Source organism: Tachyglossus aculeatus, chromosome X4 (assembly GCF_015852505.1).
Source record: "Tachyglossus aculeatus isolate mTacAcu1 chromosome X4, mTacAcu1.pri, whole genome shotgun sequence".
In the NCBI taxonomy this organism is placed as follows: Eukaryota; Metazoa; Chordata; class Mammalia; order Monotremata; family Tachyglossidae; genus Tachyglossus; species Tachyglossus aculeatus.
Window position 1 is genome coordinate 20,069,272 of NC_052098.1, and position 72,089 is coordinate 20,141,360.

Sequence of the window (72,089 nt, forward strand, 5' to 3'; positions counted from 1 at the left end):
CTTCTGGGCCTTCCAACTTGGGTTGCTGCTGTTTTATTTTTTAATGGCATTTATTAAGTGCTTACTATGTGCAGAGCACTGTTCTAAGCGCTGAGGAGGTTACAAGGTGATCAGGTTGTCCCAGGGGGGCTCACAGTCTTAATCCCCATTTTACAGATGAGGGAACTGAGGCCCAGAGAAGTTAAGTGACTTGCCCAAAGTCACACAGCTGACAATTGGTGGAGCCGGGATTTGAACCCATGACCTCTGACTCCAAAGCCCGGGCTCTTTCCACTGAGCCACGCTGCTGCTGTTGCTGCTACATGCCTTCTCTGTTGCCCCCGAAGGGGCCCAGTTGTAAAACTGGTCCCTGGAAAATTCCCTTCTACCTCCCATCTCAATGGAAAGAGCTTGCTGGTTGATCTGGCAGACTTGTCCAATTTGGAGGGAGTACCATGCAAAGAGGAAGCTGGGCTGCACATATCTCTGGGAATTCATTCTGATATTCCTGTAAAATATTCTGATATTTACGATGGAGCTAGGATCTTGAGTTTGAATAATTTTGGAAAGTGTAAGGTGTTATTACTGTAAGTTTAAGAAACATAATGCATAATTACAGCTTACAAAGCAAAGGAAAAAACCATGCTATTCTCTTTCAAGATAAATGGGCTGTTACTGGAACAAATATTTGTTTGTTGGGTTTTTTTAACTTTCCCTTCTTCTGGGCCTTGTCGTTGTAATACCTTATCAGAGCATCATGGGAGACTACAAGTGGGAACAATGTCAAGAGCTTATCAAGACTAGCCTCCTACCTATTAAAACAAATTGTTGGCTAGCCTATTTAAAAAAATATCCTGAACTCTCCCTCAGGAGCTGTTCCAGCATTTAACCCCATTGACAGGAAGGATTTCCTTAAATCTAACCTGAGTCTCTGTTCCTGTCTCTATCTCTCCTCTAATCTTCAACCCTACTTCCAGTTATAACTTCATATGGGACTGATTACAAACAGTCATAGTCCACGGAGAGAAGGATCGTGACTCCCTCTCACTGCCCCACCCCCCATCTCCCACATAAATGTGCTCTTGAGAGGATTAATTTGCCTAATTTTCTCTCCCAACATTAGTCAGATGCTATCTCCATTATACAGATGGGGACCGGGAACCAAAGACCGGTGGAACTGACTTGTGCCTTGACCCAGAATGAAGGTTAAAATTCTGCAGTCCTTGCTATTTAGAACTGTCTGTAGCTGCTCACACCGTTATCGATGGCGTCCCATTCAGAAAAAGTCAGTCGTTCCGGTCTCTCCAGCAAACTGCAACTCAGACTTTATCCTTCTCACCTTATGCTTACATGTACATAATAATAATAATAATGATGGCATTTGTTAAGTGCTTACTATGTGCTAAGCACTGTTCTAAGCACTGCGGGGGGGGGGGGGGCTACAAGGTGATCAGGTTGTCCCATGTGGGCTCACAGTCTTAATCCCCATTTTACAGATGAGGTAACTGAGGCTCAGAGAAGTTAAGTGACTGGCCCAAAGTCACACAGCTGGCAGAGCCGGGATTAGAACCCATGACCTTTGACTCCCAAGCCCGGGCTCTTTCCACTGAGCCATGCTGTAGCCATGCTACATCTCTGTAGGTTCTAGGCTGTTTCTCTCATTTCATTTATTGTACGATTATAATTGTTTTTAATCGGTCGCATTTATTGCGCACTTAACGTGTGCAGAGCTCTGTATTAAATGCTTGGGAGAGAACAGTATAACAGTTGGTAGACATGTGCCCTGCCCACAGTGAGCTAGCTTCTTATATGCATGTTTACATTCTGCCCTGAATCCTCCATTAGTTTTTTAAATTGCTCTAGGCTAGAGTCTATGCCATCGATGGTCTTTGTCACACCCTATAGCACTTACTGAGGTGCTCTAGAACGCCAAGGTGTTCAGTGACAATACAGTTGGAAATTCCACTCATCTATATAATTAGATATTTTTCCAAAACTTGGGGAAAATAATTAGTGAACATTTCATTGACACTATGTAGAAAGAAAAAAATGGAATCTCACAGCCCATCCACTAGATAGTCTTTAAGATGAGAGCATGCTGTGGGCTAATAGGAAACAGGAAGCATTAGGGAATCAGCTTGCCGAGCCCCTTGGGCTGATGTTGCGTTTTAGGTTTAATTTTGCCTGGAGTCCCCTCTGGCTAACCCAGGAGCAAAATTGATGGGCTCTAGAGGGAGATGTCATTTGCCATCTGAAGTTAGAAGTGGGAATTAACCCACTGTAAGACTGTAGAAGAAATAGGGAAGCAAGGAAATGAGAGTTCCCAAAGGAGTCTCCCCAATCTGTTCCTGCTTCTCCACGCGTTTGAGAAGCATCAAACTGAAAATAGCCATAAAAAGAATATGAGAACAATGCTAGTGAAATATGGACAAGTAGAAAGAGGTTATTCATTTGGATCGGTGGCACAACACTGATTGCTTGCTCCCTTTCCCCCAAGACTCCACCTGAAGTTGTTATTTTTAGCAAAACGATCTCCATCTAGAAGATGACATTCAGCTCCAGTGTGGGTTGAAATGATCAGGGTCTTGCATCCCCTTCCCTCCCGAAAATGTGCTTTCTCCTGGTATTTATTTTATTTTGGGCTCTGCAGCCCGGCCGGGTATGGCCAGGGATGGTATCAGACAGTGAGTGAAGTAAGAAACTAACTCAGGGCATGGTGTGGCAGGGACAGTGAAGCAACCCTTCACAAAGATGGCAGCCACATGCTATTTCACAAAGATGGTGAAGGCTCATCCCTCCACCAACAAAGCAATCAATCCTATTTCCTGAGTGCTTACTCTGTACAGAGAACTGTACTAAATGCTCGGGAGAGTACTTTATAACAAGAGTTGGTAGAAATGTTACTTGCTCACAAAGAGCTTACAGTCTAAAAGCAGCTGCTTGGCCTCTTACAAAGATAAATAATAATAATGATGGCATTTATTAAGCACTTACTATGTGCAAAGCACTGTTCTAAGCACTGGAGAGGTTACAAGGAGATCAGGTTGTCCCACGGGGGGCTCACAGTCTTAATCCCCATTTTACAGATGAGAGAACTGAGGCCCAGAGAAGTGAAGTGACTTGCCCAAAGTCACACAGCTGACGATTGGCAGAGCTGGGATTCAAACCCATGACCCTGACTCTAAAGCCCGTTCTCTTTCCACTGAGCCACACTGCTTCTCAGTTTCCATCACCCCTTCTCCAAACGATGGTCACTGCTTAGATCTCACAAAGATGGAGGCCGCCCAACCTCTCACAAATAGGCTGCTGTGCTTTCCATAATAATGTTCTGCCCCTTGTAAAGATGGTGGCTGCTCAGCTCCTCACAAAGATGGCTGCCACTCAGCTCTCTGGCAAAGATAGTGTCTGCTCAGCTCCCCATCTAAAGATGGCCAGCACTCAGCCTCCCCAAAGATGGTGGCCGTTCACCCCCCTCACAGATATGCGCTTAGTACAGTGCTCTGCACACAGTAAGCGCTCAATAAATACGATTGATGATGATATGGCTGCTGTGCTGCCGCTAAAAAATGGAGGCTGGTCTGCCCCTCACCAAGATGGCATCCATTCAAACCCTCCCCCCAACCCCATTCCCCTCTCCTCCTCTCTCCCTCAAGATGGCCATGAATCAGCTCCCTCTCAAAGAGAGCTGCTCCTCAGCCCTTCGCAAATATCATTGCTGTGTTGTCTGTAGGTGAGATGGTTGTGATTGAGGTAAGGGCCACACAGACATAAAAATATTTCCAATGATGCACACCTCCTGCTGACGACACTAACAGGCAGAGTAACTGGAAGGAAGATTTTCCAGAAACCCTTTGGGGCTGGCTTTTCCCATATTCCATCAATCAATCGTATTTATTGAGCGCATACTGTGTGCAGAGCACTGTACTAAGCGCTTGGGAAGTACAAGTTGGCAACATAACTTGTTATCCTAATCCTAATATTCCATGTGACTAATAGGGTAAAGGTATTCTAATGTGTTTTGTAATTGGTAAAAAGATATACTTTTTCTCCCTCTGATGAGTTACATAACAGGTCAGAGGTGAAAATGTCCCTTTCAGCTCCTTATAAGGAAAGTTTCTTTTTTCCTATTTTCTTTGTTCATTGGGAGATTTTTTGTTCAGTTGTTTGTTGCCCTATTGACAGAGAAGCAGCGTGGCTCAGTGGAAAGGGCTTTGGAGTCAGAGGTCATGGGTTCAAATCCCGGCTCTGCCTCTTGTCAGCTGTGTGACTTTGGGCAAGTCACTTAATTTCTCTGGGCCTCAGCTACCTCATCTGTAAAATGGGGATTAAGACTGTGAGCCCCACGTGGGACAACCTGATCACCTTGTAACCTCCCCAGCACTTAGAACAGTGCTTTGCACATAGTAAGCGCTTAAAAATGCCATCATTATTATTATTATTGTCATTTTAGTTATTTGAGTTTTCTTGGTCTTTGTCTATGAGCATTTGTTGGGAGAAGGTACTGCTCCTACTACTATACTGCTGCTGAAGTTGCACTGGCCTCCCCTGCACAGAAGTTGCCTGAGAGGGTGAGTAAAATCCCATTAGCAATTTGTTAAACTCTTAAATCAAGAGTTTGCTTCTGCAAATATTTAGTTGGTGGGTTTTCTGTGGGAAAAAAACTGTGTTACTACCTTCTGTTTAGTTCAGAATTAATCCCCAGTGTTTGAGTAGTGATTCAGATCTTCCTGTGAAAAGGCATACTCCTCTCAGGAGCTGATCTCATGATTTCTCTCAATTCTTCTGGATTTGGTTCGGAGCTTTGGGATTTTTAAAACTCCTTTAAGATAATTACAAGCTTCTTATCGCCTAATCAATTGCTTACCATTCAGTACTTCTAAAAATTCCCAATAGGCTGACAAAATTTACTTTTGAAATTCAAGGTAAGAATCTCCATGAATTTCTAAGAATTTATTTTTTGTAAAATAAATTAAAGTTCTGGGCATGGCCCTGATTACTTATCTAGAGGGGCGTAGGGAGTATAAACATTTGTGTTTTCCACATCCTCCTGCTTCTGTTCAAAAATAATCAGGAGTCTTCACATAGTCTTTGGCTGAAATGTACTAGTCATATCCCTTGCTCTCCTGCCAATACAGTAAGAACTCCAACCATTTCCATAGAACGTATTCTTTTGGAGGGGCCCTTAGAATTTTGAATTAAGGATGTTTCATAAACGATTTAATGTTTAGTACTGTGTTCTGCAAACAGTGAGCACATAAACACTATTACTACTAGATTTAGGAGCCTGAAAGGGTTAAATGAGTCACTCCCCATGGCCCAGTGTGCTTAATTTAACTTACCTGCAAGGATTCATTCATTCATTCATTCAATTGTATTTATTGAGCACTTACTATGTGCAGAGCACTGTGCTAAGCACTTGCAAAGTACAATTTGGCAACAGATACAGTCCCTACCCAGTAACGGGCTCACAGTCTAGAAGGGGGAGACAGACCACAAAAGAAGTAGACAGAAGTAGACCATCAAAATAGATAAATAGAATTATAGTTCTGTACCCACTGTTGTCCTTAATAGATATCAGGCATATAAGTAGTGCAATTACAGCAAAACAATCTCTGCTTCTCTCCACCTGGCCTCAGAGTTGACTGGGAATGCCACATCAGCCCATGGAGGAGTTGCATTTGATCTGTAAGGATCAGAAGAAAATATTTCCAAGGTCAAAGGGCCAGTCTGTTCTAGTGGCATGAAGGGGAATTTATTGAAGACTCTGAAAAAGGGTAAACACAAGAATTGTTGTTCATCAAATCCCCAAACCCCAAGATTAAGAGCCCACAGAATTTTTCAAGGTAGTGTTTTATTTCTGTGCACTCCACCAAGTGCTCACTTAAGATGCATTGTTCTCAGTTGGTGCTCAATAAAAGCCATTGTTTTTTTTTTTTAAAGCTGATACATCAGATGCAAATCTGACTGCCTATGTCCCCCATTACATTATACATTACTTGTGAGCTGGGACTATGTCTTTTACCTCCTTTGTACGCTCAGATGTGTGTAGTACAGTGCTCTGCACACAGTAGGTGTGTCACCTAGAGGATAGAACATGGCCCTGGGAGTCAGAAGAACCTGGGTTCGAATTCTGGATCTACCACTTGTCTGCTGTGTGAACTTGGGCAAGTCACTTCACTTTTCTGGGGCTCAGTTCCCTCATCTATAAAATGGGGATTAAGACTGTGAGCCCTATGTGGGACAGAGACTGTGTCCAATTCAGTTACCTTGTATCTACCCCAGTGCTTAGTATATATTTGGTACATAATAATTATAGTACCTGTTAAGCACTTACTATGTGCCAAGCACTGTTCTAAGTGCTGGTACACAGTACCTAGTCAGTGCTAAACAAATACCACAATTATTATTAATATATTAATAATATTGTATTAATATATTCGTTCAATTGAATTTATTGAATGCTTGCTGTGTGCAGAGCACTGTACTAAGTGCTTGGCCCAACAATAAACAGACACATTCCCTGGCAATAACACCCATTCAATTATAGCATATTTTTGAAAACATACTGAAAACCAAACTGTGGGCTTGGAGCAAGATTGGACGGCTCTAGGTTAGAGGTTAAATCAATCAATTGTATTTATTGAGTGCTTACTGTGTGCAGAGCACTGTAGTAAGTGATTAGGAGAGTACAATATAATAGAGTTGGTAGGCATGTTTCTTGCCCGCAATGAGTTTACAGTCTAGAGGGGGGAGACATATTAATATAAATAAATTACAGCTACGTACCTTAGTGCTATAAGGCTGAATAAAGGGTGCAAATCCAAGTGCAGCCTGGTGGATTTAATCCCTGGTGAGTTTCAAACACAAGAACGAAGTTCAACCAGGCAGGGAATTTTACAGACTGAGGAGGATGGAGAGATGGGAAAACTTGGGGCTAACTAAGAGGAGAAATGCAACAATAGCTTTTGTTAGGCTGGATAACCCATGAATATACCTGAAAATGACCACAGCTCATACTATGAGGGAACAGGAATTCACTGAGCTTCTTGAAATAACAGCTCAAAATCAATTCAGAACACTTCGTGTCATCTCCAGACCTTGCCTGTGAAATAGGCAGGATGCAGGTATTTTCATTTTATAGCTGGAGAAAGAAGCAGAGATATCTATTGACCTGTGAAAATCAGGATTCAGGAACTGAATTTTGGTACATTTGACTTCTGATCTGATTCGGGGTGGTTCCCCCCCCTCCCCCCCCACCGATATTTTGCTTTTAGTTTGTAAATTTGTACATGGGGTCAGTGATAAGAGCATTTTAATTTTAGTCCCTTAAGACCAAGATAAATGGAGGTGGAGCATGAGAATTAGGAAAAAGTGAATAAATTGCAAATTCCTTAAATTTGGGGATTTGAACTTCTACATCAAACCCTAATCTTTTGACCTTATCCTTGTAGGGCAAAATGCAGTTTTCAAAATCATAGTCAACACTTAAATACCACACTATGTACACCTAGTACAGTGCACCACACCAAGTGGAAACTTAATAACTAATATAGTGGTGCTTATTATATGCTAAACATTGGGGTAGATACAGTAGAATCAAGTGGGACACAGTTCCTGATCTACATGGGACTAACAGGTATTTAATCCCCATTTTACAGATGAGGAAATTGTGTCACAGAAAAACTAAGTGACAGGCCTCACAGTACAAATGTAACCTGCCAGGTTAACACTCAAAAACAAAGGTTAATTAGAAAGTGGAGCCTGTCATTTTTGGATTAACATAAAGAAATCAGAATTTCCCCATGCAGAAGTGGATTTTTTAAATTGTGTTCTCAGGGGAAAGAGTATGGGCTTGGGAGTCAGAGGTCATGGGTTCTAATCCCATCTCTGCCACTTGTCAGCTGTGTGACTTTGGGCAAGTCACTTAGCTTCCCTGTGCCTCAGTTACCTCATCTGTAAAATGGGGATTAAGACTGTGAGCCCCAAGTGGGACAATCTGATTACCCCAGCGCTTGGAACAGTGTTTGGCACACAGGAAGTACTTAACAAATGCCATCACTATTATTATTATTATTATTATGTGTCCCTATTAAGTGAAAAACTGCCTGCTTAACCCTTTGTGTCTTCAGTCTATCATATATCACCTTTCTAAAATCTAATTCATAATCTTTCTGGTTCCTGTTTATATTGATTTGATCCTGTAACTGTACTGTATGCGAACTTCTTAAGGACAGAAAAAGTATGTGTGTTCGTACTCTCCCAAATGCTTAGTGCAGTGCTTTGCACAAACGTGTTCAATACCATAAACTGACAGCAGTGTTAAAAATGGGGGTATCCTGAAACAGGGCCAGATACCAATTTGTACCAGAACCGTGAATTCAATTCTAGATGAGTTGGTGGGTCACATGAGTACAGTGGGTCACATTCAATTTGTGCTCCATAGATTCAATTTGATTGGTTTTTTTTTATCTTCACGGGTCTTTCCTTGCAAATTTTGAAATGTTCGCAAATGTTCTCTTTAGAGATATGTCATGAGAGAAAAAATTGCGAAAAAAATGCACTTGTCCTAGCTACATTAATATACTTAATATTGCATAGAAGTAATAGCATTTATTGAGCACCCATTTCAAAGCCTTATTAAAAGCACCACTCCAGGAGGCCTTCCCCAATTGAGTCCTCATTATCTCTTCTCTGATTCGACTTCTGAGTCACCCCTGCTGTGCATGTCTGTAATTCTGTACATAATTTATATTGTCTGTCTCCCCCTCTAGGCTGTAAGCACCTTGTGGACAGGGAATGTGTCCACCCAATCTGTTATATTGTGCTCTCTCAAGTGCTTAGTACAGTGCCCTGCACATGGTAAGCACTACAGAGCACAGGCCTGGGAGCCATAAAGACCTGGGTTCTAATCCCAGCTCTTGAACTGGTCTGCTGTGTGACCTTGGGCAACTCACTTAACTTCTCTGTGCCTCAGTTGCATCAACTGTGAAATGGGAATTAAGACTGTGAGCCCCATGTGGAACATGGACTGTGTCCAACCTGATTAGCTTGTATCTGCCCCAGAGCTTAATACAGTGCCCACCTGATAGTAAGCAAATAAAAAAACACCATAAAAAAATTGATTGGATGCAAGGCACTGTACTATGTGCTTAGAACAACAAAACACCCGCCCATAAGGAACTTACACTCTTAACTGGGTAGAGGTTTCACAAAATAATTAACCTTGACCTCATTGTTATTAAAGTGGACATGTCAACCCTCCCTGTTGACTCTCCCATGTGATCAGGTAATTCTTCCTGTCCTCTCCTGCTCCTCACTCCTCTTTAAACTTCCCCTGTCCCTCCTCACAGTCAACCCCAATTGTAGATTTAAAATTGCTTCACAATTTTCCCATGGCTACTGTGCACCTTCCCTCTCCCGCCTCCATCACACCCATGCTTCTGCCATAAAAGAGTGGGACCTAATGGAAGTCAGAGAATCTGAGTTCTCATCTTAGCTCTGCCGCTTGCCTGCTGTGTGATCTTGGGCTAATTACTTGACCTCTCTGTGCCTCAGTTGCCTCATCAATAAAATGGGGATTAAATCCTACTTCCATTGTACTCTTCCAAAAGCTGAGTACAGTGGGTCACATTCAATTTGTGCTCCATAGATTCAATTTGATTGTTTTTTTTTTTATCTTCACGGGTCTTTCCTTGCAAATTTTGAAATGTTCGCAAATGTTCTCTTTAGAGATATGTCATGAGAGAAAAAATTGTGAAAAAAATGCACTTGTCCTAGGCTGGCGTGTCTACTGCTACTAGAATATGCTCATCCTGACAGCTGAGATGCCTGCATGAGGGGTAGATGGTTTTTAGGCATTTTAATGAGCTGAGATTAATGAGTCAGAAATGTATGGATTGAATTTTCCTTAGACCCCGCATGCTTGAAATTGAAGGTAGAAAGTGCTTAGCGCAGCTGGGTTGTTTTTTTTTTAATAAAATGTAACCTAAAGCAGTTGTAAAATAGTTGGAGGCAACAAACCAAAAAAGATACTTGACTTTGCTTTTTGGAGTCATTACACCTCAGGCAAGAACCCCCAAAATGTTTATTTTTACCAAGAAGGAGTTTTACTTTACCATCTTTAGAGTTGTGATTCCCAGAAGCAAATGAAACAAGCACTATAAGAGGCTTTAAATAGGGATATTTATTTTGAGGAATTCTCAATCTGAGAGAAGGTGTCTCTCGAAGGGATGGCCTGAGGGGAGAGTGTGTGTCACGCTATAGTTAACAAATGATGATGTTGCAAACCACAGAAACCTATATAAAGCAAGGATGGGAAAGGCTTTCCATGGATGAAATGTTATTTAGCTTTCAGAGCCAAGAAACAGATATGGGAAGGAATTTCCCAGTTAATTTCCTTCTTTGCCTTAACCCTATTGCAATCCCAACCTTTAAAATACCTGGGGTGGAAAGTCATTTTTAAACAGGTTTCCACAAAGTCCCCTGCTTTTGCATTATCTTTTGCCAGTTTCCTGAAGTATGAGGCAAGCCTTACTTGCTTTCATTTGCACTACATATAGGAAAAGCCTAAATTCACTATCAACAGAAATGTGTTTTAAATCACATAAGCGAGTCCATAGGCATGTACCGTGTTTGTGCACAGCATACAAAAAATTGCAGTTTTCCCTAGCTCAGGGTTTGGAGGTTTAGGATCTTCTGATATAATAATAATAATAATGTTGATATTTAAGTGCTTACTATGTGCCAAGCACTGTTCTAAGCACTGGATATACTGGCAGTATTTCTTTTAGGCCCCATTCCTTGATTGGTTATTCAGCTGTAAGATAGGGTCTTGATGCATTTTGGAATACATAATACACGGGCAACAAGGCTTAAATTGGTGAAATCCAAAACTAAACTCAAAACTGTATTTTTGCCATTAATTCCATCCTCAACGATTACCCCGCAAACCATTTTTGAAGAAAATCAAAAGTAACAAAAATGGAAGTATTTTTTCATTTCAGCTCCCAGCCCCTCCATTTAGTGACGATCGATCAGTGGTATTTATTGAGTGCTTACTCAGTGCAGAGCCCTGGGAGAATAGAGTTAGTAGTTATAATCCCTGCCTTCAAAAAATTTATGCGCTCTCCATCTCTGCAGTCTCACATTTCCTCCTGCCTTCAGGACATCTCTACTTGGATGTCCTACAGCTGCTTCGAACTTAGCGTGTCCTAAACAGAATTTTTTTAATCTTCTCACCTAAATTCTGTCCTCCTCTTGTCTACAGTGATGAGAAAGACAACACCGCTATCCTCCCTGTCTTCCAAGCCCATAATCTTGGCATTATTCTCTATTCATTGTTCTCATTCAACCCACATATTCATTGTCACCAGATTCTGTTCTGTCTTCACAGCATTGCTACATTTGACCCTTTCCTCTCCATCCCAACTGCTACCATGCTGATCCACTTATCCTACTCTGTCTTGGCTACTGCATCTGCCTCATCACTGACGTCACAGCCTCTTATCTTTCCCCACTCCAGTCCATACTTCACTCTGCGGCACAGGTCATTTTTCTCAAAAAAAATTCAGTCCATATCTCCCGACTCCTCAAGAACTTCCAGCAGTTGCCCATCCACCTCCACATCAAACAGAAACTCCATACCATTAGCTTTAAAGCACTCAGCTCACCTCCTCCTACCTTACCTCACTCATTTTCTACTATAAGACATTTGGCTCCTCTAATGCCAACCTATTCACTTAAATCTCGATACTGTCTGTTTTGCTGACCTTCTGCCCATGTCTTCGCTCTGGCCTGGAGTCCTTCCTCTTCCCCCCGCCCACCTTCACATACAACAGACCACTATTCTTCCCACTTAAAAACCCTTATTAAAAATCACTTCTCCTCAAAGAAGTCTACCCCAACCAAGCCCTCATTTCCTCTACTCCCTCTCTCTTCGGCATCACCTATGCCCTTGAATCTTTACCCTTTAAATACTTGATATTTACCCCACCCTGAGCTCCACAGCACTTGTGTATATATGCTTAATTTATTTTGCCATTTCCCCCGGTAGACTGTGAGCTCCTTGAGGGCTGGGAACATGTTTACCAACTCTGTTGAACTGTATTCTCCCAAGCACTTAATACAGTGCTCTGCACACAGTAAGCGCTCAGTAAATACCATTAATCATTAGTGGAGACAGACATTAAGATGCTGAATGGTCAAATGACCTCAGCACAGGTTGTGTGAAAAAGGAGAAAGGAGTGGCAAAGCCATGGGTAATCCATGAACAGGATAATGTGCCCTTGGATAAAAATAATAATAATAATAATAATGGTATTTCTTAAGCACTTACTATGTGCCAAGCACTGCTCTAAGTGCTGGGAATGATAAAGGTTGTCCCAGGTGGGGCTCACAACCTTAATCCCCTTTTACAGATGTGGTAACTGAGGCACAGAGAGGTTAAGTGACTTGTCCAAAGTCACACAGCTGACAAATGGCAGAGTTAGGATTAGAACCCATGACCTCTGGCTCCCAAGCCCCAAGCCCATGCTCTTTCCACTAAGTCATGCTTCTTCTCATGTGTCTGGTATAATGCTCTGCACATAGTAGACACTCATTTGATTATGGGATGAAAGTAAGAATCCATTTCCAAATTCTGAAAAGAGTTCTTTAACTAGGATTACATGTTTCATAGGGATCCTCAACAGACCAGTATCTCCCAGATCCAAAGTACTCCCTGGCATCTTTGGAAGGTGAGTAAACTCATTCAAACTAGAGTTTAATGGCTTTTAAATTAGCCTGGCTTCCCTTCTTCTTCACGCCCTCTAGCAGGCTGTCTCCCTGGTCACCAAGGGTCTCAAACCCTCACTTTCTTTTATTTTCCCCCCCTCTTCCTGTGTTCCAGAGTGGGTCAAAGACGAAACTGCAGGGTTACCTAACCTAGAGGATATTTGGTTTTGTGAGACTACTTGTCCCATAAAAGGAACATATTGAGAGCAGGCTTGACAGGAATGACAGGTCAAGGGGAGGTCCCTTGGTAAATCTTCCTTGGTCAGCTGATGAAATTCTTTAACTGGCTGCACTCTTGAGAAGAGGGATGAGTGGGAGGGCAATGAATCTGATGAAAGAGTGACCTGAAAGAGCAGCTTCCTAGGGGGGTATCATAGGAGCATAAATAGATATATATATCCATAGCTACAGTGCTTGCCATTCATTATCGAAGAGGCCACTGACAGTGAAATTCACCCTTAGGTGCGTGTGTGACTGAAAAGGACAATCTGGGACCCACAGTCCTAGCTACATTCTGCACAGAAAACAGGAAGACCCTTGTTTTGCTATCATGTTTATGGCTTGCAGCTCTTGGCACTGTTTCTGCTTTTGTCTCCTTATTTCTTGATCCTTACGGAATGTCTGCTGCAACAGAGACACTCCTTTTCTAATTGCAGTGGGCTACACTATGCAGCATTATCTGAGGTTTTGTTTTATTCTAATCTTAAATTGCTTCCACTGGCCTCCTTGCTTTTGTTTTCCCGATTTCAAGTCTCTGTACAGAAGTCCTGTAGATGTTCTGTTGTCCATCTTCCTCACGTCCCAAACCGTGCACTTCTGATGCAGTGGGCATAGCTTCAGTGCTAGGGTTACTAGTGCTTCAGCGCTTCAGTGCTTCAGTTACTAACAACTGTGGTAGTTGTTAAGCGCTTGCTATATGTCAAGTGCTGAGGTAGATAGAAGATATTCAGGTCCCACAGTCTAAGTAGGAGGGAGAACAACTTTTGAATCCCCATTTTGCTGATGAGGGAACTAAGGCACAGAGAAGTGAAGTGACTTGCCCAAGGTCACACAGCAGGTAAGAGGCAGAGCGGGGATAAGGGGATAATAATAATAATAATGGCATTTATTAAGCACTTACTATGTGCAAAGCACTGCTCTAAGCACTGGGGAGGTTACAAGGTGATCAGGTTGTCCCACAGAGGGCTCACAGTCTTAATCCCCATTTTCCAGATGAGGTAACTGAGGCCCAGAGAAGCTAAGTGACTTGCCCAAAGTCACTCAGCTGACAATTGGTGGAGCCGGGATTTGAACCCATGACCTCTGACTCCAAAGCCCGGGCTCTTTCCACTGAGCCACGCTGCTTCTCTGAGAACCCGGGTCCTCTAGGACTCCCAGTCCTTTGATCTTTCCACTAGGCCATGCCGTTTCCCAAGTGTGGGCTAAGTGACTGGCTTTTAGGACTTTGTCTGTGATCCTTTCCTGCCATTGTATGTAGAGTCTGTAAAGTGATACTGATGGAACTGCTGGAGGAGGAAGATGTGTTGTCCAGGTCTCTCTGATTGGAAAAGGCATTATGGCTCTGTAGGTCTTTCATGTGGTCTGCAGCCTGTTACCACACTGCTGCCACACTCTGACAGTCTCCCGAAAGATGTGCTGTCACTGCTTGGATTATAGATTCATCCAGAATGTGGGTTTTTTGTTTATTTTGGTTTTATGTGTGTGTGTGTGTGTGTGTGTGTGTGTGTTTTCCATTTGGCTGGGGGAAGATTGTGTGAGGTGGCAGCTGGTTTGCACATTCACTCAGCAAAAGTAAGCCATTGCTGGTGAGTTTGCCAATCCCATGCAGCCTGATGACCTTTTTTCCATGTGTGCATGTCTCCTCTTCCAATTCTAACATTAACATTGCCTACAGTAATTAGCTTTATCCAATGTCGAAACTCCTTCGAAGAGTTTTGGTAATAATAAAAGTAATAATAATTACGGTATTTGTTAAGTATGTGCCAGGCACTGTACTAAGCTCTGGGGTGGAACAACAAATCGGGTTGGAGGCAGTCTTTGTCCCACATGGGGCTCACAATCTCAATCCCCATTTTACAGATGAGGTAACTGAGGAACAGAGAAGTGAAGTGACTTGCCCATGGCCACACAGCAGACTAGTGGCGGAACAGGGATTAGGACCCGTGACAGTCCGACTCCAAGGCCTGTGCTCTATTCACTATGTCATGCTGCTTCCCCAACTTAGGGGAGTGTTCCCCAACTTGGGAGTGTTTGGTAGAAACACTCTTTATTCGTTGCAGTTCATCATGTGCTTATGGCAGTAGCAGAACACTTTTGTTTCAGGAGCAGGCATCATTTGATCACATCTGCCTATGGACAGAGTTGGAAGATCTGAGAAGCAGTGTGGCTCAGTGGAAAGAGCACGGGCTTTGGAGTCACGGGTCCTGGGTTCAAATCCCGCTCTGCCAATTGTCATCTGTGTGACTTTGGGCAAGTCACTTAACTTCTCTGTGCCTCAGTTACCTCAGCTGGAAAATGGGGATTGAGACTGTGAGACCCCCATGGGGCAACCTGATCACCTTGCAACCTCCCCAGTACTTAGAACAGTGCTTTGCACGTAGTAAGTGCTTAATAAATGCCATTTATTATTATTATTATTATTATCATTTTTAGTGATGGTCTGATTGCACACGTATGGTGGATTCTAGACACAGGCAAACCCCAGCTCAGCAGGGTTCTGTGGGTCCTGGCTCTGGAGAAAAGCTTTTAAATACTAAGATATTTCATTTTTTCCTCCCTAACACCTAACTTCATTTTAAAATCATTAATTGCCAGTTATCACTAAGAGGAAAAGACACTGAGAATATTGTTGAATTACACTCAGCTGCTAACGGTTTGTCCTTCAGCCTTCCAAACCGTAGAGTGCATTATCGGAGCATTAGGGCCAACGTGTAATACGAACACGCTCCCAATCCCATCCCTCTGGGGTTTTTATAAAGCATGCTTTGTTTCTATTGAAGTGCAATTAAAGCCACTGCAAAGGAAAGATGAAGTCACTCATTATCACAAGAGGGAGATGGTATAAATATCTGGCTAAATACTTGACTTACTCCTGTCTGGCCCTTAGCTTGATGAGTTCCACTTTCTAGGCTCCTTTGAGAAGAGGGAGAGAGGAAACAAGTGCTTTCTTGCTTTGTATTATCCCTGTTACACGACATACAGCCATCTTTCAGTGGTATAATTACCTTTCTTTGTCCTGCTATCTATGAACAAAGAGAAGCATCTTAGTAAGTGCGGGTAAGGTGGGAAGAAAGAAAGCTGAGACGGGGCTTGCCGGTACATAATTTCATTGAGGTCAACAAACAAATTGGAGAAACAACTTTCAGGCTGTTACAGCCTTGCCAAGATTGAGCAGAGACCCCTTAGAAGAAACCCCCAACTTTTACTAAGCTACCGCGAGTATCATACTCATTGGTGACTTAACCAGTGAGTCGGGGCAGAGAGATACCTGCTGCTGTCGAGGTGTCAGAGCTATTCTGTGCTGTGACCACAGGCCGCATCTGTTTAACCTAACAGCTGTCTTGCCATGTGTGCTACTGTGCACAAGGGCCATGATTGAGAGTGTGAATGACTCAGTACAAACCATCACAAAAACAAATCAAGGGCACATCCTTCTACAGCCCAGCCCGCACCCTCCGCTCCTCTGCTGCTAATCTCCTCACTGTGCCTCGTTCTCGCCTGTCCCGCCGTCGACCCCCGGCCCACGTCCTCTCCCTGGCCTGGAATGCCCTCCCTCCGCACATCTGCCAAGCTAGCTCTCTTCCTCCCTTCAAAGCCCTACTGAGAGTTCACCTCCTCCAGGAGGCCTTCCCAGACTGAGCCTCCTCCTTCCTCTCCCCCTCCCCATACCCCTGCTCTATCTCCTTCCCCTCCCCACAGCACCTGTATATATGGTTGTACATATTTATTACTCTATTAATTTATTTATTTATTTATTTTACTTGTACATTTCTATCCTATTTATTTTATTTTGTTGGTATGTTTGGTTCTGTTCTCTGTCTCCCCCTTTTAGACTGTGAGCCCACTGTTGGGTAGGGACTGTCTCTATGTGTTGCCAATTTGTACTTCCCAAGCGCTTAGTACAGTGCTCTGCACATAGTAAGTGCTCAATAAATACGATTGATTGATTGATTGATTGATTTATTACTCTATTTTACTTGTACATATTAACTATTCTATTTATTTTATTTTGTTAATATGTTTTGTTTTGTTGTCTGTCTCCCCCTTCTAGACTGTGAGCCCGTTGTTGGGTAGGGGCCTTCTCTATATGTTGCCAACTTGTACTTCCCAAGTGCTTAGTACAGTGCTCTGCACACAGTAAGTGCTCAGTAAATACGATTGAATGAATGAGTGAATGAATGAATGAATCCTGCTGATAGTAGGACATCTGTGTTGTCCTTGCACTTGGACTCTTTATTCACCCCACCCACAGATCTGTAATTTATTTTAATGTCCATCTCCCCCTCTAGACTGTAAGCTCCTTGTTGGCAGGAAAGGTGTCTCTCAGCTCTGCTATATTGTACTTTCTCAAGCGCTTAGTACTGTGCTCTGTACACAGAAAGCACTTAAATGTGATTGATTGTTCCTCTCAACCATTACTGTCAGAGCAATACTCACCCAAATGGCAAAGTGCCAGAAATGGTGCGCTGCACGCTTAGAAGAGATTCTCTCAAATAGACTTGCACTCATAGATGCAGTATCATCTTCAAACCAAAGGACAACTCTTTCATGTACTAATATTTCTTATCACCACTTGTGCTGTCCATTACCATTTATCCTTTTCTCAGGGAATCGATCAGCAATTGTGTATGAGCACTTACTATGTGCAGAACACCATACTTAATGCTTCGGAGAGTACAGTACATCAGAATTAGCAGACACATTCCCTGCCCGTAATGAGCTTACAGTCTAGAGGGGGAGACCAATATTTATTTCAAGAAATAAATTGATAATAAATAAATAAAGTAATTTATAATAATTTAAAGAGATGCAAATAAGTGCTGTGTGGTTGGGACGGGGCGAATATCAAATGTCCAAAGGTCACAGATGCAAATGCAGGTCCTTTTTGTTGCACATTACCCAGTGGTGGGCTTTATTGGGCACTTACTATGTGCCAAGTGTTGTGATGAATATAAGGTAGTCAGACACAGTCCCTGTACCACATGGGGCTCACAGTCGAAGAGGAAAAGAGAAGAGATGTTTGTCCCCCTTTTTTTGCAGATGAGGAAACTGAGGCACTGAGAAGATTCAGTGATTTGCCCAAGGTTACCCAGGACCATGCCATCTAGGCCACACTTCTTCCCTAAGTTACCCTTTAAGATGTGCTCTAATTTCTGTTTTATCAGCAGTCAGTCAGTAGTATTCGTATATTGCCTCCCATATGCTATATTAAGCCCCTGGGAGAGTGCAACAGAGATAAAACACAATCCCTGCCCTCCAGGAGCCTATACTCTGATAGGTGAGGAAGGCAGCACAAAATAATTTATAGTTTGCAGGACAGAGAGAGAGAAAGTTAGTTTGTCAAGAGCAGAGTGTGCAAGCTGGAAAACAGCAAGTGAAGAGAGCTGCTAGGTGAAGAAGAGCTGGCGGAAAGCCTTGAAGTTAGTGCTAAGGAGCTTCTGCTTGATGTGGAGTGAAACGGATAGCCATTGGAGGCTTTTGGAAAATGTAGAAACGTGTGCCGAATAATGTCCTAGATGATTTGGGCAGGAGCAGGAAGCCCACTACCTGCTGGAGGCTAGGTGACCATGGTAGTCTAATTGAAGGATATCAAGAGCTTGAACCAGAATGGTCTCCATTTGGGTAGAGAGGAAAGGGAAGATCCAGGAAATCTTATGGAGGAAGAACCAGCAGGGTTTAGCCACTGACAAGCTTTAAATCTTTTTAGTGAATGCAGGTTACACAATCCACTGGTGTTTATGGTGTAAATGACCCCAAAAGTTAGGGTTTCCAAAGATACAAATGAAGGAGGCTCTACCCTGGACCAATCCCAAAGACCTCATTTTGTAACTCCCTTTGTTCCAGATGATCAGACAATCATCTGATGTACTGTACTGTATTTATTGAGAGCCTTACTATGTGCAGACCTCTATACTAAGCACTTGAGAGAGTACAATACAACAGAATTAGCAGACAAGTTCCCTACCCATGATGTGACACTGACCACTCTTACTGATGCTCGAACCTTTTTTTTTCCTTATGGAGTGTTTAGAACAAAATAGCCCCTGGCATGTTCAGTGAATCCTCTACTAAGTACTTTGTGAAAGAAGACAATCTCCTGTCTTAAGTGACCACTTGATCGAATCCCCAGAGTTTTTGGTGCAATTTTGTTTGACCTTTCAGTTAGAGATCATCTCTACTAAGTAATCAATTTGTTTTGGGCCCCAGAGTGCTTGCTTAAGGCAGATGGCACTTCGTGTAATCCATCACCATGGTCACTAATAAGCCCATTCTTCACTACTAATCATGGAGGTAGCTGGGTTAGCTTGGATATTTTTTTTTAATCCGGAGAGTGGGAGGATGAGATAGTGGGGAAGGGCGGGGGAGGCTCAATGCAAGATGCTCTCTATTGCTTAGCTTCTGCACATTATCATTGCACCTAAACTAATACTGAAACCACCAAGTATCAATGGCCACATTCGCTCTGAAGTGTTACAAAGAAAAAGGAAAATAATTGACATGAAAAAAACCCCTAGGTCCAAGAGTGATTATTTCTCTTGGTGTTTAGTTACCCAGAAAATGTGTTTCTGGGGCCATTGCTCAGCTTCCTCAAGTAGAATCACAAAAGGTAACATACCCAGGCATCCCGTGTTAAGTGGAACAGTCCCCAAATTCTGGCCACCATTTGGCTGCCACCCAGGTTGGTAGTTGAGTCCTACTTGGGCTGTAGTGGTGGCAGCAGTTGAGGTGACAGCTATGGCCGTGAAGGGGCTTCCCCCCTCTAGACTGTAAACTCGTTGCAGGCAGGGAATGTGTCCGTTTAATAATAATAATGATAGCATTTATTAAGCGCTTACTATGTGCAAAGCACTGTTCTAAGCACTGGGGAGGTTACAAGGTGATCAGGTTGTCCTATGGGGGCTCACAGTCTTAAACCCCATTTGATAGATGAGGGAACTGAGGCACAGAGAAGTGAAGTGACTTGCCCAAAGTCACACAGCTGGCAGTTGGCAGAGCTGGGATTTGAACCCATGACCTCTGACTCCAAAGCCCCTACTCTTTCCACTGAGCCACAAATTATTATGGTATTTGTGAAGCGCTTAATATGTGCCAGGCACTGCATTACGCGCTGGGGTGGATACAAGCAAATTAGGTTGTTCACAGTCCCCGTCTCATCTAGGACACACGGTCTCAATCCCCATTTCACGGATGAGGTAACTGAGGCCCAGAGAAGTGAAACAATTTGACCAAGGTCACACAGCAGACAAGCCACGGAGCTGTGATTAGAACCCACGACCTCCGATTCCCCAGCCCATGCTCTTGCCACTAGGCCATGCTGCTTCTCTATACTGTTGTTCTGTACTCTCCCAAGCGCTTAGTACAGTGCTCTGCACACAGTAAGTGTGCAATAAATATGATTGAATGAATGAAAGGGAACCCTGGCCCCACGGCAACCAGAAGCCAGGAGTAGGGAGCAGTAGCAGTATCAGATGAGGAGAAGCTGGGGCTACAGGCTGTACTGCCTTCTCTGCCATTCCCCTGCCATGGTCATATTCCCTGCTAACTTAGCAAAACGCTTCCTGAGGAATTGACATCCAAGCCAACGGCCAGGAAATACTGTGGACGGAGAGAAACAGCAGGTAGGGCTGCACGGCAGTCAGGGCTTCTCCTACCCTGTTCCATTTCTGTTGCTGTTGTTTCCTCCACCACTCTCCCTTCCTGCGTGCCACAAGGGCAGGGTTCCCTGTCACAGCTATCATCATCATTGGGATTTGAGTGCTTACCGTGCCGAATACTGTACTAAGTGCTTGGGAGAGTACAACAGTCGGTAGACGTGTACCCTGCCCACAATGAGCTTATAGTTTGGAGGATTTGTCTTCTCTCTAGTAAGCGCTTAAATTTTACTCCTTTTTTAGGATGGATGGTTTTATACTCTTCAGAAAGTGACGCACGTTCTCCAGTTTCCTGTGTGGACTATCTCCTTTCAGGTAATTTGGCCTCCTGGAAAGCTATCTTTTCATTTTACAGGCCAGTCCTGCACAGAAAAAATTAATACAACGATCAACCTGTCCTCCCCTACACTGTCATTTTAGTAAAGTAACATGCTTACTCCTCGTTCATCCTGTACCTTTACAGGCCTTGGGTATGCCAGCGCTTAGAACAGTGCTTTGCACATAGTAAGCGTTTATCAAATACCATTATTATCATATGCCAGAGAAGCAGCATGGCTCAGTGGAAAGAGCCCGGGCTTTGGAGTCAGAGGTCATGGGTTCAAATCCCGCCTCCGCCAATTGCCAGCTGTGTGACTCTGGGCAAGTCACTTAACTTCTCTGTGCCTCAGTTCCCTCATCTGTAAAATGGGGATGAAAGACTGTGAGCCCCCCCGTGGGGCAACCTGATCACCTTGTAACCTCCCCAGTGCTTAGAACAGTGATTTGCATATAGTAAGCGCTTAATAAATGTGATTATTATTATTATATAAGTAGGGATGCTTTCACAAGATTGCTCTGGCTGAAATATAGTAACCCCTATTTCACTCATCAATTTGCTTGGGACGCACAAAGTGGTGATATAATAGGCACTGCTAAGGTAGAAAGCCAAGTGGAACTGGCATCAAAATGTAAGTTCTAACCTTGGCTAACCTTCCGCAGGCAGGGGACTCCAGGGTATGTAGTCTGTCCAACTGCATTTCCCGAAGCAGGAACGCTGTTCATTTTTTCCACCTGTATTTCGCTGCCTTTTTTGCAAGCTTCCCAAATGGAGCAATGAGCTTTGCCTTTGTGTCCCAGCAATCAATCAATGGTATTGTAGCACTTACTGTGGGCAGAGCGCGATATTTAGAGCTTGGAAAAGTACAATACCACAGAGTTGGGAGACACATTCCCTGTCCACAAGGAGCTTACAGTCTAGAGGGAGAGACAGTGAAATAAATTACAGATATGTACCTAAGTGCTATGAAACTGAGGGTGGGATGAATTAACAAGTGTTTTAAAGGTACAGATGCAACTGTATAGGTGACCAGACAGGAGAGAAAGAAGGGGAGATGAGGGATTAATCGGGGAAGGCCTCTTGGAGGAGATGTGATTTGTTTTTTAATAAGGCTTTGTAGGTAGGGACAGTGGTGATTTGTCATATATGGCTATCCTGACTGGATTACTGCATCAGCATCCTTTCTGACCCCGCAACCTCCTGTCTCTCCCCATTTCAGTCTGTACTTTACTCCGCTGCCCAGATTATCTTTCTACAGAAACGTTCTAGAGATGTCACCCGCCTCCTCAAAAATTTCCAGTGGTTGCCTATCAACCTCCGTATCAAGCAAAAACTCCTCACTATTGGCTTCAAAACTCTCCATCACCTTCCCCCCTCCTACCTCACCTCCCTTCTCTCTTTCTACATCCCAACCCGCACACTCCTCTCCTCTGGTGCTAACCTTCTCACTGTGCCTCTTTCTCGCCTGTCCCACCATCGACCCCTGGCCCACATCCTATCTCTGGCTTTGGGCACTTAATAGTCATTCCACCCTCAGCCTCACAGCACTTATGTACGCATCCATATTTCATAGTAATGTCTTTCTCCCCCTCTGGTCTGTAAGCTTTTGGGCAGGGACTCTGTCTACCAACTCTGTTGTACTCTTCCAAGCTCATAGTACAGTTCTCTGCCACAGTAAAAGCTTAATAAATACCTCTAATTAAAGCCAAAGGTAAGGAGTTTTTTGTTTGAGGAGGAGGTAAATGGGCACCCCTGGAGGTTCTTGAAGAATGGAGAAATGTGCACTGAATTATTTTATTTTATTTATTTATTCATTTTTAGAAAAATGATCTGGACAGTAGAGTAAAATAAGGACTGGCATGTGGAGAGGCAGGGAGGTCAGCCAGAGCTCCTTCCCCTCCCCACAACAACTGTATATATGTTTGTACAGATTTATTACTCTATTTTACTTGTACATATTTACTATTCTATTTATTTTGTTAATGATGTGCATTTAGCTTTAATTCTATTTGTTCTGCTGACTTGACACCTGTCCACATGTTTTGTTTTGTTGTCTGTCTCCCCCTTCTAGACTGTGAGCCTGTTGTTGGGTAGGGACCGTCTCTATATGCTGCCGACTTGTATTTCCCAAGCGCTTAGTACAGTGCTCTGCACACAGTAAGCACTCAATAAATACAAATGAATGAATGAATGAATATAATTATCAAGATGGTATATGATAAATGCTTGGATCGGTGTAGTAGCAGTTTGGATGAAGACGAAAGGGCGGATTTATCGATGTTGTGAAGGTTGAACCGAAAGGATGATGACAGATTGAACATGCTGGTTGAATGAGAGAAATGAGTCGAGGATAATGCCGACGTTATGGACTTGAGACAGAGAATGATAGTGGTGTTGTCCACTGTGATGGGAAAGACAGAGGGCAGGGTTTAAGTGGGAAGATAAGAGTTCTGAAGGTAGCAAGTTGAGAAAGAGCACGGGCTTTGGAGTCAGAGGTCATGGGTTCAAATCCCGGCTCCGCCACTTATCAGCTGTGTGACTTTGGGCAAGTCACTTCACTTCTCTGTGCCTCAGTTACCTCATCTGTAAAATGGGGATTAAGACTGTGAGCCCCCCGTGGGACAACCTGATCACCTTGTAACCTCCCCAGTGCTTAGAACAGTGCTTTGCACATAGTAAGCACTTAATAAATGCCATTATTATTATTATTATTATTCCAGGTTCATTTGTTTCCTAACCCATGCCTCCACCAAGCCTGTTCTGTCAAAAAGTCTCCCTCCCAACAGGACAGCTCCTCCCCTCCAAACTCCAGATATGCTTTTGAAATCAATGCTGCTTACCAATTTGCTCTTAAAAATGTCAGATCTCTAATCAGATGAGGTCAAACAGCAATTCTCACAGCTGTTATAAAACACTGCTAATTGCTCAACATACTTAATAGGAAACCCAGAGCTGTAGTTTGAAAGTGATCATTATTGTGACTCTGGTTTCTTGGCCCAAGTCCCTGAGCTCCAGGGTCTTTTCTAGCCAAAGACGTAAGACTAAATCCCAAATAGCCTTGCCTACCTATAAAAACAAAACAAAACAAAACAAAAAACACTGTTGGCACGATAACTGCTTGTGGTCCACAGACAACTGAACTGAGGCCAGAATCAAGAAACTAAGTGACCAGGTTCCCCTGAAGGAGTAAAATGCTAGTGTTAAAATTTTTTCTTATGAAGAAAGTGATGGTACCCCAGTAGTAGGTTTTCACTTAACCATATCTGGGGAATAGATTAAAAAAAAAAACCCTCAACTTTAATAAATAGTGCCACAAAGCAAAATTCATTACCGGTTAACCTGTCATCAGCATAAGCTTACTTTATTTTCCGGCTGACGGAGCTACAACACAAAAAGGTGAGATGACTAATATCAGATTTATTCAGCACATCTTGAAATATTTGTCTACGTGAGGTAATAAAGACCACTCACCAGTTTGCAGAGAAAGAAAAATGAAGGTGGTAAAAAATACAACACATTAGGAAATTCTATTTACACCAAGTCAATTAGTGGCAGCATTCTGCTTTATTATACACTTTTTTTTCCCCCAGTAACCATAACTTGTCAAAAATCCTAAACTAAGGAAATAAATTGTCAGGATGGTGTCCAAATGATCACAGCCCACTCCTCATTATAGATTCTTATTTCCAAATTCTCAAAGTGATTTGTGACAGAATGTATGGCATTTGAAAGTAAAATTAGCCAGATAGGCTTTAAAGGTGAATTTTAAAAGGAGGCCACATTTTGGTACGAGCTGTACTAGTAATCACATCTGCTTTTTCTCCACCGTTTTCCTGGACAAGGTGCAAATATATATCCTAACTTTTACTCACATATAGGTCTTGAAATGTGCAGCTGTTCTAACTCCTTTGACAATGGTTGGGTTCACAGAATCCAAAGTCAACAGTGAGATGGGTATTTCTAAATTATGGGAAATGAGACACATCATTTTGATGTACACGAGATGACCATTCTCTTGCTCCATCACCAGGTGCATGTCAAAAGACATTTATAACAGAGGCAATCCATTCTCACCCCTGGACCACTTAAAACGCCGAATTGATTTAACAGGATATACATTTATCGGGTTATAGAGATGTCACTTTTGCAGACTTACATCATCGACCTGTCAAGAATCTGAAGAGTTAAAAAGTCCTGAGACTGAATATTCCCTCAGTAGGGGAAACCAAACCCTTGAATGACTGGCTTGAAGGAACCATAATCCAGATGTACCTGGGTTAATTCTGACTAGATATGGAGAGGGACATTTTCGTAGTTGAGGCTTTGTTGGGGGGAATGCAGGAGAGGCAGAATTGGGTAGACACAAGTCAGCAAGACCCAGCAGCCGCAGTCCAAAGGTTTTCGGTTCAGGTTGATAATTGGTGAAGGTTTTTCAGGTACATACACCAAATGATCTCAAACCTATTTCAAAACTAAGGAGAGGCAAGGGAAGTGTCAGCAGTTAGTTGCTTCTCCCAGAAACTCATTCAGGTCAGACAGTCAGTATCCTCCTGGTTTTCCTACCTTTCCAACCACTCTATTCCTCTCATCAGGAGGCAGAAGTTGTGGACCCTTTGCTCTTCTCATTTTACATTCACTGCCCTGGGGAGCTCACCTGCTCTCATAGCTTCCATCTACCACCTCTATGCAGAGGACTCTCAAATTTTCATCTCCAGCTCTGACCTATTCTACATTCTTGTATTTCCTCTTGCCTTCAGGAATGTTTGACCCACCAACACCCTAAACTTGTAGGTCTAAAATTGAGTTCTTCATCTTCTTAAACCTTTCCTCAACTTTTCAAGTCTTAACAACTCCGCCATCCACACTGACCACTTGGTAGCATCTTTAACTCCTCTCTCCCATTTACCTCCCACAGTCAATGGGTTTCTGCTTTGCTTGTTTTCCCTCAATATTTAGCATATTAACCCCTTATAATTACCTCGAGGTTTCATCATTTCCTATTTGGAAGCAACGTCCTTACTGTTCTGCTTGATTTCACTTTCTTCCCTGTTCAGCCTATCCCCACGAGAGCTAGTTTGCAAATTTTCATTCATTCATTCATTCAATCTTATTTATTGAGTGCTTACTGTGTGCAGAGCACTGAACTAAGTGCTTGGAAAGTACAAACTTTGTACAACTATTGCTGAATTCAGCAATAAGGAGAGAATCCCTGCCCACAACAGGCTTACAGTCTATAAGGGGGAAGACAGACATCTAAACAAGTAAACGGGCATCAATAGCATCGATATAAATAAGTAGAATTATATACACACATCAAAACAAGTAAACAGACATTATTGTAAATAAATAGAATTATAGATATGTAATACATACACAAGTGCCGTGGGACGGGGGGGGGGGGGGGGGGAAGGGGGCATATAGCAAAGGGAGCGAGTCCCTTCTAGACTGTGAGCCAGTTGTTGGGTAGGGACCATCTCTATATCTTGCCTACCTGTACTTCCCGAGCCCTTAGTACAGTGCTCTGCACACTGTGAGTGCTCAATAAAGATGATTGAATGAATGAATGAATGAGTCAGGCGATGAGGAGAAGGGGAGCTGAGGAAAAAGGGGGCTTAGTCGGGGAATTTTGCTTCTGTCATATTCTCCCAGTGCAGTCCTGAGTACTCAGGAGGCACTCATTAACACCTTTGATTGATCTCCCCTACAGTTGTGGATAGAACCTCACTCCCTCCTCAGAATAATCTCCAATAGTTGTATAACAGTGGTATTTACTGAGCACCTACTGAGTGCAATGCACTGTAATAAGTGCTTTGGAAGGTACAACAAAAGTACTGAAGACATTCCCTATCTACAAGGAGCTTTGATCCCAACAAGGGGGATAAACATAAAAACATTTCCTGTCTTATGCTGTTGAGTAGTCTCTGACCCATAGTAAGCACTTAATACAGTGCTCTGCACACAGTAAGCACTCAATAAATACGATTGAATGAAATAAATAAATCTCTCCCAGAACACCCCACCTCTAACTGCAATCATTCCAGTAGTGTATCCGCAGAGTTTTCTTGGTAAAAATACAGAAGCGGTTTACCATTGCCTCCGTCCACGCAGTAAATTTGAGTCTCCACCCTTGACTCTCTACCATGCCGCTGCTGCCCAGCACCGGTGAGATTTTACTTGTAGCAGATTGTCTTCCACTTGCTAGCCACTGCCCAAGCTAGGAATGGAATGGATATACCTCTGCTTGACTCTTTCTCCCATAGTAGAGACTGGTAGACTACTGGAAACCCTCCAGGTGCAACCACGGAAGGGGGCTTAACAAATACCATCATTATTATTATGGGAAAGTCAGGGGGAGGACCGGGTTTGTTCCCCTGCCGAGAATCATCACAGATTGTTTGTAACTTTTCGAGTCGTGCTCATTTGACCAAAGATCACCAGTGCCTTTTGATTACAAAATAATTTGCTTTATGGCTCATTAATGCCAAGCCTTGTTACAAACAAACTGACAGTATGAACCCAACAAAGGATATGAAGAGGACACAGTGAATGATTATTTATCTCTTATACTGGCACCTCGACCTAAGGGGAAGATAACATTTTCAATTCATTTGGCATTTCTAATGACTTGCCACTCCTAGTATGCAGTGTCTGGGCACATGTACAAAATACAATAACCAACCCTAGCAGCTGACTTTCCCCAGGGGAGCTGGGTGGGAGTTGGTTGGGAGTATTTTGTGTATATGTGTGTGTGTGTGTGTGTGTGTGTGTGTGTGTGTGTGAGTGAGTGTGTGGGTGGGTGGGGGGAGGCAGTGCATGTTGGAAACAGAGGGCTAAGCATTAGAGACTATCAGTAACCACAGCAATAGGATAAGACAAATGGGAGCCATCCCCTATTTCCCCTATTCCAAATTTTCCAGGCTTGGAAAAAGTATGAAAATGAAATTTCCTGAGAGAATTCCAGCTAAAAATACCCAGCAGGCAAATAATGTTTTCCTATGTCTCTGAGCTTGGTTATAAGGGGCTAGAGGGCCCAGCAACACCTCTTAAACTGGTTTCCAATCGCTGTTCAGCTAGGATATTTTGACTTTCAGTGTGGCTATTTTGTTGTTTGGTAAGGCCAGTTTCTTTGCAAATAGATTGGAGAGAGGGGTTTAGAAGTTGAGAGGTCACTGAGCATGGAGATCAAAATTGGGGTTTTTTGTCTTATTTTGCAAGCTTCCCCCTCTTAAAATTGCAGATGCCACAAGGTGAGAGTGAATTTGCGGCTTATTGAGTTCTCCAGGTTACAATTCCTCCCATATGTGGCTTTCTTTTTTCTTTTTTCTTTTCTCTCTCAGGGAGTCTTTCCAGTCTGTAAAATCTGGAATTCCACTTGATGGACCATTTTTCTTCCAAATGACAAAGACACACATTAGCCCACTAAAACTCTGTTACAGAGCAGCTGAAGCTCTCCTGGAGAACAGCTTTGGACATAAACACTGAAGCATGTGTTTTTGCCATTCATCTTTTTTATTAAGAAGCCATATGCGGTCATATTCTGGAGTTCTTACAGAATATGGCAGGTGGCTCTTGAATCGGTCCAATTGGTGATTGATTGAAGTTAGGTTAGAGGTTACTGGGTGGCAATGTGCTCCTCCGGTTCTTGGGAACCTGCGATAGGATTGAGATGACATAAGTGCTGAACTGAACCTTCCCTCCAAAATCCAAACTGAATTAACCTGAGCCGGGATTTTCTTTGGATGAAGTTTAAGGCTGACATGCAGTCTGTGTATTTCAGAGTCTGGTATTCCAAATTCCTGTAGCTCTTTATGTTCTCTCAGGGCCACTTCACTGATTTGGGGTACTTATTCCTCACAACACCACTGTGAGAGGCAAGGTGATATCACAAGTCTACAATTTAGAGTTGAGGAAAATCAGACATAGGGAACAAAGGGTGGTTGGGCCGCAGTCCTTGAGCACAATAACCACAGACCAGGATCAGGAATCTCAGATTCCAAACTTTTCATCTTTTTGTTAGGCGTGGCCTCTCTCCTCCTACTTTTCTGCAATTCTGCCTTTAGTGAGGACCGAAGCTGAAGCAATGGAAAGAGTGAGATGCTGTTCTGAGCTAATAGGTTTGCAAAGAAGGGAACTGATCTATGCCCAACCTGTCCCTCATGTCTAGAATGTAGGCTTCAATTGTTTTGGGTTTATGAAACATGAGTATAAGTTCGCCTGCTGTGCTACTTGGTGTGTGTCCCTTTTATGCACAGATATAATTGCAGGGCTGGTGGTACTGAGATCCAGGAGAATGATTCTGTGCTGTGAAAAGGGAGCTGCGCTGTCAGTGAACGTTCTTGGAATTTTTTGTATCCATTTGCAGGAATTGGCACAAAGCCGATGAAATTAATAATGATGGGATTTGAGTATCTACTATGTGCCAGGCACCGTACAAAGCATTGGGGTAGGCAGAATATAATCAAGTCAGACACAGTCCCTGTCCCTCTTGGGGCTCACAGTCCAAGGGAGAGGGAGAACAGGTATTAAATCCCTATTGTACAGATGAGGAAGCTGAGGCACAAAGAAGTGAAGTGACTTGAGGATGGTATTTGTTAAGCACTTACTATGTGCCAAGAGCTGTTCTAAGTGCTGGGGTAATAATAATAATAATGATGGCATTTATTAAGTGATTACTATGTGCAAAACCCTGTTCTAAGCGCTGGGGAGGTTACAAGGTGATCAGGTGGGCTCACAGTCTTAATGCCCATTTTACAGATGAGGTAACTGAGGCCCAGAGAAGTTAAGTGACTTGCCCCAAATCACCCAGCTGATAAGTGGCGGGGCTGGGATTAGAACCCACGGCCTGTGTGACTCCCAAACCCGTGCTCTTTCCACTAAGCCACGCTGCTCCCACATTGTACTTCCCAAGTGCTTAGTACAGTGCTCTGCACACAGAAAGTGCTCAATAAATACGATTGAATGAATGAATGAAAGGTCACACATCAGGCAGGGGACCCAGGTCCTCTGGGTCCCAGGCCAATGCTCTTTCCACTAGCCCATACTGAGAAATTCTCGGGAGGGCTTCCGGAAAGGGAGGAGGGCTTGGGGGTAGGGTTTCTGGGAGAGTCTCGGGGGTGGGAGAGTGGGCCTAGGGGTACAAATAGGTCTAGGGCTAGGGCTCAGGAGCCCTGTGGGGATGCTCAAAATCCCCTAGCCCCAGGTTTAGAACAGGCTCACATCATCATCATCATCATCAATCGTATTTATTGAGCGCTTACTATGTGCAGAACACTGTACTAAGCGCTTGGGAAGTACAAATTGGCAACATATAGAGACAGTCCCTACCCAACAGTGGGCTCACAGTCTAAAAGGGGGAGACAGAGAACCAAACCAAACATACTAACAAAATAAAATAAATAGAATAGATATGTACAAATAAAATAAATAAATAAATAAATAGAGTTAAAAAAATATGTACAAACATATATACATATATACAGGTGCTGTGGGGAAGGGAAGGAGGTAAGATGGAGGGGATGGAGAGGGGGACGAGGGGGAGAGAAAGGAAGGGGCTCAGTCTGGGAAGGCCTCCTGGAGGAGGTGAGCTCTCAGCAGGGCCTTGAAGGGAGGAAGAGAGCTAGCTTGGCGGATGGGCAGAGGGAGGGCATTCCAGGCCCGGGGGATGACGTGGGCCGGGGGTCGATGGCGGGACAGGCGAGAGCGAGGTACGGTGAGGAGATCAGCGGTGGAGGAGCGGAGGGTGCGGACTGGGCTGTAGAAGGAGAGAAGGGAGGTGAGGTAGGAGGGGGCGAGGTGATGGACAGCCTTGAAGCCCAGGATGAGGAGTTTCTGCCTGATGCGCAGATTGATTGGTAGCCATTGGAGATTTTTGAGGAGGGGAGTGATATGCCCAGAGCGTTTCTGGACAAAGATAATCCGGGCAGCAGCATGAAGTATGGATTGAAGTGGAGAGAGACACGAGGATGGGAGATCAGAGAGAAGGCTGATGCAGTAGTCCAGACGGCTCACCTTGCTCCTCAGCCACAGCTGAGGGCCAGCCTGAATCTCCAGCCCTTCAAGTAGGTTCAGGTTTTGTGTGTCTCCCACTTGAGACAGGAGAAGACTCTGGCCTGGTCCTAGGGTCCAGTAATAATAATAATGATAGCATTTATTAAGCACTTACTATGTGCAAAGCACTGTTCTAAGTGCTGGGGAGGTTACAAGGTGATCAGGTTGTCCCACGGGGGGCTCACAGTCTTAATCCCCATTTTTACAGATGAGGGAACTGAGGCCCAGAGAAGTGAAGTGACGTGCCCAAAGTCACACAGATGAGAGTTGACAGAGCCGGGATTTGAACCCATGACCTCTGACTCCAAAGTCCGTGCTCTTTCCACTGAGCCATGCTGCTTCTGAGTAGGAGCAAGGAAAGCCCCAAACCCAGCCCCAAAGATCAGTGGAGGAGAGAGAGGACTTTGCTATGGATCCAGGGGGGGAATAATAATAACTGTGATATTTAAGCATTGACTATGTGCCAGGCACTGTACTAAGCACTGGGGTAGATAGAAGGTAATCAGTCCAGGCACAGCCCCTGTCCCACACGGGGCTCACGGTTCATGAGGGAAAGGAGAACAGGTAATTGAATACCCATTTTACAGATGAGGAACCTGAGGCTGAAGTGAGGTGACTTGCCCAAGGTCCCACAGCAGGCAGGTGATGGACCAGGTCCTCTGACTCCCAAGCCTGTGCTCTGCCCATTAGGCTATGCTGCTTCTCAGAAGAAGCCCAACATCAGCCTGTTTGGCAGCTCCTGCCGGGCACCCACCCTATGGAAAAACCTCAGGGGGCAAAGAAAATGGCTATTTCTTGGGGCATGAGTCTCTTATCCCCCCAGCATTGTGCCCTTGCCTGAGGGTAATTTGCTTTAAAAATTGTACAGCCTAACAAGACAAAGTATTATTGTAGCCACCGGACAGCAAATTGGAAACTGTAGAGCTGAAGTCAAAGGAAACACGAAAGCCCTCCATTAAAATGACAAATATTCCAGATGTGCCTAATTAGTATGATAACCTATGCATAAAAGAGATTGTAAAATTAGTGGGATCAGCCTTGCAATACCATTAACCACATTATAACTCTTCACAGGATTTTTTTTCTCCCCACTAAGAAATGGTCTTACAAATGTGAATTTTCAATTTGCTTTATCATATGCTAGAGTTCATCAGTGCCACACACTACTGAGAGTATTGTGGTTTTCACAGTGGGATATTTTTTATCTCTGCAAATTGGTAAATTAAAATAACTTTACCTAGGGCAATCCTGAGCAGGAAATACACTGGTGACCTTGACAGCAGTTTTCTATTATTTTTCCACATTCCTTTTTTCCCTTTTTCCTGCCCCCTCAGTCATAGCATGAAAGAGGACACCAGGACAGCAGAGTGATAAGTGGTGTGATGTTGGGTAGGGACTGTCTCTATATGTTGCCAACTTGTACTTCCCAAGCACTTATTGCAGTGCTCTGCACACAGTAAGCGCTCAATAAATACGATTGATTGATTGATTGATTACATTTCCTGGACCTTGTCTTCCATGGGGAGATATTAAAACACCAACAATAAGGTACAATCAAATATATCATCTGTGCTATTAAAAAAATATATAAGGGAGATGGTATGTTTGTATAAGCGCTTAGTACAGTGCTCTACACACAGTAAGTATTCAATGAATATGATTGAATGAATTAACTGGGAAGCAGGTGCAACCAAATTATACATTTATTCATATTTGTTGAACACTTACTGCGTGCAGAGCACTGTACTAAGTGCTTGGAAAGTACATTTCAGCAACAAGTAGAGACAATCCCTACCCAATGGGCTCACAGTCTAGAAGTGGGGGGAGACAGACATTAAAACAAAACAAAGCAAGTTGACAGGCATCAATAGCATTGGATGTGAGCTTCCTACAATTTCACCTTGAATGAGCCTGAGAAGGAATAAGATGGGCGCAGTATTTGTGTGGAGGAACAGTATTTGGGAAGTGTCGTCGATGAGTGCCAGTTTGCTTCAGAAAATGACAGTCATGCTCTGCCTCTCCCTCTCTGATTCTTTTATCATTCTTTCCATGAAACCTATTTACCGAAAACCCGTGAAGAGCAAAAAGATTTCAAAGCTGCAACAGAAAACCCATGGGGTTCAATGCAAATACCATTTGTACCTAATGAATTTGTGCAGAATGAAACTGACTTTGGAAGAACTGGTTTACAGGAAAGATGTTGACCCATCAGAACAAGTTTCTCTCCTGCCTTCTTTCTCAACTTCAACTTCTGTTTATTTTTTTTCCATTCCTCTCCTGATTCATGCTCAGAGACTTTTTAGTTGCCGTCAGTTACCTCATCTGTAAAATGGGGATTGAGATTGTGAGCCCCACGTGGGCCAGGGACTGTGTCCAACCCCATTTGCTTGTATCCACCCCAGCACTTAGTACAGTGCTTGGCACATAGTAAGTGCTTAACAAATACCACAATTATGGGGCAACTAAGATCAGAAACCACCATTTCCAGAATCTTTAGCTGTTCCACGATGGCCTGGAGAGGTAACCGAGAAACTGAATTGTTTCTTCTTTCTTTGAAATGGTTCCACAACAGACTGGCACACTTTGCACTTCTACCCATTATTTAGGCGAAATCCTTCAAGATGATATAATAAGTCATTAGTAATGGCTACAGAATGATCATCTCATGGTTTTATTCGATCGTCTGATCTTTCAACGGGGGGGTGGTACTGAGGAAGAGGGAGACGGGATTTTCTGTGAAGCTCCATAGGAGGAAGGGACCCAAGTTTACCGTGGAAGTGTGGATTGGGGAACGGCTGTAAGTGCAGGGAGTGGACTGTCTACCACGGATGCATGCATGTAGTTTCCTCTGAAACCGAAGCAACCCTGTCCCAGCTTTCCCCTCTCTATCCCCCATGAAACTCTGTAAGAGGAAGGGAATTGTGTGTGGGAAATAGACTTGTGTGCAGTTTCCTCTAAAACCCAGGGGTGTATGGGTGAACCTGGAGCTGATTCCTGCAGCAGGGGCAAGGAAAATGGAGTCTGTTCAGAAGTGTGTGGGGAGCAGAGCAGGGATGTACAGGGATAACACAGCGTGGCTCAGTGGAAAGAGCACGGGCTTTGGAGTCAGAGGTCATGGGTTCAAATCCCGGCTCTGCCAATTGTCAGCTCTGTGACTTTGGGCAAGTCACTTAACTTCTCTGTGCCTCAGTTCCCTCATCTGTAAAATGGGGATTAAGACTGTAAACCCTCTGTGGGACAACCTGATCACCTTGTAACCTCCCCAGTGCTTAGAACAGTGCTTTGCACATAGTAAGCGCTTAATAAATGCCATTATTATTATTATTATTATTATTATTATGTGCGCTCTGCTAATGAAACCTCTTCCTCAGAGCTGACCCCCCATGGCGGGGGGGCAGGGGGTGTGGGGGGACGTCATCTGGCCTGCTGCAACTGGGCCTCTCCCAGCCAGGCATGGTGAGCTGCTGCCATTGCCACCACTGGCATGGCTGGGAAGCAGACAGTCCACTGGGGACACACACAAGGGGCAGGCCCTAGGCTGGTGTCAATCATAGGCATTAGAAATAGACCTGGGTTCTAATTCCAGCTCTGCCCCATGTCTGCTGTGTGACCTTGGGCAAGTCACAACTTCTCTGCACCTCAGTTCCCTCATCTACAAAATGGGGATTGAGACTGTGAGCCCAATGTGGGACATGGGCTGTGTGTTCAGGACATGTTTCCCCCCTCCTCAAGAAACTCCAGTGGTTGCCCATCCACCTCCACATCAAACAAAACCTCCTCACCATTGGCTTTGAAGCACTCAATCATCTTGCCCACTCCTATCTCACCTCGCTACTCTCCTACTACAACCCAGCCTGTAAGCTTCGCTCCTCTAATGCTAACCTTCTCACTATACCTTGATCTCCTTGATCTCATCTATTTCGCTACCGTCCTCTTGTCCACATCCTCCCGACAGATAATTACTCTCCCCCTCTTCAAAGCCTTCACCTCCAAGAGGCCTTCCCTAAGAACCCGTTTCCTCTTCTCCTACTCCCTAATGCGTCACCCTGACTTGCTCCCTTTGTTCATCCCCGACCCCAGCCCCAAAGCACTTATGTACATATCTGTAATTTATGTATTTATATTAACGTCTGTTTCCACCTCCAGACTGTAAGCTAGGAATGTGTCTGTGTATTGTTATATTGTACTCTCCAAAGTGCTTTAGTACAGTCCTCTGCACACAGTAAGTGCTCAATAAACACAAATAAATAAGTGATTAGATTGTATCTACTCCAGTGCTTAGTACAGTGCCTGGCACATAGTAAGTGCTTAAAAAATACCATTTAAAAAAAATCATAGGGAAGGTGGAGCTGTATTGGGTCATAATTCAACCCCTTTGACTTGGAATTGGTAGAACTGTCAAATTTATCATCCAACCACATGCTTCTTCTGCAAATTGCACCCCTGTCATGGACCCTTTGATAGTAGGGAACGATGTTATCTGTTCTGTGAAGAATTGCCCAGAGATGGGGGAGACCTAACAATTTTGTTAACATTTACCCAACTCTCCTTACCTCAAGCTTGTGAGTAAGCTTGTCTATTTAAAGAACCCTAACCCCAATCAACAACCCAAACTTCTGCCTACAGTGAATAATCATGGTGGACTGGTCTCCAGCTTGCCTGTTACCTGTCTGGTTCTGATGCTGTCCCAGATCCTTTTATGTCTGGTTTTTTTAATCTTTCATTAGCAAACCACCTTCTGCTGCAGTTCCTACCACTGAAAAGTCTCAGAGTGGTGGTAAAGTTTATATGGACCTGGGAGGAAAATGCAAAGGCGCTGGAGCAAGGAGTGGGTTCTGGGCTTGCCCTGGAGAAATGCTTTAGGATTGCACAAAATCAGTGTGCTTCTTCACATTACACACTGTGTGTCACACCACATATCACGGATTTGGCATGCTTGTTGGGAGCCATTCTTTTCTGGGTGAAGAGGCCAACAAAGTCATCTTAGAATAGTGCATCTTGCCCTTCCTTCCAGAGAATGTGACAGAACAAGGTTTACATTCTGAAAATACACTGGGCAAAGTATAATGGGTTGCTTTGAAAATACAGCAGTGATAAAAAGGCTTGTTGTGGTGAAAGCATTTATATTGCAAAGGAGGGCTCAGCATGATTTAAAAATTCATTTTCAGTGGCACATTACAAAGACTTGAAAATAAGTAGAAAAAAGTAGCATTCTCTGACCCCAAATCTTACTGGCCTCTCTGCCCTCGGGAAAAGCAAGGAAGAGAAAATAAATGAAACCAGCTGCCTTTTTTGTCTGTCACAGGCTGATTGCTTTTTGAGGATGGATTCCCAATTGTAATATCAGGGTGTTATGTACCAACAGCTTACAATAGCCACTGTGGGACACTATTGGATCTCCTGGCTAGGGCACCCCAAGAACAGATCGATGCCACCATCTCATCACTCTTAGATTTAATACCCCCAAAATAACTAAGAAGGATTCAGCTAACCCGCTGCAACTGCCCAGCCCTGAGACAATGAGTCTGCCTGAATAAGCTAGTTCCTCATCTACAGGCTACCCAGGAGCTAGCTCTCTTGGGTTACAACCAGGCAACCAGATTGATTTAATGTGGCAGAATCTTAAACCAGATCCTCCAATAAACACACTGTTCCTAATCTTGCACTTGTTCTTAAACTAATCTCTGGGATTGGACAGCTGTCTACATGTTTCGTTGTCTGTCTCCCCCTTCTAGACTGTGAGCCCATTGTTGGGTAGGGACCGTCTCTATATGTTGCCAACTTGTACTTCCCAAGCGCTTAGTACAGTGCTCTGCACACAGTAAGCGCTCGATAAATATGAATGAATGAATGAAGTCTCCTTTGAAACATTGCTGAAGTTCCCTAATGCTGCCATAGGTCCTTCCTTCGCAATTCACCCAGGTGAAACTTGGCCTTTCTGGTGAACACCAGTCTCCCAGGTCACTGTGAGGCCCTCACTTCCTGGTTCTGTGCTTTTAATCAATTAATCTTTGGTAATTATTGGGTGCTTTCTGTGTGGTGAGTACTTTACTAAATTCTTGGGAGAGAGCACCTGAAGCCAAAGAGAGAGTCAGTCTCTGCTTTCAAGAAAGGCATTTTTTAAGTGAACTTCCTTAGGGAAGAAGCATGGCCTAGTGGAAAGAGGCCACTTGTCTGCTGTGATCTTGGGCAAGTCATTTAACTTCTCTGTGCCTCAGTTGCCTCACCCATAAAATGGGGATTAAATCCTATTCCCTCCTACTTGGACTGGGAGCCCCGTATGTTACAGGGATTATGTTCAATCTGATTGTCTTGTATCTATGCCGGTGCTTGGCACAAAGTACTTAACAAGTACCATTATTATAATATTAAGGACAAACCACCTTCCTTTTCTCAATGTCCTTCTGTCCCCATGAATTCCTCTCTTTACCAGCTACCTACCAAGAAGCAGTTTCCTGCTTGCTTTTGTGCTTTGGACCACATTCCCTCTCAGTTCTAGACTGTGAGCCCACTGTTGGGTAGGGACCATCTGTATATGTTGCCAACTTGTACTTCCCAAGCGCTTAGTACAGTGCTCTGCACACAGTAAGCGCTCAATAAATACGATTGAATGAATGAATGAATTCTAAAAAAATACACGCTCCCAAACCTCTCGCCTCAAATCCACAGAACCACCTCCTTTCCGTCTTTCAAAGCCGTCTAAGAAGCCACCACCTCCAAGAGATAGTCCTAGATTAATCCCCCTCCATCCCAATTATGCCATCCTATCGGCCACCAAAGCAGTCATAGGTCTATCAAGTAATAAGAGCATTTGAGTACCCACTGATCAATCAATCATATCTGAGTGTTTACCATGTGCGCAGCACTGTACGGAGCACTTGGGAAAGTGCAATGCAACAGAATTAGCAGACACGTTTCCTGCCCATGACAAGCTTACAGTCTAGAGGGGAGACAGACACTAACATGAATAAATAATTCATAATATGTGATTTAAAGATATGATATAATTTAAAGATATATGATATAACGTACTGAGCAGTTGAGCAATAAAAAAAGTGACACATCCCCTACCCACAAGTTTCTTGCACTGTCAAAAACATTTACAAATAGTCAAAATAATTGAAGGCTCAATTGAGAAAGTGCTGAGGATAATAACAATAAAGGCATTTGTTAAGCGCTTACTATGTGCAAAGCACTGTTCTAAGCACTGGGGAGGATATAAAGTGATCACAATCTTAATTCCCATTTTACAGATGAGGTAACTGAGGCACAGAGAAACAAAGTGACTTGCCCAAAGTCACACAGCTGACAAGCGGCAGAGCCGGGATTTGAACCCATGACCGGATAGGTATAAAGATGTTCATGGGTGATATTTATTAATTATTTCACTGCCTACCTTTACTTTCATCACTTGTATTTATGCTCTTGCTCTTTTACAAACTGTAGGTTTGTGTCTCCTTGTCTCCCCCATTAGATTGTAAGCCCTTTAAGTGGATTAAAAATCCATCCCAGAGGAGCAGGGCTGAGAGCTTGAGACTCCTCTGTCGGAGCCCTGTGGTCTGCAGCGCACCTCTTCCCTCCCTTGCCTGTCATTATTCGGTGAGGACCCTTTGCATAGGAGCTGGGAAGAAAAATCCAAATTTGGGGATGTGGGGAAGCAGGTAAACCATAACTGTAACTCAGAATGTGACAACATTCGAATTTTCCAACAGCCCTGCTGGAGCAGTGATGGATGGCTGTTTTTGTTCTTCTGCTTTTATTGTATTTATGCTTTTATTCCCCCGTCATCTCTATCTGTCCTCTTCCTCCTCCTCTCTTCCCCTCCTGCTTTTACACTGTGTGACCTCTCTGAGCTAGGGACCTGGTCTAAACTACTGTCCTGGTCCCTTGACCAGGGCTTGGCTTATAGGCAGTGCTTAGCAGGGGAACTGGGCAAGAGAGAGTGGATGACTCCATGCAAACCATCATCACGCCTTTAAAAATCAATTGAGCACATGACATACTGATGGTGTGATACCCCAGAAAGACTTATGAAACTAGGCTGTTTGGGATATTGGTAGCCTTGAAAATAATGCAGTAATGCCAGTCAGGACTGCATCTTTCACTTCTGTGGAATGCTCCTAAGCTGCCTAGTATGGTGCTCTGTACTCTGATGATGATAATAATAATGATGACTGTGGTATTTAAGCCCTTATTATGTACCAAGCACTGGGGTAGATGTAAGATAATCAGGTCCCACATGCGGGAGAACCGGTATTGAATCCCCATTTTGCAGATGAGGGAATTAAGGTACAGAGAAGTGAGTGACTTGCCCAACGTCACACAGCAGACAAGCGGCAGATTCAGGATTGGAACCTAGGTCTTCTGATTCCCAGGCCGGTGCTCTTTCCACTAGGGTATGCTGATGATGAACCAACATTTACCCTGCTAAAAGGAAAATGAAAAATGATTTATGTCTATGCACAACTACAATATCCTAAAAAGGGAATTCTACTGATCTCTGATTATATGAAATATAATTATATGAAATACATTTTTGCAATATGGGGCTAGTTCACCTTCTTAACAAGACCATTAAATTATTTTCTAACATAACTTTCTGACTTTCCAATCTCTGTTGACAGCACTACCATCCTTCCCGTCTCACAAGCCCGCAAACTTGGTGTCATCCTCGACTCTGCTTTCTCATTCACCCCTCACATCCAAGCCGTCACCAAAACCTGCCGGTCTCAGCTCCACAACATTGCCAAGATCCGCCCTTTCCTCTCCATCCCAACCGCTACCCTGCTCATTCAAGCTCTCATCCTATCCCGTCTGGACTACTGCATCAGCCTTCTCTCTGATCTCCCATCCTCGTGTCTCTCTCCACTTCAATCCATACTTCATGCTGCTGCCCAGATTATCTTTGTCCAGAAACGCTCTGGGCGTATCACTCCCCTCCTCAAAAATCTCCAGTGGCTACCAATCAATCTGCGCATCAGGCAGAAACTCCTCACCCTCGGCTTCAAGGCTGTCCATCACCTCGCCCCCTCCTACCTCACCTCCCTTCTCTCCTTCTACAGCCCAGTCCGCACCCTCCGCTCCTCCACCGCTGATCTCCTCACCGTACCTCGCTCTCGCCTGTCCCGCCATCGACCCCCGGCCCACGTCATCCCCCGGGCCTGGAATGCCCTCCCTCTGCCCATCCGCCAAGCTAGCTCTCTTCCTCCCTTCAAGGCCCTGCTGAGAGCTCACCTCCTCCAGGAGGCCTTCCCAGACTGAGCCCCTTCCTTCCTCTCCCCCTCGTTCCCCTCTCCATCCCCCCATCTTACCTCCCTCCCTTCCCCACAGCACTTGTATATATGTATATATGTTTGTACATATTTTTTTACTCTATTTATTTATTTAATTTATTTGTACATATCTATTCTATTTATTTTATTTTGTTAGTATGTTTGGTTTTGTTCTCTGTCTCCCCCTTTTAGACTGTGAGCCCACTGTTGGGTAGGGACTGTCTCTATATGTTGCCAATTTGTACTTCCCAAGCGCTTAGTACAGTGCTCTGCACATAGTAAGCACTCAATAAATATGATTGATGATGATGATGATGATGAAAATAAATTTTTAAAAGGCAATTATAAGATTAGTCTTTGTTAACAATACATAGATAGCCTTTGTAATTGAAGATTACCCTATTGGTGGTGATATCTGTTGATAGTTCTGAGTGTGACTGAAAAGACCAATATGCATTTGCAATCTGTACAATGACCAGAAAAGCAGATTTACTACAACTTGGCACCTATACATACACACCTTACAAACCCACAAACCCACGCCTCAACATGCAACCCCCAGATCTTGAGCATGTCTGCTAATACTATTGCATTGTATTCTCCAAAGCATTTAGCACAGTGCTCTGCACATAGTAAGTGTTCAATAAATACAATTGATTATATTGCACATTATCCATTAACACCCAACCATTTAAATGTATACCTAGACTCTGAGTCCCTGTGGGACAAGGACTGTCCGACCTGATTTTCTTGTATCTACCCGGTGCTTAGTACAGTACTTGGCACATAGTAAGCACTTAAACATTATTCTTATTCCTATGGATAGCTATCTCATAAAAAGCAGTTCCCTCAACTCATGCAATAAACCTCAAAGTCTATTATGAATGACTTTAATTCCCCCTTCTGCTCTTGCTTCTCTTACTGGCATTCTATTTCCTAATTCCATAACCCTAGCTTCTGTGTTACCCTATGAAGTACTGCTGTATTCTCCAGCATGACCCTGATTATCCTTCTACCATTTGGTGTCATCATCATCATCATCATCAATCGTATTTATTGAGCACTTACTATGTGCAGAGCACTGTACTAAGCGGTGTCGCAGAGTGGAATTTTGATTCTGATTTTCTTCATGTCCTATGGGTTTCATTCATCAGTCAATCAATGGCATTTACTGCATGCTTACTTTGTCCAGAACACTGTACAGAGTCCTTGAGAGAGTGCAGCGAGAAGCAGCGTGGCTCAGTGGAAAGAGCACGGGCTTCGGAGTCAGAGGTCATGGGTTCAAATCCTGACTCCACCAATTGTCATCTATGTGACTTTGGACAAGTCACTTCACTTCTCTGTGCCTCAGTTCCCTCATCTGTAAAATGGGGATGAAGACTGTGAGCCCCCTGTGGGACAACCTGATCACCTTGTAACCTCCCCAGTGCTTAGAACAGTGCTTGCACATAGTAAGCACTTAATAAATGCCATAATTTATTTATTTTTTTTACAACACAGGAGAGTTGGTAGATATGTTCCTGCCCACAAGGAGCTTACTGTCTAGAGGCAGACATTAATTTTTTTAAAATTACGGATATGTACATAAGTGCTTTGGGGCTGAGGGTGGGGTGAATATCAATCGATTGTATTTATTGAGGGCTTACTGTGTGCAGAGCACTATACTAAGCTCTTGGGAAAATATGGCAGACAGATATGACAGAGTATATATCAGGTGCTCAAAGGTGACACAGAAGGGAGAGAGCTCAGGGAAAAAGAGGGCTTTCTCGGGGAAGGTCTCTTGGAGGAGATGTAATTTTTAGTAAGGCTTTGAAGGTGGGGAGAGTGATAGTCTGTTGTATATGGAGGGGGAGAGTGTTCCAGGCCAGACGACGGACATGGGCCAAGGTTCGGCTGTGAGATAAACAAGATTGACGGGCAGCGAATAGGTTGGCATTGGAGGAGCAAAGTATGCGGACTGGAGTTGTAGTAGGAAATCAGCCAGGTATGGTAGGAGGAAGTGAACTCGCTGACTGTTTTAAGGCAGACGGTAAGGAGTTTCTGTATATTTCAAGGTGAATGGGCAACTGCTGGAGATCTTGAGGGAAAGCAGCATGGCGTAGTGGATAGAGCATGGGCCTGGGATTCAGAAGGATCTGGATTCTAAACCCAGCTCACCACTCGCCTGCTGTGTGACCTTGGGCAAGTCACTTCACTTCCCTGTGCCTCAGTTACCTCATCTGGAAATGGGGATTAAGACTGTGAGCAGCCCAATGTGGGACAGGGTCTGTGTCCAACCCAATGACTTTTTATCTACCCCAGCACTTAGTACAGTGCCTGGCACTTAGTAAGCACTTAACAAATATCACAATTATTATCTGCAGCTGCCATTTGACACACAGGAAGCACTCAGTAAATGCCACTGGGCCAGATGTAAGTATGGTAACAGGACCCTTGGATTCTTATCCATATGTCCTGTTACCTAAATCTGGCAGGCTCATTTGTTCACATTCTATAGCTGATATTGTTACTCGGGGCAGGTGTAATCTTTACGGGATAATCTAGGGCTCTCAGTAAATTCAGGGAATCAAAACTAGCTTGCAGAGATAAAGACCTCTATGATTTGCAAATGAAATGGTATCAAAGCTATCTTGCAGAGATAAAGAGCTATAGGAGGATTTGTAAATGAAATTCATATAACCAGCTCATAAAGGGCAATTAATTTGAAAAGTATGTCAAATAGCTCAACTGTGATTTGAGTCAGAGAATTGTACTTTTGAGATTATATCAGATGCCCTTTTCCTCCTCAGAAGACAGGCAGAAAGCATCTAGCTTGGATTTTTCTTCCATCCTTCAGTCATTCCACTCTTTGTCCCTGTCTGTTATTGTTTTTGAGCCGGTGCATGAGGGCAGGACTAAGTGTCAGCCTCCGCTTGGAACACATGATTGAAATTGAAAATAAGACGCATTGTGACATTTTAGCTAAGAGACCTTTTTCTGATGTAGAAAAATAGAATCTCTAGCAAGCTAAATGTGTTCTCATTGTCGTAAAGGCAGAAGAAAGCCACCTAGGCAAAATGTCACCCCAGAACTTGTTTTTCCATTCTATTCTTGGTGCATATTTTATTATTCTTCCCTTTCATTTCTAAGCACCGGGTCAAAGCTATTGTTGTGGCGCCTTTCTTTCCAGAAAAAGACTCCTGGGTGGGGTTTTTTTTCATATTTCAAAGTTGCCGTACAAATTCATTTCAAATTATTCCTCTCTATGACTCTGAGTTTGTTAAGGCTTATTATTCTTGTTTTCTGGATGGACAAACTGATTAAGTGATTTGCTCAGTAGTGCAGAAGAGGTGGAATTACAATTAAAGAGTTTCTGGCACTCAGCCCTGAGCTTCGACCTCCTCCTCCTTCCCCTTTCTCACCCACCCCTGCCCCTTTTATTGCTTTGTAAAACATGTATTGTACATATTTCTAGTAGGGTGAGCATGGTTTCATCCTCACTAGTCTCTCTGTCTCCCACCTCTCCCCTCTCCAGTTCACACCACTCAGCTGCCTGGATCATCTTCCTGAAATATTGTTTCACACACATCTCCCCGTTCCTAAAAAAAATGTTCATTTGGGGCCAATTATTATTATTTTTTTCAAATGGTGTTTGGGCATATACTGTGAGCCAGGCACAGTACTGAGCCCTGGGGTAGATAAAAGCTAATCCATATTTCACATGGGCTCACAGTCTTAATCCCCATTTTACAGATAACTGAGACACAAATAATAGTAATTGTGGTTATTGTTAACACTTATTATGTGCCAGGAACTGTACTAAGCCCTGCAACCCAGCAAATTGGGTTGAACGCAGGGCCTGTCCCAATTTTTTTATTTTATGGTTTTTGTTAAGTGAGACTCGCCTGGCCTGTGTTCTTCCATTGCGCGTGCCCGTCTCCCCACTGCGCCGGACGCGTGGAGGCAGATGGCAACAAATGGCGCCCGAAACAAAAAGGGGGACTTGTGGCAGACCTAACATCTGGGCCTAGGTAGTAAGCCAGGCCACCTGGCCTTCTGTGCTCACAGGAAGACCTACAAGGAGCAATGAAGGAAGTCAGGCTGCTAGATAAATAACTTGGTGCTGTTCTGAGAATTGCCTTGGGAACGTGCTGATCTAGGCATGAGCTCAGCCTTGCTGATAAGCTCAGCCTTGCTGATGAGCTCAGTCTTGCTGATGAGCTCAGTCTTGCTGATAAGCTCAGCCTTGCTGATAAGCTTTCAGTCATCCGCCTGTCCCCTGACTCCCTTGAGGCTCCTCACTGTATAAAATCCTCCACAGTGTGCTGAATAAACAGTCTCCTTGTCCACCTTGAGACTCGCCTGGCCTGTGTTCTTCCATTGCGCGTGCCCGTCTCCCCGCTGCGCCGGACGCGTGGAGGCAGACGGCAACAGTTAAGAGCTTATTATGTGCCAGGCACTGTAATGACACTGGAGTGGATACAAGCTAATCAGGTTGGGCACAGTCCATATCCTATATGGGCTTACAGTCTTAATCCCCGTTTTACAGATGAGGGAACTGAGGCCCAGAGAAGTGAAGTGACTTGCCCAAGGTCCCACAGAATACAAGTGGTGGAGCCCGAATTAGATCCCAGCTCCTCTGACTCCCAGGACGGGGCTCTTTCCACTAAGCCACATGGCGTCCCTCTCTGCATTCCTCCCCAAATCAAGCAAAAACTCCTGACTGTTGGCTTTATAGCAGTGAATCAGCTTTCTCCCTCCTATTTATCCACTCTGTTGTCTCACTATGTCCCAGCTTATCCACTTCATTCCTCTCAAGCTTAGCTAACTGTTTCTCACTCTCATCTCTCCCACCGTTGACCTCTTGCTCACGGCATTCTTCTCCCTGCCTGGAATTCCCTGTCCCTTCAAATCCAATAAATCGCAGTTCTCCTCATCGTCAAAGTCCTTCATGTCTCTCCCAGGGGACTCTCCCTGATTAATTTCTCTTCCCCTTGGGTTATACCACCACAACTCCCACTTCTGCACTTCTCTGCATACCATGCACTGATGAACTCACAACCAAGCAGAGCACCCCTGTACAATATCAACTCCAATACATAGTCTCCTTTCTCCTCCCGTCAATTTATTTCAATGTCTGTTTCCCTCTCTTCCCCCACCTAGATTGTAAGCTCCTCAAGGACACGGATTGGGTCTCCTAAGACTGTGAACCCCACGTGGGACAACCTGATCACCTTGTATCCCCCCCAGCGCTTAGAACAGTGCTTGGCACATAGTAAGCGCTTAACAAATACCATCATTACTATTATTATTTATGACACTCTCTCAAGATCTTAATACAGTGCTTGTAGACCTTAGGTTCTCAGTAAATATTCTTGATTGTTGAAAGGATAAGACCACCATATTCGTCGATGACAAAGTGCACAATGTTGAAGTCTTTCAGTAATGATGCAGTCATGCCTTTTTCTGAGCAGATTTAATTGTTTGGGTTACGTAGTGAATACTGTGGAATCGACCAAGACCTACTGATCTAACCTATTGCCCTTGTGACCTAATGTCACCCAAATTTATACCTGGTCTTCCAGCTTGAAAAATGCTGAGAGCTAGCAGCATCTGATAGTAGATCAAACCCAGAACTGGTGGAATCAGAAACTCAGCTCTGTCACAGACTTTGTTTTGTGCTTTGATCAAGTCGCTTCTCTTCTCTATGCCTCACGGGTGAAATGAGAAAATCCTATCTCACTATTTCACTGGAGTGTGGTGAGGGATTTTGAAAAGTGCTTGGAAACCTCTGAATGCTAAATAGTACTGTAAAACTCCTAGGGTATTGTAACAGGCTTATATCTGCCAGGCCATTGTACACAATATGCTTTTCACCTAAGCTTTTGTGATGGGGCTACCCATTCCTTATTGAAAGGGTGATATCTATTATTCCTTCCTTCCTTTACATCACCATTCTCTAGCCAGAGTCTTCTAGAACCTACTTTCTACCACTGCTCTTTCATTACCGTCCAGTACAAAGGCAGTAGTAGAAGTTTAAGGAATCCAATAGATTTTTTTTTTACCTTCCCCATGGCTGTTCTCTCCCTACTTATCTGCTCTTGGTGTGTGTTTGTCAACAGGCTTCTTCCTCCATCCAGTGTTAGCAATTTCTTTGTCTGGGAGATATTGCATCAGGAGAGATGGATCGCCTTTGAAGGTGGCAGTGCTTCCTGCCATAGCCTAGCCACACTTAAGGTGTTTCACCATGTCAAAAAGCACCTTCTCTTGATGCTGCCAAAGATTAATTCACACAGTTCCTCTCTGTAATGGAAGCTACTGTGTCATCCCCTCAGCCAACTCTAGCACTTAGAAACTTATTCATTCCCTCCTCAGCACTCATGTGTATAGATGTATATTCAATAACCTATTTTTGACCCTAGTTGTAAATATTTTTATTTTTGTCTCCCCCCATTAGAGGTGAAAGCTCCTTGTGGGCAAGGAACACATCACTTCTTCTCTACTTTCCAAGCACACAGAACAGTGCACCACATGCAATGGGCACTCAATAAATAGTGCTAATAGTACTGCTGTTGGTGAAAGGACCATATTCATCATGGTGAAGTAGATATGTGGCACTCTTTAGCCCAGTGCTTGGCACATAGTCAACACTTAATATAGTTTTCTTCTTAATCATTATTATTATGGGGCTTTTTCTCATCTAAGGTTTGGGGGGATGATGTAAAGTGTGATGACTCTGAACTGCCGTTTCCCTAGCTCCGCTACATCTCATATTTGCCTTTCCCATGGTTCCCAGTGAGACTTGTTTCTGTGATTGGCTAGAATGGACTCTCTGGCCTTGGTGGATTTAAAAAAGAGAAGCTTTTTTTTATTTTAATCACTTCTGTGCTCCACGTCTCTCCTTCTGCTAGGTACTGTCCATAACTGACTAGGAATACCATTTGAATGCATTCAGTACTGGAAAGACCTCATCATGGTCACTAGGGAAAGAAGCAAACACCTGGCAGACAGATTTAGAGAATAGCTTGTAGCAGCTGGATTCAGTGATTGCTCCAAACCCATTATTCATTTTGCATAATTGTTGACCTTTTTGTTTGCACTCCCCATTGAGGATTTCAAGCTGTTTTCCGTAGCCAAGATGCATTTCAACAGGGCAGTACACAGGAGTACAGAGTTCTATCAGCACTGCCATTATAACCTCTTGGTATTTCAGAGTGTGTAGTGCTTTGAGGAGCTAAGGAGACTTGCTCCAGTTAAAAAGAGTGCCCCCAAGGAGGTGGGTTATTGTCATTGTAACCCAAATAAATGTGTGCTTGCTGTGCAAGATGTGTGTTACTATCTACATTCATTTGCCCACTCTTGTGCTCTCTCTTTTATTCTCTCAGGATTATATGTTGTATGTGAAAAAGGGAGAAAAAGAGAGAATAGTCAGCCCTCAGATGACCATTCTAGTTAACTTCTTTTGGGAGGACAGAATCACTTCCATTCATTCATTCATTCAATCGTATTTATTGAGAGCTTACTGTGTGCAGAGCATTGTACTAAGCGCTTGGGAAGTACAAGTTGGCAACATATAGAGATGGTCCCTACCCAACAGCAGGCTCACAGTCTAGAAGGGGGAGACAGACAACAAAACAGAACATGAAACACAAATGTAAAGGCAAGGCTTGGTCTCTGCAACTTTTTTTAAAAAAGGGAAATATTCATTTTCTTTTACATGGAGTTTTTTTTAATGTCTCCCACGTTATTTTAGTAGTTCTGGAAGTGTTCCTGAAAATGGCAATGAGTGGAAAGGAAAGGAAACTTTCTCATGCTTCCTTACCCAAATTTGTTGTGTACTCGAATACCAAAGTGGCTGACCCTCTGCTCTACTTCTCTTGAACCACAGAATTGGGCTGTGGTTAAGTCAAATATTTGGTCAAGAGTGAAATAGTACCCATCCTTCCAAATTTGCCCCAATTGTAACCTGTCTGCATTTGAACCCAGGCCCTTAAGAAGAAAAATCCTCCCCAAATTGATGAGTTAGCTGATTAAACTGCCTCTTTCACGATACAATTGTAAGCTAGTTGTAGGCAGGGATTGTGTCTATGGACTCTATCAATGTCTGTTTCCCCCTCTAGACTGCAAGCTCGTCGTGGGAAGAGAACGTGTCTGCTAACTTGGTTGCATTGTACCTTCCCAAATGCTTAGTATGGTGTTCTGCCCAAAGTAAGCAGTTTAATAAATACCACTGTTTGATAAGAAATGTCAGCTAAAAGGGCAACACTCCCATTTTAGACTAATTTTGGCTTTGTTCGGTTTCTGGCTCATTCGTGATATTCTCTCTCTCTTTGCTTTGAAAACATCCCAGCTTTAGGCAACTGTGTAGAGAGTACTGAGATTTCTTTTTGAGACCTTCTCTGGCCTTCGTCCCTGGCATCGGAGACCAGGGTGTAAATCTTGTCCAAGGCCAGTTCAGACCATTTCCATAGAACACTGAGGAAGGGATTTCATTTCGCCAAACTCCAGACTCGACTCCTTCAGAGGTCAGGAAAAATATTACGCGTGGCCCTCGTCCCCCTCACTCATGCCAGTTCTTGTTTGATTTATAGCAGCTGTGCCTTTATGAGCCCCTAAAGGACCAAACTGATGGACTCCTTTTTCCTTGGAAATTAAGGTAGGCAGATGAAGGGTTGGATGAGTGTTGATGAGTGAAAAATGGGAAGTAGAATCCATCATTATATTCCTGTGACTAGGTCTTATGGGTCAAGAGAGACTCCTGTTAAAAATGGCTGAAGTTGTTTTTATCTATTTGAGTCTGTTTTTCTTTTTTTGGTGTGTGCGTCAACTCCCCAGACTGGGATACGCTTTATGTATGCATGGAGCTCTGGATTCTAAGATAATTGGCCCAGAAAGAAAGCTGAGTAAGATTATAAGATGTAAAACAGATCCCAGCCAAGTTGGGACTAGGACTGGGATCCATAAACTTTCTCTTTAGTACTGAGTTGAGCATTTGGTCTTTCTCCAGACCCACACTCCTTAGTGGCAACGCACATTTTATTTTCACACTTAAGTGGCTACACATACTTTATTTTATCACACACCTCCCACTTTCTCATGTGGCCTTGGGCCAGACTGGTTTAACTCAAGGAGAGTCGAGGTCTTTTTGCTGGAAATTGCATGTTCCCAGAAAATATCTCTTTTCCCTGTACTCTCCAACTTCTGCATTCATAGACTGCAAGTTCCCTGTGGTCAGGGAACATATCTACCAACTCTTTGTACTCTCCCAAGTTCTTACAGTACAGGGCTCTATACACAGTAAGCGCTCGATAAATTCCATCGGTTGACTCAATAGTATTTGTTGGATGTCTACTCTGTGCTGCCCGGAGAATGATACTAGGTACTTGGGAGAGGCACAATAAAAGTAGAAGATATCATCACCACCCCCAAAGAGTTTGCAAAAAATGGATAACCCCATTTATTTGGACTGTTCATCTAATAAATTACTTCAGTCCCTTCCTCCATAATTCCTTAGGACTCACCCCTTCTCTGCTTGACGTTTTACAGGCCTGTCCTAATTAAATGGGCAGCTGACTGGGGGTATATTAGATAGAACAACTACCACCTGGCCAGGGCTCATTGCATATTAAAAAGCATTTAGGGGCTTGCAGACTCGGATTTGTGCTTGTGGAAGTAATATGTGGTGTAGGGGGAACAGGTCACTATTTTCTGTTGCTACAAGATATTGAGTTAGTGTGCGAACTGTCATATCTTTCAAGCCCTTTTCAATCAGTGACCCTTTTCTCCTCAAAGCAACTCTAATTACTTCTTCACCCATCTTCTAGCTGGAGAAACATAACTTTGCAAAGAACATGTTCCTGTTACACACGAGATGATGATGAGCCATGCCATAATGGGTCAGGACAGTAGACCATCCAGCCAAGTATGCAGTCTAACCTGGCAACAAAAATACTTGGTGAAACCATTTGGTGATCTTTGGTGATATAATAGAGAAGGGGTGTGGTCTAGTGGAAAGAGCATGGACTTGGGAGTCAGAGGATCTGGGTTCTAATCCTGACTCTGCCACTTAGCTGTCTGACCTTGGGCAAGTCACTTAATTTCTCTGGGCCTCAATTACCTCATCTGTAAAATGGGGATCAAATTCTATTCCCTCTTAGGCTGTGTGCCCCATGGAGGACAAGAGCTTTGTCCAACCTGATTAACTTGTATCTGCCCCGGTGCTTAGAAAAGTGTTTGGCACGTAGTAAGTGCTTAAGTACCATAATTAGAAGAATTATTATATAAATCCTAATGAGTATGGATGTACCATCTTGCATCCTAAACTTTCCCCTCTTCATCCTTAACTGTCTTAGTAGCTACTGACCTTGGGCAAGTCATTTAACTGCACTGTGCCTTAGTTACCTTACCTGTAAAATGGGGATTAAGACTGTGTGCCCCATGTGGGACATGGACCATGTCCTTGATTATGCTGTATCGACCTCAACATGTAAGTACAGTGTATGGTACATAGCAAGTGCTTTACAAATACCATTAAAAAAACTCATGGACCCCATATTCATGAATTTGTCCAAGGCTTTCTTTAGTACACTAGTATTTGGGGACTGCACACCTTTCTGTGTTAACAAATGTCAGATATTCACACCCACTGGTGTAGAGATGTTTCTATTTCTTTGAATCTAGTATCAGTGGGTGCCCTCTTACCTTGGTATTGTGGGATTTACTAAACAGCTATTGTGACTTTGCCCACTATACTACTCCAGAGGGGGAGAAATGACTCCTGGTTTGAAGGCCAGCTGGTGCTGGGCATGGCATCCTTATCTGTTGTCCCAGCCTCTGGCCACCTTTTATCTCCTGCTACTCTAGCAGCTGAAGTACCTTCTTTCCTGCTATTGGTCAGGGCCTTCTATTTTAGACAGCTGTGAACACAGGTGGGATGCAATTTTAAATGTCAAGCTGGAAGAATCCACTGCCTCTTTCTCCCTTGGCTAAAAATGGTTGCCTGATCTAATGTGATTGGGATTAAGTGATAATCAAATTAATTTCCATTGTGCGACTGTAGCCAGACAGTTTAAATGACTTGTCCAAGGTCACACACTGAGTCAGTAGTAGAGCCAGCCAAAGAAATGGTTTTAGAAGCAGTGAAGGGAAGACACTCATACAATGGCCATTAACTTTTATTGGAAAGTTTATTGTGCTGGTGCTGGCCTGCAGTGATATGTTACTGATGTTTGAAGTCCTGCCTCTGCAGTTGATCCTCTGGATACCAGTTTTCATTCACAATGGCATTCAGAGATTTGTTCCTTCAAAAGGCACTCAGAACTGTCAAATTACAGGTCCAAGTCTGGCTATACGACCAGCATTTATGGGGATGGAGGTACAGGAAGGGACAGAGGGATAATGTTTGCTTCACTGACCCTGGCACTGAAAGGTTGTTTGAGCGCTTGCAAGGGTAGGAAGGCTCTTTAAAAATCCCTCTGTCTTCCACTTCTCTTTTTCCTGCCTAGAAGTTTGATCTCCTGCTGTGACAGAAAACATGCACTGTGTATGTGTGTGTGTGTGTGTTTTACCTCCCCTTTAACAGAGATAGGAGAATTCTGTTCCTTTCAATTCCTGGTGAAGGGGAAATCATTGTGTGTGTGTGTGTTTGTGAATGCATGCAATGGACTGATACCAGGATCTAGGCTTCAGATCTACAGCTAGAAGTTAAATTTAACTAATAGAACTGGTCAGGAGGATTGCCCTACTGGGATGATATAAAAGTTTAGGACTCGTCAGCCTGGCGAAATAAAGGCTGAGCCATGATTGAAGTCTGCAAATTCACGAATACAATGGGCACAATGGAGACTGCAGTGAAGAGGCTTGGGCAGCCTTGCTAGGTGATCCATCCATTGTTGAAACAAGGAATTGTGGTATCTCTGGCCTTTATTTACCCTTGTTATTGTGAGCCCTGTTTCAGGGGAAAAGGCTGAAGAAGGATCTGTAGTGCTGGAGCTGGCTAATTTGGGCATCCTGAGCAGTGCTAGGGGCTTCTTGGGGCCTTTCACAGATCTAGGGAGTGCTGAGAAAAGGGCTGCTGACCAGGACTTCCTATCAGTCTCTTTTCCCCTGAAATGAGCCAGTGATCGGTGGGCTAGGTTCCTTCCTCTTCCTTCCCCCTCCCTCTCTCCCACCACCCCTGCCACAACTCTGTCACTGAAGGTCCCAAGCAGATACGGGTTAAGAGGGCAAAGCCATCATCATTAACACTATTTATTGGATGTTTACTGTGTGCAGAGTACTGTTGGTTTTGTGGTATTGTGGTGCTAGTGCTGAGGTAAAAACAAATATAATCTTTGCTCCTCAAGGGACTCATAATTCATTGAATAGTATTTATTGAGCATTTACTGTGTGCAGAGCACTGTAGTAAGCACTTGGGAGGTATAATAATAAACAGATACATTCCCTGCCCACAACAGGCTTACAGTCTAGAGAGTGGAGAGATAAAAGGGGAATAAATTCTAGACAACAGATTACAGACAATAGGAGCATTTAAAAAAAATGGTAAGAATAAAAAAATAAGACCATGGATCAGTAATATAATGTTGTTCTTCACTGTGAAAGCGGGGCTGGTTCTGAAGTGAAAGTCCTGTTCAATGTCAATGGTATTTATTGAGCACTTGCTGTGCACAGAGCAGTGTACTAAGTACTTGGGAGAGTACAGTACAACAGGGTTGGTGGACACATTCCCTCCCAACAACGAGCTTATGGTCTAAAGGGGAAGACGGACATTATGGATATGTACCTATGGGGTTGAGGTGAGGTGAATATCAAGTGTCTGTGGGGTACAGATCTACAATCATGAGCAGGGAATGTCTTGTTATATTGTACTCTCCCAAGGGCTTAGTACAGTGCTCTGCACACAGTAAGCACTCAGTAAATACGAATGACTGACTGAGTGACATGCATGAGTGATAAAAAAAAGGGAGGAGAAGTCAGGGAAAATGAAGGTTTAGTTGGGTAAGGCTTCCTGGAGGAGATGTGATTTTTTTTTTAAATTAGGCTTTGAAGGTGGGGAAAGTGATGTTGATGGTATTTAATAATAATAATAATAATAATGGCATTTGTTAAGCGCTTACTATGCACAAAGCACTGTTCTAAGCACTGGGGAGCATACAAGGTGATCAGGTTGTCCCTCGTGGGGCTCACAGTCTTAATCCCCATTTTACAGATGAGGTAACTGAGGCACAGAGAAATGAAGTGACTTGCCCAAGGTCACACAGCTGACAATTGGCGGAGCCGGGATTTGAACCCGTGACTTCTGACTCCCAAGCCCGTGCTCTTTCCATTGAGCCATGCTGCTTCTCTGTTAAGCGTTTACTATGTGTCAATGGCTGTTCTAAGCTCTAGGATAGATACAAGCTAATCAGGTTGAACACAGTCCCTGTCCCACATGGGGCTCAGAGTCTTAATTTCCATTTTACAGATGTGGTAACAGAGGCACAGAGAAGTTCAGTGACTTGCCCAAGGTCACACAGCAGACAAGTGGCAGAGCTGGGATTAGAACTCAGGTCCTTCTAACTCTTAGGCCTTTGCTCTATCCACTAGGTCCTGCTGCTTTCAGATCAATAGAGATCACCAGGTGAAAACTGTGCGTTGATTTTAGAATAATAATAATAATAATAATGTTGGCATTTATTAAGCACTTACTATGTGCAAAGCACTGTTCTAAGCGCTGGGGGGGGATACAAAGTGATCAGGTTGTCCCATGTGGGGTTCACAGTCTTAATCCCCATTTTACAGATGAGGTAACTGAGGCTCAGAGAAGTTAAGTGACTTGCCCAAGGTCACACAGCAGACATGTGGCGGAGCCGGGATTTGAACCCATGACCTCTGATTCCAGAGCCCGGGCTCTTTCCACTAAATCACGCTGCTTCTCGACATCTTCAACTCTTCCACTGCTCTCCCTGGGGCTACTGACTTTGTGTCTACCAACTCTATTGTATTGTGCTCTCCCACACCCTTAGTACAGCGCTCTACACATAGTGATCACTTCGTGAACACCACTGATGACGATGATGTGAGTCAGAGGTCATGGGTTCGAATCCCAACTCCGCCACTTGTCAGCTGGGTGACCTTGGGGAAGTCACTTCACTTCCTTTGGCCTCAGTTCCCTCATCTGTAAAATGGGGATTAAGACTGTAAGCCCCACGTGGGACAACCTGATCACTTTGTATCCCCCCCAGCGCTTAGAATGGTCCTTTGCACATAGTAAGCGCTTAATAAATGCCATTATCATTATTATTATTACTGGAAGCCTTTCATCATTTTTGTCTTCATCTTTGTCTTCATGCCTTGTTTTCTGCCTTTTCCTTAGATGCTAGGTACTAAATATCTAGGCAAGCCTGAAACAGCACCAGGCACTAAGGTAGTAAAAAATGACAAGGCATGAACCTTCTAAAATGGAAAAAAATATGGTCCATTTTTAAGAAACAATGTGACAAGGAGCACAGGTCTGGGCGTCAGAGAAACTGGGTTCTAATCCTGACTCTGCCACTTGCCTCCTGTGTTACTTTGGGCTAGCCACTTAACTCTTCATCTGTAAAATGGAGATTAAATCCTACTCCCTCCCTCCTCTGTGAGCCCCAAATTCGATGGACTGTGTTCAACCAGAGTATCTTGTACCTACTCTAGCGTTTAGTACAGTGCTTAATACATGCTAATCACTTAAATACTATCATTATTATTAGTACTACTACTAATACTAACTACATTATTTGGCCTCCTGGAAAATTTAGGGCCCTGAAAAGTAGGAATATCTGAAATGAAGGGTCACTAGGGGCTCTATGTTGAGAAGCTGTTAACTACGCGGAACAGAATATTGTATAGAACATTCACAAGGAGTCATATCGGGGCAGGAATAATCAGTCTCCTTAAGCTGTGGTTTCTGGCAGGGCGCTCTAGTTCCTTCTCTGTTGGACTTTTTTCAGTATTTGACTCATTCTCTCTTTCCTTATTTCCTTTGGATTGGGGGAACTGAATGTCTCCTGGCAAGATCCAAGACCTGCTCCACTTTTACCCCCTGATTAATCATTCAATCCTATTTGATCCCGATATGTGGATTGTCAGTGAAATGCCTGAAGGCATCTCTGGGCTTGCTCCCCTCCCTCGTGATACTTTTTTGCACTCTAGAACAGCAGGTAGATCGTGTTGTAGTTAGGGGTGTTAATAATAATAATAATAATAATATCATTTAAATGGTTACTTTGGGGCAAGCAGTGTGCTTAAGCTCTGGGGTAGCTAAAATACAAGATCAGACAGGGTTCCTCTCCAATTTAGACCTTCCCTACCAAAGATCCTCCTGTAACAGAGACAGGAGTTCAGTGCGATTAAAATAACAATGAAATAGAGCACAGTTCAATTAGCTCCTGAGTACCCTGACTTGTTTAGCTTCTAGACTGCATTACCTGACAATGCCAAGGTTTTGGTTTTACATCCTTTGACTTGCTCCCCTATTTCTGCTGCTAGATGACATTGGTTGATGTTAGCTTCCTTAGTTTTTATTTGTCCATGCCTTTATGTTTCATTTAGTACTTTGTTTCATCTCTTCTTATGTGTGTCACCAGTCTCCTCTCCCTGCTTGTAGTTTTTGAATTGTGAACACCTTGATGACCAGGGACCACCTTTAATCCTCACCTAAATATTCTTTTCACGTGCTTAGTACAGTGTTCTGCACACTGTAAGTGCTCAATAAGTACCATGGATTGATGAAAGCTGACCTGTCTTTGTTTTGCTCAAATTTTGTAGGGGATCCACTTTATTGGATTTCAATTGACTTTTCAATGTAAGAATGCATAGGTCGAACCCTCTTTTAATAGTTTAGTCTTTTAAGAAATTGTAATTTTATTATGATAACATGATTAACCTCTCTCCATCCCCCCCCATCTTACCTCCTTCCCTTCCCCACAGCACCTGTATATATGTATATATGTTTGTACATATTTATTACCCTATTTATTTATTTATTTATCTTGCCTGTACATATCTATTCTATTTATTTTATTTTGTTAGTATGTTTGGTTTTGTTCTCTGTCTCCCCCTTTTAGACTGTGAACCCACTGTTGGGTAGGGACTGTCTCTATATGTTGCCAATTTGTACTTCCCAAGTGCTTAGTACAGTGCTCTGCACATAGTAAGCGCTCAATAAATACGATTGATGATGATGATGATGATGATGAATAAGCATGGTGATAAACTATGTCTATAACCATCTCCTGAAACCTTAAAAGAATTGGAGGCAGACTCTTAGAGTAACTCGGAAATTAATGACATAGGAGCCTGTATTTTTTCAGATGAAATGATTAGCCCGATTCTTTCATTTGAAAAAGTAATAGTTTTAAATGTCCCTGTATTCCCTGTAAAGGGAATACAAGTCTATTTTTTCAATCATTATAGTTTGTAGTCCATCTCCCTACTATAGTACTTTTTACATGGATATTTTGCATCAGGTTTTTAAATGTAATGTGAATGACGCCAGTGTTAGGTGAACTGGAAATCCGAGTATCGGAAAGGTCTGCGGTTTCTAATCTAGGATGCGGGACAAATGAAGGGCTTCCTGGAAACATTGGTTGTTTGGATTCTTCCAATTGAAACATTAGTTTTACGATCCGCTCCTCCTGCCTCTTCCTGATGGCTAGACAAATAGGCCTATTAAATATCCGTCCTCCACCCCACGCCAGAAATTCGGTCCCTGAACCCGGGGCAGTTTGGAGGAGATCGCCGGAGTCTAGGGTAATAGTAATGATAATAATGATGGTATTTGTTAAGCGCTTACGATGTGCCAAGCACTGTTCTAAGCGCTGGGGGGAAATACAAGGTGATCAGGTTGTCCCACAGTCTTAATCCCCAGAAGGGAGAGGTGTGCTTTATCTCCCTTCAGAAACCTGGCGGAGTGTCAGTACCTTTTTTCTTTTAACTATCATAATAAATGGCAAACAAGTGGGAGGGAAAGCAGAAAATCATTTCTCCTGCTTCCTTGAGAATCTCCGTGAAAAATCCGAGGCCTTTTGCCTTGTTTGGAAGCAGGGCAGGGAAGGCGATCCGTTAACATGCAAACAAAGTGGGAGGGATAGATGGAAATATTTTCCCCCTCTTCCCTGCGAAAAACCCCGCAGCCTTTTTCTTTCCTGGGAGCGGGGGCGTAGAGGGTGTGAGGTGAGTAGATAAACTGCAAAGCAATTGCTCGTGTGTGTGTGTGTGTCGGGGGAGAACCAGAAAAGATATTCTAGACTGTGAGCCCGCTGTTGGGTAGGGACTGTCTCTATATGTTGCCGATTTGGACTTCCCAAGCGCTTAGTACGGTGCTCTGCACACAGTAAGCGCTCAATAAATACGATTGAATGAGTGAATGAATATTCTCTCGCACCTTTTCTCTTGTTTTTCCAGCACATTACCGCGAAAATCCCTGGCCGGCCCCCTGACTCGTCCCCCTACTCCCTTTGCTCCCCAAACCGAAACCGAGCCCCAGGAGACTGGAGAATGACCGCTCAGTAAAGCGGCTGCCAAATTGGCCAATCTCTAGGGAATTCTCCAACAGGAGGATCTCCATCTCTAAAGTCGAAATTGGCTTTTTGGTACCTTGGATTTTCCTTTCTTTTCATTATTTTTGTTCTGATCATTTCTATTAGCCATTCCCTTCTCGTCACAGCGAGTCATTTCTTAATGCTGATGTACTGGGCAGATTAAAACTTGAAAACTGGCCAACTTTCAACAACTCTGGTCACTGTTCTCGGAGTCACTCCTCCCACCTTTCTTTGGGCATTATCACCTCGCATTAAACCCAACAAAAAAACTCTGGTTAAAGTGATAATTGAGCCTTTATATTAGCTTCCATCTCCCCCTCTAGACTGTAAACTCGTCAGGGACAAGGAACGTGTCTGCTAATTCTCTTTGTATTGTACTCTCCCAAGCACTTCAGTGCTCTTCTGGGGAAGAAGGAACACGGGATGACTGCCAGAGCCAGCATGGTTTCTTATGAAACCTCAGTGCACATGGCCCCAGTCACTGTCTGCTTAGATGTATGCAGGGGAACCACTGGTATTCCTAATACAGCAGCGGTACAGGCCTCTCACAGTACCTCTCAGTGAGGCATTTCCTTAGACAGGATACAATTTCCTCTTGATCTTGGTCACTCCCAGCTTGGATGGAAGTAGTGGAGTAGTTCAGATATGCCTTATACTGCCACGAATATAATGATTAGCCTTTCACCCAATGAAATATCTCCTCAGCCAGGCATCTCTTCTGCTTCAGCAAGACCTTGGTCTAGACTGTTGGCCTCTTCTAATGACTGTTTCCTTTTGATCCTGGTTACTGCCTGCTTTGGTATAAGCAGTGGTCCCATTGAGGATTCTTAATACAGCCTCACACTGTATCTCATATTGAGGTACTTCCTTAGCTGGACATTTCTATGACTTCAGCGGGATCACTGTCTGGATTGACTCCCTCTTTGGCGACTATTTCCTCTTGATCTCTGTCACTCTCAGCTTAGACCTAAGCAGTGGGGCAGTCAAGTATGTCTGATACTGCCATGGATATTCTGATGGGTCTTTCACCAAAATAAATATTTCCTTAGCTGGGGATCACTTCAGCTTTGTCAGAATCACAGTCTGGACTATGTCCCACTTTGCTTACTCTTTTTTCTGGATCTTAGTCACTGCCTGCTTCAATGTAAACAGTAGATCCATTGGGTATTCCTGATCCAGCATCCATACATGCATCTTAGCTGGGCATCGCCTCAGCTTCACTGAGATCATGGTCTGGATGGTCTCTTGCCGTAATGAACGGTCACTTCCTGCTTGGATGTAAGTGTTCCATGAGAGGGTGGCACACTTTCTTAGCTAGACAACTCCTTGACTGCAACAAGATCGCTGTCTCTATTGAGTCCCTCTTTTGTAACTGTTTCCTTTTGATCTTGGTCACTGATGTGTCTAATACGCCCACAAATATTCTGATGGGTCACTGAAATATTTCCTTAGCTGCATATTGCTTCAGCAGGATCATGGTCTAGTCTCTGTCCCAGTTTGAAGACTGTTTCCTCTTGATTCTGTTCACCACCTTCTCAAAAGAAAGCAGTGGGCCAATTGGGCATTCCTAATACAGCATCAGTACATGCCTCACACTGTGTCGCCTATTGAGAGATTTCCTGTGCCGGATATCTCCTCTGCTTCAGCAGGATTGTGATCTGGATTGACCCCCCTATTCTGCAGCTGTTTAGACTTGATTCTGATCACTCCCAACTTAGATATAAGTAGTGGAGGAGTCAGGTATGCCTGATACTGCCACGAATATTCTGATGGGTAAGCTCCTCTAGACTGTAAATTCGTCATGGTCAGGGAATGTGTCTGTTAGATTGTACTCTCTTAAACGCTTGGTACAGTGCTCTGCACACAGTAAACAATGAAGAAATATGATTGATTTTGTCCACTGAACTATCCTTAGCCAGGCATCTCCTCAGTTTCAGTGGGATCATTGTCTAGACTGTCTCCTTCTTTTTTTGACTGTTCCCTCTCAATCCTGGTAACCATCTCTTAGATTTTCTTAGCCAGGCACATGCTCAGCTTCCGCAGGATCATGTCTCACTCTTTTGTAACTGTTTCATCATGAACCATGGTCACATCCCATTTACATATCAAAAGCAGAGCAATTGATCATGCCTTACACTGCCAGGTAGATTCCAAGGGCTATTTTAGCTAATGAGATATTTCCTTAGCCGGGCATCACCTCAGCTTCAGCAGGATTATGGTCCCGAGCGTTTCCCTCTTTTGTGACTGTTAACTCTTGATCTTGGTCACTCCCTCTTTAATAAGTAGCGGAGCAGTCGGGGGTGCCTAATATTGTCAATAATATTCTCATGGGTTGTTCTCCCAATGCAGTGTCTCCTTAGATGGACACCCCCTCAGCCTAAGCCCGATCACTGACTGGCTCCCTCTTTTGTAAGTGTTCCTCTTGATCCTGGTCACGGCCTGCTCCTATGTAAGCCCTGGAGCAGTTTGGTATCCATCAATCAATGGGACATGTCTGGCAGTGTTTCTCCCAGTGAGGTTTGTTTGTTATTTTTTAATGGCACTTGTTAAGCACTTGTGACAGGCACTGAAGAAAGCACTGGGGTAGATACAAGATACAGGTTGGACACGGGCAATGTCCCACATAATAATAATAATGGTATTTTTTAAGCGCTTATTATGTGCCAGGCCCTGTACTAAGCATTGGGTTGGATACAAGCAAGTAGGGTTGGACACAGTCCCTGTCCCAGAGGCTCACAGTCTCAATCCCCATTTTACAGATGAGGTAACTGAGGCCAAGAGAAGTTAAGTGACTTGCCCAAGGTCACACAGCAGACAAGTAGTGGAGCTGGGATTAGAACCCATGACCTTCTGAGACCCAGCCCTGAGCGCTATCCACTACAACATGCTGCTTCTTATACCATATGGGGCTCATAATCTGAATCCCCAATTTACAGATGAGGCAGCTGAGGCACAGAGAAGTTAAGTGACTTGTCCAAGGTCACACAGCAGACAAGTGGAGGAGCCAAGATGAGAACGCAGGTCCTTATGGCTCCCAGGCCCGTGCTCTATCCACTCGAAAACACTGCTTCTCTATTTCCTTAATCAGGCATCTCCTCAGCTTCAGCAGGATCACGGTTTAGACTGTCTCTCTATTTTGTGGCTGTTTCCTCTTGATTCTGATCCACTGCCTGCTTAGATGTAATCAATCAGTGGAGCAGTTTGGTACGCCTGACACAATCAGTTTTTCTGCTAGTATTCATTCATTCAATCATATTTATTGAGCACTTACTGTGTGCAGAGCACTGTACTAAGTGCTTGGGAGGTACAAGCTGCCAACATATAGAGACGGTCCCTACCCAACAGCGGGCTCACAGTCTAGAAGAGACTGTCTAGAAGCTCACAGCAAATTGTGTTTTGCAAAGCACGTCTTCACCTTCAGCAGGATCATGGTTGGGACTGGCTCTCTCTTTTGTGACTGCTTCATGTCTTTCTTTGGTCACACCTTGTTTAGATATAAGCAGTGGAGTAGTTGGTTATGACTGACCCTGCCAGGTATATGCCAAGGGGTTCGTTCATTCATTCATTCAATCGTATTTATTGAGCGCTTACTCTGTGCAGAGCACTGTACTAAGCCCTTGAAAGTACAATTCAGCAACAGATAGAGACAATCCCTACCCAACAACGGGCTCATAGTCTAGAAGGGAGAGACCGACAATTAAACAAAACAAGTAGACAGGCATCAATAGCATCAAAATAGATAAATGGGATTATGGATACATACACATCATTAATAAAATAGAATAATAAATATATGCAAATATACACAAGTGCTGTGGGGCAGGGAAGGGGGTAGAGCAGAGGGAGGGAGTAGGAGTGATGGGGAGGGGAGGAGGAGCAGAGGAAAAGGGGGGCTCAGTCTGGGAAGACCTCCCGGAGGAAGTGAGCTCTGAGAAGGACTTTGAAGGGGGGAAGAGAGCTAGTTTGGCAGATGTGAGGAGGGAGGGCATTCCAGGACGTGGGCCAGGGGTTGATGGCGGGACAGGCGAGAATGAGGCACAGTGAGTAGAACAGTGTTCTGCACATAGTAAGTGCTTAATAAATGCCATTAAAAAAAAGTGAAGAGGTTAGCAGCAGAGGAGTGGAGTATGCGAGCTGGGCTGTAGAAGGGGAGAAGGGCGGTGAGGTAGGAGCGGGCAAGGTAATGGAGAGCTTTGAAGCCAATAGTGAGGAGTTTTTGCTTCACGTGAAGGTTGATAGGCAACCACTGGAGATTTTTGAGGAGGGGGGTGACATACCCAGGTCGTTTCTGTAGAAAGATAATCCAGGCAGCAGAGTGAAGTATAGACTGAAGTGGGAAGAGACAGGAGGTTGGGGGATCAGAAAGGATGCTGATGCAGTAATCCAGTCGGGATATGATGGAGAGGAAAGGGCGGATCTTGGCCGTGTTGTGAAGGTGAGACCGGCAGGTTTTGGTGACAGACTTGATGTGTGGGGTGAATGAGAGAGCGGAGTCAAGGATGACACCAAGGTTGTGGGCTTGTGATACGGGTAGGGTGGTAGTGCCCTCCACAGTGATGAGGAAGTCAGGCAGAGGACAGGGTTTGGAAGGGAAGATAAGGAGCTCAGTTCTTTCCGCCAGTGAGATATTTCCTTAACTCTGACAGTCCTTAGCATCCACAGCATGAAGTGGACTCTTGCGCTTCCGGATTGGGCCTGGGAAGTGAATCACTATAATATGAACTGATCACACAATGAAGGAGAAGCAGCGTGGCACAATGGAAAGAGCACGGGCTTTGGAGTCAGAGGTCATGGGTTCAAATCTCGGCTCCGCCAACTGTCAGCTGTGTGACTTTGGGCAAGTCACTTCACTTCTCTGGGCCTCAGTTCCCTCATCTGTAAAATGGGGATTAAGACTGTGAGCCCCCCGTGGGACCACCTGATCACCTTGTAACCTCCCCAGTGCTTAGAACAGTGCTTTGCACATAGTAAGCGCTTAATAAATGCCATCAAAAAAAAGGGGGGGAATGGAGGTGACCTTCTGACTCTCAGGCACGGCATCTATCCACTACGCAGGGAATGCTAGTGCTGGGGAGAAAGATTCCATGTGGATGTTGAACTGTGTTGGTATCAGCAGAGAAGCAGCGTGGCTTGGCAAGATCCCGGGTTTGGGAGTCAGAGGTCAAGGGTTCTAATCCCGGCTCTGCCACTTGTCAGCTGGGTGACTTTGGGCAAGTCACTTCACCTCTCTGTGTCTCAGTTCCCTCATCTGTAAAATGGGGATGAAGACTGTGAGCCCCCCGTGGGACAATCTGATCACCTTGTATCCTCCCCAGCGCTTAGAACAGTGATTTGCACATAGTAAGCACTTAACAAATGCCATCATTATTATTATTATTATTATTATTACTTTCAACTAAAGAGTGAGCATTGCAAGAGGTGTTATAGGTTAATTGCCGAGAGAGCTGGCCCCTATTAGCTCTGCGCACCATTCGCTACTGCCCGCCTGTGCGTAACCGATCCTCAATGTGGGGATGGAGTGGAGAGAATTTGTCCAAGGTCCACGTTTGCTCTCACCCGCACTGCTGCTCCTCCAAGGGAGTCTTTCTAACGTACACCTGCAATTGTCTCATTCCCCCTTCCTCCCCTTCCTCTGGCTTTTTTGTCCTCTAGAACAGTAGGCAGATGGTGCATCACACGACCGAGCCATTTAAATCAACCTCCAGGGTCTTCACTGCTAAACCAGCTCAGGCTACTTGAGAGACTCCTTAGGCAATGAGGACCAGAATGGGGTGGGGTTAAAATAACATTGAAATGCCGGAGAGTTCATCCAGCTCATTCTGTGTCATAAAATCCATTCTACTGTGGTTCTAATTTCATCAACTAAAGCAAGTCAACACTGAACATTAATGACGAAAGGTTTGTAATTATATGCAGCCTGACACTGACCTAGCTACTGAGTCACCTTCAATTGTCAGCGATAAAAAGGACAGTTCAATATGATATGGATCATTCACTCCAAATCTCCACAACTCATTTATGACCAACACAACTAACAGAGCATGGGGAACTGCGGAATTGTTTTTCATTAGACGGGCACAGGGGCTTTAGACTACACTCTTTATGATCTTCAGTAGTTTTCCATGGAGCTCACTGTTAATGAGCAGAGTGGGGTTGAGTTAATGGCGACCAGATTCTTCAAGTGACAAAACTGGCTGAAGGACAGTGCCTGGAAACCTTGCTGATTCTGGGGTGTTAATGTGCTTCTAGAGAGAGGAAAATGGGTAGAAAAAGGTCAAAATCAACTTTACAATTAAAATGGAGACAGACAGATCAAAGGAGAGTAAGAGCACTGGGTGGGAGGGAAGAGCACTGATGGGTCTTCTAGCTGAACAACCACCACTCTTCCCATCTTCAAAGCCCTACTCAAATCACATCTCCCTGAGAGGCTTTCCCTGATTGGACCCTCTCTTTCTTTATTCGCCCTCCCTTCTGCATCACCTATGCACTTAGGTCTGTACCCTTTGAGCACTTTGTTACTCACCCTACCCTCAGCCCCACAGCACTTATGGACATAGCCTGAAACTCTACCTTTTTCCCTCACCTGTAATGTATTTTAATGCCTGTCTCCCACTAGATTGTAAGCTCCTTGTGGGCAGGGATCTTGTGTACTTAGTGTAATGTACTCCAAGCAGTTAGTAATAATAATAATAATAATGGTAATTATTAAGCACTTACTATGTGCATAGCACTGTTCTAAGCGCTGGGGAGGTTACAAGGTGATCAGGTTGTCCCACAGGGGGATCCCAGTCTTCATCCCTCTGAGGCCCAGAGAAGTGAAGTGACTTGCCCAAAGTCACACAGCTGACAATTGGCGGAGCCGGGATTTGAACCCACAACCTCTGACTCCAAAGCCTGCACTCTTTCCACTGAGCCACACTGCTTCTCTAGTACTGTGCTCTGCACTCAGTTCATGCTCAGTAAATACCACTGAGGATGAGATTGGTTGATTGGAGCTTCAGGCTGGTAGGAATCAGTGAGGACCACCACCTGCTGCTGCGTGGGACAGTTGGGGCCTGGTCCTTTGACATTCCCTAACCCAGTCCCCAGGCATGGGGACAATTGAGGGGATTTCATCAGGCCCACAAGTACTTTGGGGCCCCAGATGTAGCTCCAGATAGGGCTGGCTGTCTATCCCCATACCGCTTGACGTCGGGGACAGGAGCTGTTTTTTCTCCTACATGGAGACACGTGTTCTGTGGACCTGCTGCCTTTTCTGGGAGAACAGTTTCTGGGGATTAATGACATCCTACGTGATGTAACTAAGGGGCATGTTTTGAACAAGGGAGCTGTGAATGAAGCTAGATAACTAGGCTCTGCTGCTCTTCTAGTAGTAATGACTAACCCCCAAGTCAGGGTGTAACACTGCTCCCTTCATTTCCTCATGAGCTTTTATCCAGTCAGGTTTTTTAATCCTCCCTGACAAAGCACCCCTTATGAGAATACAAATCCCATTCTAAGTATTTTCTTATGCTTAGTTTCTATAGCATCCCTTCTTAATTTTGTCCCATTACTCCCACTAGTTTTGGTTCTTTGTCTTTCCCAAGAATTTTTCTATCTCTGTGCTGTGTACATCTTTCCCATATTTACAGACTCTCTTGTCTTTCCTTAGTCATTAACTAAGCCATGCATATTTAGCTCTTTTAACTTTTTGTCTTTCTTCGTAAGTCAGTGCTCACATTCGATCGTCATTTCTGGTGCTCTTCTGCAAGCGCTTCCCAATTGATCTTTATCTTTCTGGTCTGAAGAAGCAAATATATATATTTATGTGTGTGTGTGTGTTCGTGAGTGTTTTCCAGGTTGGGTGCTGTCCTGACTCTGCCACTTGTCAGCTGTGTGACTTTGGGCAAGTCACTTAACTTCTCTGGGCCTCAGTTACTTCATCTGTAAAATGGGGATTAAGACTATGAGCTCCACGTGGGACAACCTGATGTCCTTGCATCTACCCCAGTGCTCATAACAGTGCTTGGCACATAGTAAGTGCTTAACAAATTCCATTATTATTACAAAGAGGATTAATCTTTTCAGGTACGGAAATGCTTCTTTTAAAGATTGGTTGTGGGGTCCAGGGCTGAGGGACATTTTTACTCTTTCTCTAACCCATGTTTTTTTGGAATTGTGCTGTGTCTTCATTCAGTGGAATACCTGCACTTTGGATTATTGCTTTCCAGAGTGATAGCTTTCATTTTTTAAAAAAATCCCTATTCCTGGGTTATTTGTCCTAAATGGTGTTTTCAGCATCTAATAATCACCTGAAACCTTCATTAATGTGCTATTTACTTCTTCTTTAAGATTATTGGAGATGATTAAAGAGTTGGAAAATAAAAGGTTGAAGTCCTGGAATCATTTATTCTAGAGATGAGAAGGTTGAGAGGTGACTTTAATAATGTTTTTTAAGTCTGTTAAGGGTTATTACTCACAGGATAGTGACCAGCTCTCTTCCCTGTTCTTTAGAGATGGAAACAAGGTGAATTGGGTTTCCCCGATTTAAGCCCTCTTTTCCCTGACTCCTTCTCCATTCTGTCATCTGTGCACTTGGATTTGCACCCTTGGGGCACTTGGTATTCATCCCAAACTAATCAGGTTGGACACAGTCCTTGTCCCACCTGGGGATCACAGTCTTAATCCCCTTTTTACAGATGAGGTAACTGAGGCACAGAGAAGTTAAGTGACTTACCCAAGGTCACGCAGCTGACAAGTGGCAGAGCAGGGATTAGAACCCATGCCCTTCTGATTCCCAGGTCCATGCTCTGTTCACTAGGCCATGCTGTTTCTCTAATGTACACTTATGTTCATATGTGAAATTCATTGCTATTAATGTCTGTCTATCAATGGCATTCATTAAACATTTATTTTGTGCAGAGACCTCTACTAAGTGCTTGGGAGAGTACGACAAAGTTAGTGGACACATTCCCTGCCCACAACAAGCTCTAGGCTGTAAGCTCATTGTGGGCAGGTAGCATGTCTACCATATTGGCCTATTGGATTCTAGTTCAGTAAGAATTGCATAACCTCAGCAAGTATTTCTACTCCCAACATTCCAGCATCATCATCATCATCAATCGTGTTTATTGAGCGCTTACTGTGTGCAGAGCACTGTACTAAGCGCTTGAGCAGAACCCTGGCTCCAAGAAAACCCAAGACACACAATCTGGAGCTGCCTTTTTTTATTTTTTAATAGTATTCATTAAGCACTTACTATGTTCCGGGCACTGGTACTACGCACTGGGGTAGATTCATTCAGTCAGTCGTATTTATTGAGCGCTTACTGTGTGCAGAGCACTGTACTAAGCGCTTGAATGCAAGCAAATCAGGCTGGACACAGTCCCTGTCTCAATCCCCATTTCACAGATGAGGTAACTGAGACATAGAGAATTGACTTGGTCACACAGCAGACAAGTGGCGGAGCTGGGATTAGAATCCATGACCTTCTGACTCCAGGTCTGTGCTCTATCATTCATTCATTCATTCAATAGTATTTATTGAGCGCTTACTGTGTGCAGAGCACTGTACAAAGTGCTTGGGAAGTACAAGTTGGCAACATATAGAGACGGTCCCTACACAACAACGGGCTCACAATGCCATGCTGCTTCCCAGTTAGTGTCATACGCTAACTGATGGTCTAGCCCAGCATTGAAAAATCAATGCCCGCCCAGTTCCTCCTCCCCATCGGCATATTCCATTCCCTTTCCGTGTTCTGACCAGATTTTTAGACACCCCAATGCCAAACCTCCAGTCAGTCAGTCAGTCAATTGTATTTATCAAGTACTTACTGGGTGCAGATCCCTGTATTAAGTGCTTGGGAAAATATAATATAACAATAAACAGATCCATTCCTTGCCCACAACGAGTTTACTTCCATGCCCCAGGACTGTATTCAGGGAGGATCCAGGGAACTCCTGGGACTGGGGATGTGGGTTGCAGGGCGGGGGAGGGGTGTTGGAAGAATGGGGTGGAGTTACTTTCCAGCTCAATAAAGCAGATATTTCATCTGTTCTGAATTAGAAAGGTGATTTCCTCCCTTTGACATGGAAAGGGCGAGAGCAATGTGCTATGCTTTTTCTTTATTGTACGTGCCAACAGATTTGGATTTACAGCAAGACTGGGTGAGCTACAGGACATAAATGCATGTAAGAGGGAGGAGAACGATAAGCAGAAGAGGAAGCATCTTTGGAAAAGCATTAACCCTTTCATGACAGTTCCATTGTATGCAGTAGTAATCACTCTTCCCTCCCTCCTCTCCCCTTTTGCGGCCGGAAACACAATGCAAACACAAAGGCATTGTTTGTTTTCTCAAAATTTCTGTTTCTTCATCCACTACTCCCCAGCGCACACTCATTGCTCCTCCCAAACTCACTTCTAATTGCACCTGGTTCTCAACTCGCCCACCTCCAGCCCTTTGCTCACACTGTTTCTTTAGGGTGGAAATCCACCCACGTCAGCCCATTTTCTTCCCAGCCTTCAAAGCCTTTCTAAATGCCTTACTTCCCCTAACATTTATGCATTTATACCCATCTTCAGCACTTGTGTCTATGTGAATATTCAATTGTACGTTTGATTACTTACGCTATTTCATCATAGCATATTTCATCATTCTCCCCCTTTTAGACTGTGAGCCCACTGTTGGGTAGGGACTGTCTCTATATGTTGCCAATTTGTACTTCCCAAGCGCTTAGTACAGTGCTCTGCACACAGTAAGCGCTCAATAAATACAATTGATGATTGATGATGATAGCATATTTGCCCTACTACCAATCTGATCCTCATTCTGTCCCCTGCTCCCGTTGTGGCTCAGTGGAAAGAGCCCGGGCTTGGGAGTCAGAGGTCACAGGTTCTAATTCCGGCTCCACCACTTGTCAGCTGTGTGACTTTGGGCAAGTCACTTAACTTCACTGGGCCTCAGTTTCCCATCTGTAAAATGGGGATAAAGACTGTGAGCCCCATGTGGGACAACCTGATCACCTTGTATCTACCCCAGCGCTTAGAACAGTGCTCTGCACATAGCAAGTGCTTAACAAATACCATTATTATTATTAATTGTAAATCATTTTGCATGTCTGTCTCCTCCATTAGATTGTAAATCCTTGTGGACAAGGGACATGTGTTTCACTTCTGTTGTACTTTCCCAAGCACTTAGTACAATGTATTGCATTCAGGTGCTCAATGAATGGTTAATTGAAAATGCATTATTTTGTCTTTAAATTGCAACCAAACCTGAAATGGCATTATTATTATTAATATCTTTGTTATTATGGTATTTGTTGAGCACTTACTATATGCCAAACACTGTATAAAGCGCTGGGGTAGATAAGAGATATTCAGATTGGACACAATTTCTGTCCCACAAGGGGCTCACCGCCTAAGTAGAGAGAGTAGAATTTAATTCCTCATCGCACAGATGAGGAAACTGAGTCACAGAGAAGTTAAGGGATTTGCCCAAGGTCACACAGAAGTCGAGTGGGATTAGAACCCAGATCCCTTGACTCAGGCCCATGTACTTTCCACTAGGTCGTGTTGCTTCCTATCTATAAATTGGTTGGTTTCAGCCTCCCCCATTAGATTGTGAGCACCCAGATGACAGAGATTGTGTCTTTTACTTCTAATTTACTATCCTAAGTGCTTAGGAAGATCTGCAAACAGGTGCTCAGCAAATATTATTGGCTAATTAATTATTTGGTGCCTTTTTGAAATAAACTATGAGCACAAGGGCCCCAAGGCAAATATTGGAGTCTGTTTAAAATAAAATGTAGTTGATGTTAAAATGTAGTTGATATTCCATTTACTGTGAACATGTGAGAATGGACAAAGGGATGTTTGTAGCATTTATGGCACAAGTCTTAGGTTGTTTATCCTAAAGATCAATCTCCATACAGCCAAAGACAAAAAATACTTCAACTACAAGGAGAATTTCCACAGAAAAATTAAATTTTGTTTTAATTCCTAATCACAGATGTAATGGTAAGGGAATAGCAAGAATGAACTTTTGCTGGGGTGGAAGAGAATGCCCAAAACTTAAGATTCAAAGCATTAACATCTCACTGAATTTTAAAGTGCCTTTATAAGCCCAGAGTGGCATGTGTTTTTTTGCAAAAAAAGACCCATAATAATAATAATAATAATAATAATAGCATTTATTAAGCGCTTACTATGTGCAAAGCACTGTTCTAAGCGCTGGGGGGTTACAAGGTGATCAGGTTGTCCCACGGGGGGCTCACAGTCTTCATCCCCATTTTACAGATGAGGGAACTGAGGCCCAGAGAAGTTAAGTGACTTGCCCAAAGCCACACAGCTGATAGTTGGCGAAGCCGGGATTTGAACCCTTGACCTCTGACTCCAAAGCCTGGGCTTTTTCCACTGAGCCACGCTGCTTCTCTGATAATATCTTCTCAGGTGGCTTAAGCTAGAAAGAAAGCTTAATATCCTAATATAGTGGTACACGACGGCTCTTTAATAATAATGATGGTATTTGTTAAGCACTTACAATGTATCAAGCACTGTTCTAAGCGCTGAAATGACTCGCGATGGCTCCAACACCCCGACACAATCGGACTCCGATGGGGGTAGGACCCGCCCCAGATCAGCCTGGTTCACTCACCACCACACAAACTACATCTTGCACCGGAGGTTAACTCCACAAAAAACCATGTCGACAAAAATGACGGCATTTGTTAAGCACTTACTATGTGTCAAGCACTGTTCTAAGCACTGGGGTAGATGCGAGGTAATCAAGTTGTCCCACGAGGGGCTCACAGTCTTAATCCCCATTCTATAGATGAGATAACTGAGGCACAGAGAAGTCAAATGACTTGCCCAAAGTCGCTCAGCTGATCCGTGGTGGAGCCGGAATTAGAACCCACGACCTCTAACTCCCAAGCCTGGGCTCTTTCCACTAAGCCAGGCTGCTCTGACATAGAGAAGCAGCGTGGCTCAGTGGAAAGAGCATGGGCTTGGGAGTCAGAGGTCGTGGGTTCTAATCCCATCTCTGCCACTTGTCTGCTGTGTGACCTTGGGCAAGTCACTTAACTTCTCTGTGCTTCAGTTACCTCACCTGCAAGATGGGGACTAAAAAAGTATGAGCCCCATGTGGGACAACCTGATTATCCTGTATCTACCCCAGCACTTAGAACAGTGCTTGGCACATAGTAAGCGCTTAACAAACACCATAATAATAATTATTATTATTATTACCATACAATATTGACACAGCAAGACCTACCTCCCACAAGGTAGAGAAATGATTAATATTACAGGTTACGAAGGCTGTACCTGTGTGTGTGTGTGTGTGTGTGTGTGTGCGTTTGCGTGCGCCATTGCCTTACAGTTGTCCTGTGAATCCCGAGGCCATGATACCACCGTGGGGTGAATGGCCACGGTGACATCCACAATCCTGCCCACCCTCTGCCCACCCCATTGCCATCCCTTGTCATACTGACATGCTTACAGTTTCTGGCACCTAGTGCCAATCTTCACTCTTCAGCAGTACCTGGGTAACATGCTCAGGACCATCTAATGTTTTCTGACATTCTGCATTCATCTCTCCGTACTCTTCAAAAACCTCCAATGGTTATCCATTCCTCTCTGCACCAAGCAGAAACTTCGGACCGTTGGGTTTAAAGCACTCAATCAGCTCTCTTTCTCCTACTTACCCACTCTTTTCTCCCTGTTCATACTCTTCCAATACCAACCTCCTCACTGTGTGCTTCATTCTCATCTCTCCCACCATTGCTAACCTACTGCTCATTCCTCCCCCCCTTGCCTGGAATTCCCTCCCTCTTCAAATTTGCAAGACCACAGCTCTTCCCATTTTCATAAGCCCCCTTGAAACCACAGGGGTCTTCGCAGATTAATTTTTAACCACCCCGTTTAGATCTCCCTACTGCCTGTTCAGCATAACTTAATTACTCACAACCTCCTGTAGCACTATTTGTCATCAATCAATCGCATTTATGGAGTGCTTACTGTGTGCAGAGCACTGTACTAAGCGCTTGGGAGAGTACAACTGAACAATAGGTTTGAACACACACTCTATTACTTAAGCACTTAAAACTCGACTCCGTATCCTTCTTCCTCCTACCTGTAATGTATTTTATTCTCTGGTTTCCCCGCTAAATTGTGAGCTGCTTTAGCGCACCCATGACCCAATCTTCTGCCTAGCTGTCCTATCTGTCCCTAGCACCACCATCCTTCCCAACCCACAAGTCTGAAACCTTGGCATCATCCTTGCTCTTCACTGTCCACCAGCACTCATGCTCAGTTA

At 43.9% G+C, this 72,089-nt stretch overlaps 1 non-coding gene across 1 annotated transcript; it reads right to left on the minus strand.

Moving 5' to 3' along the window:
* Positions 1-27,109: 27,109 nt before the first annotated feature.
* On the minus strand, positions 27,110-27,247 carry LOC119948639. Its single transcript, XR_005457023.1, has one exon. It is a non-coding gene; the product is annotated as a small nucleolar RNA SNORA7 (small nucleolar RNA).
* Positions 27,248-72,089: the final 44,842 nt, after the last annotated feature.